Source organism: Cajanus cajan, chromosome 6, assembly GCF_000230855.2.
Source record: "Cajanus cajan strain Asha chromosome 6, NIPB_CcT2T_4, whole genome shotgun sequence".
NCBI lineage: Eukaryota > Viridiplantae > Streptophyta > Magnoliopsida > Fabales > Fabaceae > Cajanus > Cajanus cajan.
The window spans coordinates 51,631,330-51,684,159 of record NC_138522.1 but is presented as its reverse complement, the minus strand read 5'-3'; the positions used below and the strand labels follow the sequence as shown (position 1 = coordinate 51,684,159).

Below are 52,830 nucleotides of genomic sequence, written 5' to 3'. Positions count from 1 at the left end.
TGATACTTAATTGATTATTTGTATATCCTACCCTTGCATGTTTTCTGGTAGTTGGATTGTAATGATTGTGTTTACATGAGAGCATGACCGGAATAAGTTTTAAGGAGTTGATAGTTCTGTGAGTCATGTTGAATGATGGTGTAGTTAAAAATTACTTTTATATAGATGTTGTTTGATTGACAACTTAAAATTTTTATTTTATAATTTATGAACTACTATACATGTGCGTGTGTATGTTTGTAAAGATGTTTTATTTTCCTAATTAATTTACACTTATATATAGTATGATACTTGTATCTAGATGATGTGAAATACTAAAATCCTAAATATTTTAGTTATTTTTGGTTGTTAGTTATTAATTCCATTAAATGTAAAATCATGGTCAATTGTTACATCCACATCCTATTTTAATGTGTATTTTTATTTATTTATTATTATTATTTATGAAAGTGCCCTTGACCCACCCAATGCGACTGATTGATCCACTAGGGCATTGGGGGTGGGTCATGGATTTGAAAACAGCATAACATAATTTCTGTACTCAGAACCTGAAACATTTCCAACTTCCAACCTTTACATTCATTTATGGTTGCATTATTCCAACCAAGTTAATAGTGACACCAAAATCATAAGATTCAAGTAAGGACATGTATTGCCAACACATCATAATTCTCAACTACGCTAACGTCCTCTCTGTGTACGACAGGATGAATTCATACTAATATAGTAATATCAAATTTTGTTGTTTTAATTGCAAAATATGAAATTGATGAACAAGTGCTAGAAAATTCACACTCTGGTTGTTTTAATTAATTGATCAGACAAACTATAATTTAAATATAGTGTGCTTGAATTATTTTTTTTTCATGTAATTAAAAAGTTTAGAATATGTTCCCTTACAAGTTCAAGGAAGATCGCTAATATTAACAAAGAATTAATCATTTATGCATTGTCAATGTAAAGTTTTTTACACTGACAAACAATCATATCTTTTAAATTATTTTATTTTATTTTTAGTTCATTAAATAAGTAAATGACATGACACTATCAAAAGATATGATTAGTTGTCGGTATAAATAAATTTTACACTGACAGTGTATATGTGATTAACTCATTAACAAATATATAATGAAATTTATATATTGTTCGTCAACTAAGAAAATATAGTGGAAGGAAGAATGGGGGAGAACAACACTATTTTAACTCTTTTAAAAATAATAACTTTTCTAAAAAAGGATTTTGATGCTAATTTTGTATTTAATTTTTCTTAAGAAATATGTATTATATTAAAAGACAAATAATATGTTATAGAAAAATTTATTTAAAAAAAATAACATGTATGTAACTCTTTTTTATATGAAAAAAAAGAGAGTATTTAAACCTTAATTTAAAATTGTTGGCGAAAAGGAAAAGAATTATTATGGGTTTGACAATATGAGGGCCCAGCTCCAGCGGGCTGCGGCTACAGCTTATCCAATTAATGCAAAGTCACCCATTGGCGGCTTTTGTAAAGGCCCACCAAATATTTTTTTTAATTATTAAAATTTTTCCTTAAGCATTGTATTTTACTTGTATTTTATTTTTAATAAATATACCACTTAAATGTATATTTATATTTGGTATGATCATGTTTTTCGTTTTTAAAAATTATTATATCTTATTAATTATATGTAACCGCCGTCAAAAACAATAGACGGAAGCATTGATTTTGAATGAATCAATAAATTAACTAAACCTATTTTTATATAAAAATGACTTAATTAATATCGTTATTAAGGAAAATGATTGTTTTAATTGATAGCATTGAATTTATCTTCTTTAAAAATAAAAATAAATAAAAACTCCCAGCTACTTGCTCTACCAATTAATTATTGAATTAAGAATTTACTTTAACGAATAGTTTTTTGTAAAAAAAAAATAATATAAGAAAGATTTTAGATTGATTAATTATTATAAAATATCAAATAATAGTTTTGATTTGGGTTTATAAATCTCTAAAACATACATAAAGTACATTATTTACATGTGAATATATATACTATTTAGTTATATCTTTGGGCATAAAATTATATTAATTTATAACTTAAGTTTTAGACTTAATAAACCTACAAAATCAATTCGTAAAAAAATTATTATTTTTTATTTATATACACTACTTGAATTACATTTTGAATTAATGTGAAATCTCAATCAATAAAATAAATTAGAAAAACAAATGTTAAATATATACTTTTTCATCCATTATTTTTATAATACTTATTATTATTATTATTATTATTTATTTAATAGATTTTATTCATAATTTTATTATATTTAATAAATTTTAATTAATATAAAATACATATTTTTAAATAAGCATGTTAAATAATGTTTTTGCCACCTTTATTTGAAACACGTTTTTCTTTTTCCTTTTTTTTAGCATAAAGAAAGACACTTGTTTTTATTCTCCTTTTGTGGAGTAAAAGCAACCTTAGACGTAGCTTTCAAGTATCAAGCTGAGAAGTCACATCGATGTAAATTTTGATTTTCGAAACAAGCATGCAGTAATATCGAGGTTCTCTCATCTGTGGAGTGGAACTATATTTGGCACAGACAATATTGTTTGATTTCTTCCTCCATTTTTCCTCAAGAAATATATTTTTTAAATAATTCTACATTATTAAACAATTTATTTCCTATTTAAATTTAATTATTTTTAAATTATTTCAAAGGTACTTGTTTTAAAACCCAAAAAATATAAACAACTTGGGATGCTTTTTTTTATATTCTTCTGCAAGTATTTAGAAGATTATTTTTTTTAAAATATAAATATTTTTTTTTTACTAGGAGTTCATGTGTCTTTATTGGTAATAAACTTTTTAGGTGATGACTAAAAGTAAAATTTTGTAAACTTAAGTCTAAAATGAACAATATTATACTAATATGAAAATATATGTATGAGAGAACCCCCAATTTACAAGTGTTGTTAGAGTTTATGATTTTAACCAAATAATCAACTAGGCAAGTATGATGAAATAGGCTATAGATATGGATATTAGAACCTTATGTCAAAAGTCTTCCTAATTGTGAATCCATGTATGAAGAATTTTCCTATTAACATGAAGGTTAAAAAGTGTGTCCTGTTATCGTAAACCAACAATGGAATGACGTGCAAATACTTAGAGAATGATTAAATTTTACGAGCCATTATTGAATTACTAGTGGACTAAAAATATGACTTATGTTGCATAGGAAAGTTAAAACCATGGTCATTTGTTTGGGGAAGAGTTTTTGGAGGAACAATTAGAGTCTCACATCATTAAAATAAAAGGATGAACATGACATGTGTGTTTATGAACACATAATATTTTTATTGGTAAGAGGTCTTTTAAGTGATAACAAAAAATAAAAGCATAAGAGATTAAACTTAAAGTGAATAATATCATACTAATATGAAAACATATTTATGTAGATACCTCATTGCACTACAACTATATCTAGGGATAACAAGTAAAATTGTATCCGTGAGTAATGTTCGAACTTGTTTCGACTTTGACGAAAAATATTTGGTTTGACCAAATACAAGTACGACCAATACATAATTTATTGAATCGAGTATAGAGACGAGGATGAGCATATGCATACACCTCATATTATACTCATATCCGTATCTGCTTTAAAATTTTTAATTTTTTTAATAATTTACTAGACATTTTGTGCAAATCTTGCTTTAATTTAAATTTATTTCAAAATGAAACTTAACTAATATAATTCTGTAATTATTATTTTATGTTAAAAATATTTTTTTTTGTAAAAAATATTTAATTAATTTTGGACAGGTTCAGGTATACTTGATATCCGATAGGAATAAAGATAGGACACAAATTTCATACCCATCGAATATGAAAATGGAGATGGATATAGGATATGAGAATGTGGACAAAAATATTGAAACCCTTACCCGCCTCACCCCGTTGCCATTCATAAATATGTCCCACAAAAAACACTTGCAAACATGATATAACACAGTTGATAAATAATTATATTATTTAATTAAGTATATATGTCAAGGTCTCAATATTTCAATTCCCTACACAAAAGTAATATGTGTCAAATTAGATTTCTAAGTATGTTGAAAAGATAAACAATTTTAGAAAATAAAATCATTTTAAAAAACAATCATATTAGATGCTAGACACATTTGAAAGAAATGACTATATAATCTATTTGTCTCACAGTACCTTTGACTTCCTCTCTTGCTCTTTGATGCCTTTTTTATTTTTCATTCTCCAAACCAGTTGTCTTATTATATTGAGGGGGATGTACCTACAAAAAACATTTTGACGTTCAAGTAACTCACTTGATATAATACATATGAATATGTATTATGAACAATGACTTTATCTTGATGTACAATATCATTTATACTAATTGTGATGAGTCTAAATCCTAATGGACCTTGGTTCAGGATTACCAATTAAGTAACATGTTCTTATTTCGTATTTCATCATGTATTGACTCAGTTATCAATTTCCCTCTTATTAATCAACCTAATCTACCACTCAACATCCCCGATCGCCTAAAGGGTACTAAAGTGCACCGAATAACTTACTTGGAGTGTGTTTGGGTGTCGAGCTTGATCCTTCCTTGTTGGTGGTCATTTAGTGTCCTTAATTGTCTAAGGGGTGCTCAGATGTGTTGAATGACTTACTTTGAGTGCGTTCATCTATTGAGCTTACATGGTCCCTTGACATCATCGATTGCCTAAAGAAGTACTCAAGTGTGCTAAATGGCTTACTTAGAATGCATTTCGATGTTGAGCTTTATCCTTTCTTATTGATGGTCCATTAACATCTTCGATTGTCTAAATGATACTTAAATATGTTGAATGACTTACTTAGAATGTCATTTAAAATGATTTATCCGATTATCGATTGTTCAAGTGTCAGTCAAGTATAATATAATATATTTTTTATTTTTATTATAATATATAATTAGTAGTATTTATTTTTACATTTAAGGTTATATCATGAATTATAATATATAACTTAGAGATGATATTTTGCCGTGTTTTTTTATAGATATTTTGAAAAATATTTATTTATGATAATTTATAATTATGATACCATTTATATTTATAAAAACATTTTAAATTTCAATATTTTATAATATTAAAATATACAATTATCACGTCTAATGTATAAGTTAAAATATTAGTCATTATTAAATTTTAGTATTTTATAAAATAAATATTAATTAAAATATATTTAAACACATTTTTATGTCATTCAAAATTAATTTTATCGAATTTAGTTCATTAAAATTCAAATAAGCCCTCTTTAAATAATTTCTTCAATGTTCGTTTTTTTTTTCCTTTCCATTTGATAAAGAAACCTAACTTATTTTCGTTGGATTCATCTTTATAAAAAAAAAATTCTAATTGTGACTCTATATCTAAGAGAAGAATTTAACTTTGATTTTTAATTAACGAAGTAAAAAAAAAAACTTATATAAACAACTTTTAGTCTTTCCAATAATTTGGTATTTGGTGATAACTTTCCAATCAAACAAAGAAAAATACAATGTCGCCTTTTGTTGTACGGGGACTCCAATGCTTGCAGGCAATGACATCTTTCATTAACTTTTTTTTCTTCTTTTCTTTAATTTTTTAGGATGTTTGATTAATATACGAAAAATGAAAATGAAAATTACATTTCTGCTGGGGCTGGAGAAATCTGCCGGAGTCCCAAAAACTTAAAAAAAAAAAAAACTTAATTTACTTATATATAAATTTAAATTAATTACATAGTAAATTATTAATTATATTTTAATGTAATAATATATAGAATTAATAAGAAGAGAGCAAATTATTTCAAGAATAACTTTAAAATTCATTCATACCCTTCAAAAGCATGCAATTTGTCCACATTTGGCATCTTTCAGAAGAAAATTTAGAGGGAATCAGATCATATACCAAGACAATGGTAGAGGTTGACTAACTTGATATTTTTTATAATAAAAAATAGTGTGTAATAACTTCAATGAGGCCAAACTTAGTCTTCAAATATCTATTTCAATTTCATCATCAGATTTAAAAATTAATTATGTTTTAATTATACTATTATTTTGAGTTTAATAATTATGATGTAGAAAAATTATATAATCAACTATCAATCAATAAAAAGTTATTAAATTTCAATATAATTAAAATTATATTGAATGAATAAATTTTAATTTTATTTTTATATTTTTCCAATCTCTAAAATTTGAAATATTTATTTTTGATCTTTATAAAATGAGTAAAATACTATTTTGTCACATCATCCAAAATTTGCAACAACTGTATTTTTGGTCAATAAATCATATTTATTTTGGAGATCTAGAAAAAGAAAAAAGTTATTATATGCCAATATATTGTACCAGAAACATCAGTAGTTACTGCTTATGATGATCATTGACCTTTCATTAAAATGATTATATATATAATTAGTTGACACGTGTTATATATTAATAAGAATTAAAAATAATAATTTTATATATACTTTCTGTGTACTCTTTTAGTCTTTTATAAGAAAAAAAAAATCACACATATTAAGAAATCAATTAATTACATTAAAGTTTACTAATCTCATAATATGTTTCTTAAACTGCCCATGAAAAAGGTGAAACTAAAGAATCATACATTAAATAAAGTATGTTACAAGAAAAATATCATTAAATACAGTAAAAAAATTGTAGAAGTTTGTATATATTTAAGAAATTTTTTATATTATAAAAGATAACGAAAAGTGTAAAAGATAATGGAGAGTGTAACTTTTTGAGAGATAAAAATAAAAATAAAATCAAAGATTAAAATTATAGGAAGTAGGCATGGTAACGGGGTGGGGGCGAGTTTTACATTCCCCGCCTCGCTTCTGCAAATTTAAACTGCTTCCGATACCTATTGAGGGTAAAATTTGGATACTCATTCCCGTCTCTGGCGGGGTTCGGGTTTCCTCGCTCCGCCCCTGCTTTCACTCTTATTTTTTTCTTTTTTCTTTTAAATAAATATGAACAAATTTAAAAAAAAATAAAAGAAAAATAAAATAATATAAATTTTTACATATAAATATTTCTAATTTTGATTTATATATATAAAAATAATTTTTTTTTAATTATATTATTAAACGGGACGAGGACGTAGGTAAGGGCGGGGTGAGTATTAACATTCCCGTTCCTACCTCCACTCCCGATTTTATCAATCGGGAAAACTCGAACCCGAATATGATAAACACAAATTTTTCTCGTCCAAATCGGGATGGGTTCGGGCAGGTACTCAGGGCTGGTTAGATTGACATGTCTAATAGGAAGTAAAAATGGAGTGTTAAGATTTTGAGGGCAGTGTTTATGTTTTCCCGTGATAGCAATTTCCAGAGAATGCGCAAAGACATGACTCGTGATTGTGGCTCCAAAGCTTTGCAATTTGATGTCTTGTGTGTTGTGTCCCTCATGAAATAACTTGTCACTTGGCAAAATATATAACATAGATGAAGCATATGATCCATAATTCAGAAAGCAAAAACATTTTTTCATTTATTAGAGAATCTGCTAAGTAAAATAAGGTTCATTAGAAAATATGTTTGGTACCAAAAAGGAACAATAATTGATAATTTGAAAGCATGAGAATGACTTCAATATACATTAGCAAGTGCCAACACAAATACAATGATGTATGCAACTGAAGTTCATTTCATGGTTCAGATGACCTCATATGTATCACTGCACGACTAAACAAATTCATCGTACGTAACCTCAATCTTATAATCATGATATATACTTAAAATATATCTTAAAATAACACTTCACATTTTAAAATAATATCATAATCTTGAATTCATTAACGACCCATCTAAATAGATAACCCTGAAGATCATTTGTACTACTAAAGCACATGATGGCTTATGTGATGATTCTGCCTCAAACAAAATACCAAGTAAATGTCCACACCACAAAATATATCAATTTATAATGTCTGGTACCTTAGATTAGGACACCCTTCATCCTAATATTATTAAAAAAGAAAAAACTCATTCTCTTGGATTCCCCAATCTCACTCATCTGTATGATATTTGTCATTTTTTCAAACCAAAGAAATTATCTTTTCCAAATAGTTGTTTTCTTTCCCACATTCTTAATATAATTCACATGTATATTTGGGATCTTATGTAAAATGTTTAATAATTTGTATTCAAACAAACTTTAATAATATCTTATTAATATGTGTGTGATTATTGAAAAAGAGTCTTTATTTCTTACACACACGTGCACACACGCGCGCAAGCATACACACGCACACGCACATGCATGTACACATACATGCACGCACACACACTCTTGTTTAATAAATTTTTTTGTTCACTTGAATTTTTTTAATAGTCCTAATTTGTGAACTATTTATCTGTATATCATCTTTAAACGTGGGATTGAGTCAATTTTAATTTTACAAAACATTTTTAACTGTTATCTTAAGTTTTTTTTAAGCAAGGTAAGAAAAACTAATTAATAAAAAAAGAGAATAATAATTTGACAAAACTAATCTTATTATTAATCATATTTACTAAAAATAATGTAACACAACGAAATATTTTTAAAAGAATATTATTAAAATTGTTTAATAAATTCTTTTGTTCACTTAAATTTTTTTAATAGTCATAATTTGTGAACTATTTATTTGTATATCATCTTTAAACGTGGGATTGAGTCAATTTTAATTTTGCAAAACATTTTTAACTGTTATCTTAGGTTTCTTTTAAGCCAGGTAAGAAAAACTAATTAATAAAAAAAAAGAATAATAATTTGACAAAACTAATCTTATTATTAGTCATATTTACTAAAAATAATGTAACGCAACGACAAATTTTTAAAAGAATAATATTAAAAATATAAATAAAAAATTAGTAATTAATATTAACTTCGATCCTTATTGTAAGTAACATAAAAATAAATAATGAAAATGATTTTATTATAAATTTAAATTTATTTCAAATATATTATTTTCTTTAAATTATTGTTATAGTTAATGTTAGTTATAAGTGAATACATAAAAAATAAAATTAACAATAAATAAAAGATATAAAAAATTAATCTTAAATAATTTTAAAATTAATGATTTTCGTTTATAATTAATTTTTTTCTTTAATTTATTACTTATAATTAACATCATAATATTATATTGAAAATTTAAAATAAAAATTATTTTTAAACTAAAATTTCTTTCTTACCCACGAGATTTATTGTGGGGAGGAGGAAGTATTAATTTTGTAAATTGGTGTGTAAAGAGGGAGTGGGAGAGAAATATGATTTTCCAAAAGATGTTAGTGGCCTGCTATCATTATCTCATTATATCATCGTTCGTGTGTGCAATAAAGATGTTAGTGATGTCACATATAAACCTTGACTTTTTAGTAACACATTTCAATAATGATATTTTTATATTGAATACATATATTATTATTGATTGTGAACTATAGTATAATACCTTTCTTTCTGCATTCATCTCAACTCAGCCTGATGCAACTACAATGCAATAAATAGTTCATATATATCTCTCTACCAATTTATCATATATATACACATAAATTATTAGCCACTTGGTTCTACTTCTACAAGCATTTTTCCTCCAATCTCAGTGCCCATTGATATTTTAAGTTTTTAAAAACAAACCAAATCACTGTTTATATGTGTCGATTGATAATAACAATGTTCATATTATTGATATATTTTAATTCAATTATTTTTCAATGGTGCTAACATTGTTGGATAATTTATTTATCTCATTACATTTAGTAAAAAAGTAAAAAATAATTAATAACCAATAAATATTAGATAAAAGAGAACCTTTTGATTTTATCGTAAATGATAATGGCAAGGAATTCAACAAAATAAAATAAAATGATGAAGGAAGAAAAAAATGTTATTTACTTTGGTTATAATCATTATATAAAAAAGAAAAGAAAAAATATTTTTAAATTTGTTATTATTAATAATATATGGTAAATTATTCTATTAGTTTTGATGCTTCATTTGTTTGTATGTAGGACTTATAAAATAAGTATAAAAAAATGTGAAACCTACTTGAACATTTTTCATTTTCCTTTTACCGACCATTCTTTTTAAAAAAATGGTTTAAATATATATATTTTTTTAAATTGCGTTTAGTTTTTTGTTTATAAAAAAGTAATTATTTTTGTACCTTAATTTAAATAATATATTTTTAGTCTTTAATGATAATATTTTATGATTATTTTAGTTTTCTTAATAAAAAAATTAAATTAACTATTTTAAAATAAAAAATAATAACTTTTAAAGTCAGTATATCGATAAAAAAAATTTTGTCTTTCGTGTCATGATCTTTTGTTCATGAAGAAAATTTTTAGAAAATAAAATTAAATAAAGATTGTTTAAGAATTAAAAAAATTTAACAAAAGCTGAAAACTTAAAATATATTTAATCCATATTTATTGATAAAATGTAAAAATGTGAAAATATAGGTGAAACCTATTTATAGAGATGTTAGGTGAATGAAGTTTAATACTTATAAAGGGATATTTGTTTTGAGATATAATTGTATTCTTGAAAATCTCATTTCCAGGAGTACTATACCCATAAATGCTATTTTCATTAATATGTTTGTTTAGCATTATTAAATTTAGATTTTTTTATTTAATAAAAAGTGAAAATTAGTGAAGAAATGTGAAATGAAAAATATATACGGAATAATGAGTTATTTTTAGAAATCATTACATATATCAATTAATAACGGTGATATATCACAAAAAAAATTTATAGTGGAGAGATGAATATTGATAATTTGATTTCAAAATTCAGAAAAATAAGATAAATCATGATTTAAAAAATAAAAAAATTAAAGAAATTAAAGATGAAGAAGAGAAAGTTAAAAATAATCCTAATTTATGATCTCAAATTAACACTTATAAAAATTTATATTGAGAGAAAAAAAATAATATATTGCACTTTTATCTTTATATTTAATATTATTAATTTATTTTCCTAAAATTATGGGTATATTTTTGTTAGCTAGTAGGAAAATAATTATTCATTAATTTTTCACAATTAATTTATTTTCTCTAATATATTTTTATATAATTTAATTATATATATATATATATATATATATAGGAGGGTTCAAACGACACCGGTGTAACTTTTAATAAGTGTTACACCATTCAATAACTTTATATTAAATGTGAATTTTGAAAATCCAACCGTTAGATTGAAAGTTCATATCTCTTAGATCGTATATATCAAATTTTATATTAATATAAGATGATTTGATACTTCATTCTCATAAACAAAATTGACGTAATATATACATTTCAAAATATACTAAAATATGAATACTTTGATTACTTTCAAGTTGTTGTTCAATTTTAACAAAATTTGACATATATGATCTAAGAGATATGAATTTTCAATCTAACGGTTAGATTTTCAAAATTCGCATTTAATATAAAGTTATTAAGCGGTGTAACACTTAGTAAAAGTTACACCAGTGTCATTTGAACCCTCCTTATATATATATATATATATTTATATTATATAAATTAAATAATTTTTTTGTCTTTCCAACAATAGGGTTTTGGACGGTTGTCCCACTACGCTGTGCTCAAAGCCACCATTGATACCCATCATTTATCATAGGAATAAGAAACATGTAAAATATGAAAGTTTTACATTATTGACAATAAAACACATAAAGAAATATCTTTTTGTATTCTTATAAAATTCTAATAAATATGAGAATAAATATTTCGACAAAACATAATTACAGTTATTTAAATATAATTAATATTATTTTTCAATCAAAATTTAAGTTTAATCATATAAGTATATATCAATGAAGTTTGTATTAAATATAGACTCTCCGATTCTGATTAAAAAAAAACCTAAATATATCTTAAAAAATTGTATCTAAGTGCGTGTTTGGTAATATGTTTGAGATCCACATTTTTCCCTATTTTTAACGCAGCAAAAACAATTAATAGTTGCTTCTCAAAATCACGTCCAAGTTTTCAAACGTAAAAGCAAACAGACTATAAGTCTTATGGGATGAGGGAAGCTCCAAGTTCAAATATGAAAAAGAAGAAGATATTTTTGAGGCTAAAATAGTCTTACGTGGCTTGAATCGAACTAAATTAAAAGTTCCAAGTTGGGAAAAAAAGAAAGGCATATATTTAGATTAGGCGACATAATACTTTTTTTTTCTTTGAAATATTCATCGCTGATAATAATGATTAATTTTCTTGTTATGTTAGAGACACTTTAAAAAATAAAATTTGAACCTTTTATTTTATTTAAGTGTGAATTAACTTCTATCACTAAAATCACACGCTTGAAATTATTAGAAAACATAATATAAAAAATAATGGATGATTAGAAAATAAGAAGTGCAGAGTGCAGTTAGCAATAAAGAAGAGATAGAAATAGAATGTAACGTAAAGAGATCCAAGTAACTCCCCAACCCAACCCAAATTGGACCATGATTAGTTTAGTTTTAGTTAGACTTAGATTAATCATCTCTCTCTCCAAGAAAGGAAGAACAAAATCTGACAAAAGTCACAACAAGTTTATCATCATTACATTAACACCAACAACAACAACATTACATATATACCCACACACACAGGACAGCATAACAGAGACAGACATGTGCCCATAAAAATGAACAATTGCCAACAAACAAAGAACCTTTTGCTTTTTTATTTCTCTCTCTCTCTCTGCGTCGCTCAGATGATGGCTTTGTCATGGCGATGCTGAGAATGGCCATGCCTCACAATGCCAACAACACTTCCAACCATCAATTCGTGCTCCATGACTTTCTCGGCATGAAGTCCGCCGCTGATTCCCCCAAAACCGCCGATGTCAGGCTGCCGGAGCCCTCCGCTTCCGCCTCCTCCGCCGGAGCACGTGGCCCCTTCTCCTCCACCTCTGACATCGCTTCCGGTCAGTTCACTCATGTTCCTGTGCTATGCTACTTTACTTCAACCCCTTTGCTCTTTCACTTTTCAGTTTTTTGTAATCAAAAGAATAAAAAGGCAAAAAATTTATAAAAAAATGATTTTTTTTAAGGGGCATTATTATTATTATTATTATTATTATTATGACCCTTTGCCCTTGAAGCTTTGCTTTGGTTAGCAATTTAGCATTGAATCTCATCCAGTGATGTTCTCTACCATCTCTTTCTCTTTTGGTTTTGTGGGGTACCTTTCTGATGGATTAGTTCAGTGAGTGAGGTAAGTGTTGGGTTAAGTTGCTTCTGTTGTCTTTGTTTCCTTCATAGGTGATATGTTTTCTTTACCCCTTTTTTTTTCTCTTGAGCTTTTGTTTCTTCGTTCTCTAACGGCTTTAACTCTTTATCAGCTAGTGTGTTTTTAGTTTGTGGGTTTTCCTTTTTCTTCTGGTGTCTGAGTATGTTGTAGGGTTTTTCAGCTGTCTCTTTTGTTTTGCTGTTGGGTCTTTGACTTGATTCTTCGTTTCTCTCTTCTACAATACAATTTTATATGCTGAAATTTTCTTTGGTTTTCAGTAGAAAACTGTTATGTTCAGTCAACATTTGTGCATTGGGCAATAATGATGGTATGGGGTTTTAGGATTTAATCACAGTTATGGTTGTTGTGTTGTCTCTATTTTCTTTTCTTACCTTTTTCATCTATAAATTGCCATTCTTAGTGGATTTTTTTTTTAGTTGAAAATGCAAACTATTTATGGAAGTTTCTATTAACTTTTAAGGGTTTTGGTTTCTATGAATGTAATGTTTTTCCCCTCATCAATTTGGTAGAGAAACAGGTAGGAAATCATCTAGAGGGAGTTCCATTCTATGGCCCGAGGAGTGATTTTTCTGGCACTGAGATAAGTAACAGATTAGTGGGAAGCAAGAGAAGTAATTCTGATTCCACTTTTATGGGTTCCTCCAGAGATGCCTTCCAAATGGTCCCTGATTCCTTTCAAAACTCACATTTGATGAAGGTTGCTTTGAATCGTCGCTTAAATATTCTTCTCCAATGTTCTCATTGACAAAAAAGGAAAAACACCTTTGCTTTTGTCTTCTTTCATTTGATATCTCGAGTTCTGATTTTACACAGGTCCTTCGGAATGCAGCTGGAGGAGAGAGGTCTAGGAGACCCAATGACGATGAAGTGTTACTTGGTATGCAGTCAATGAAGCCATCTTCTTCCCAGATATTTCAGCCTCCCACAAGCACTAAGATTGATGCGAATAAGTGGGAGCGATCCATTCTCATGAATGTTGGCCCATCCATGCAGCATCCGCCGCGTGGAGGGCAATTGGCGCCTTTTGTGCACCAAATGGCTTCGAGCAAGATTAGGGATACCAATGCTGGTCCTTCATTCATCTCTCAGTCAGCTGCTGATGAAGGATCTAGAACTGGAATCAAGGGCCCTGGAATTTTAAGTTCTATGAATACAAATGCTACAGCCACTGAGAAAGCTTCATCTGCAGTGCTGCTTGGTGGCTGCAGGCCGAAGCCTGTAACTAATATAATAGAGTCATCCACACCTCCAAGGTAAGTCTTTCTTATAGAGACAGTTTTTCATGTCCCCTTGATTCCTTTATTTTTTTTTTTTTTTTGCTCCCTTTACGTTGGAAAAAGGAGAAGTTGCTTGACTTTATGCATTTGGTGTTGACAGCAGTCAACATGGGCTAACATCTGCCAGTCGCCAGATGACTATTTTTTATGGAGGCCAAGCTCATGTTTTTGATGATGTTCACCCTCATAAGGTTTGACATCTATTGTTAGTATTACATATTTGTTTACTGCGTTTAGTGAAATAACAATAATAACCTTATCCCACCAGGTAAGGTTAGCTATATGGGTTACATGATGTGATTGGGTTCGGTTAAAAACCAAATTTCAAGGGATATTGTTTGTGGAATCACCAAGAGATCTCTTTTAATAATTTCCTCTGATGTCCTATATGGTCTCCCCCTACCCCTTTTCACTAGAATAAAAACCACAAATCTATTTTTCTAATTAGTGCATCCAATAGCCTTCTTTGCATGTGTTCAAATTACCTTAAACAATTTTCTATTAATTTTTTCCTTGATAGGTGTCACAGCAATAGATCTTTGTATCCAATCATTTTGTATTTTATCTTTTCTTGTGTGGTTGCACATCCATGTTTACATATTCATTTGTTACTCTAATTTTTTTTTGTCATTCCTTTTAAAGCCCAACTTCCCTTTGATCTTGATAGTTACCCTGTGGCCTCTTGGGGGGCTTCCTTAGTTGCAGCCTCAAGGATAGTGGTTTAGTCCCACATTGATTAGAGATATGGCTTAAATGGAGTTCATAGAACTTGACAATCTTTACTTTACAAGCTGATTTTGAGGGGTTGAGTTAGGCTCTTAAATCAAAATTCTAACTTTTTTTTCTATTTTAACCTCTGAGGTTATATATTGTGTCATGTGTGTGATGTTTTCATTAATTTCTATATCATTTTTTAATATTGATCTCAGATATATTGGTTTTAGAACCTATGGCATGACTTTTCCTTTTTTTTTTTTTAATTTTTTTTTACCTCTAAATGTTCTTCTTGTTGCTTGCTAAAATTGTATTGCATATACTCTGTCTTACTCATCAAGTGAAAGCCTTTTGATTCTAATGTCTGTTTCCAATGTTCAAGATTAGAGTTAGCCTCTTCTCCTGATTCCTTGATCAAAACCATTGTACAGTGAAATAAGGCCTGCAATTAGTTTGCAGTTGTGAATCATCACATGAAACAATTTGTTACATAAAATAGTTTGTGATTGTTAGAGGTAATACTAATACCTTAAGCTTTTGGGAATGTTTGTTCATGACATGATATTAGGGCCTCTATGACTTATTGGGAGTTTGATCCTTGCTGCCCTCACTCTTCTAATAAAAGGTTGAATTCCAGCACAAGGTTGGTAGGTTTGTGCATTCCATGCTTCAGCTCACAAGGTTCTTGTGTGGGATAAGTTTCAGAGGTGTAATATATATCCATTCAACTGTCTTCACCTAATAGTTTAAGCTTTTGGGACTGTTAGTTTATGACAATGCTTTACTCATTGGGGGTGATTTAAAGTCACTCTTGGTAAGAGTATGGGATCATATTTTCTTAAAGCCATATGTGGTCGGAAAGTTTTAAGTGCTCATTGGAACTTGTACTATCATTCTGATTTAGTTGAGAAACATGTATTGATGATATTAGGAGTTGATTTTCATGCCACACTTATGTTGTAGTTTCTACAACTTATTTTACCAAGTCATTGCACAATCTGCCGTTATTTTTGGACCTATATTTGTGGATAGATAGGACTTCTTAGCAACCAATAACTATGCTGAACCAATAATACGAGCCTTAACAAAATCCATGTTAGTTCAACATGTTATGGTGTCGTGATGAATTTGGAAAAGTCTTAGTTCTTGCTAGTTGCTATGCTTTTGCTTAAGAAAATTCCACTGACAATCATTCCATCAAGTCTCTTCTTCCATGGTTACCAGCTCTTTATGCTAATGATTATCTATTGCTAAGCCGTCTATCTAGGAATTCTCATCTCTTTGATATGTCTAGCATCCCTGAGTTGCCTTTCCACCCATGTTTTATGGAACCCCTATTATATTTTCCATTAAAGGGTTGATTTGTAACAAGATCAAAGCTTTGTGAGCTATAGCACAAGGGAGTGTTTTAGAATATATGAAAAATATTTCCTAATATCAATATTATATCTTATTTAAGATTATCTGCTGCAATATCTTAGGATCGATTTCCATATTCTTACATTTTATTTTTAGTTTCCTTATTTAGTTAGGATTTGAAATCTAGTCCAAGTGTAAATAGGTATTGATGTTTGTCTTTTGTAACATATGTAATGAGTAAACGACCACGTTATCCTTGAAAGTGATGCGTTGTCACATCTGTCCCTGAATTAAAAGAATGTTAAATAAGTTTGTAACCTTAACTAATTGATGTCATTTTGGTCCTTAAATGTATATTAATTAGGGCTGTTCAAAGAGTTGAACTAAACTAAACTAAACTAAACTAAAATTGTAGTTTGATTAAACTGAATTGAACTAAAAAATAGTTCCAAAAAATTGAACTAAACTATTTTATATTAATAATGAGAATTCAGTTTTATTAACAATTTGGTCTAACAAACTACTTTTTAGAAAATAATTTTAGATTTATAAAATTGAGCATAAAAATCATTTTAGTTCAATTTTTATAAAAATAATTTAGTTTTTTCTAGTTTAATCCAATTTAATTATTTATTAGTTTAGTTCTAATTAATTATTTAGAACATTTCCTAATTATAACTTTTTTTTAATTTTTTTTTTTATAATTAAAGTGCACTAAACTACTTTTTATAATAGTTTAGTTTTTAAAAACTAAACTTAAAATATAGTTTAGTTTAGTTTTCACAATAGTTTAGTTTAATATAGTTTTTTGAACACCCCTAATATTAATTAATATTATTACTTTAGTTACAATGTGATTGTCAATTTGCACTTCAAGAAACTTTTTATTTTATTTATTTATTTATTTATTTATTTATTATTATTATTATTATTTTTAATTTCCTTCAATTCAATCCAAAAGACTTATGCATGAGACAGAATGTTAAAGATTTAAGATAGTATGAAACCATTCATGTGCCTTCACATAATAGCTTAAGCTTTTGAGGTACTTGGTTCTTAACAATATGCTCTGTCCTTAAATGATATGTTAGCAGCAATGTGATGCAACTCTGGGATCTCATTGATTGCCTTGAGTTCCAAAATTTGTTTGCATTTACTACTGTTTGCATCAATTTTCTCTTCTGGGATCCCCATATAATATGGATTAATTCAACCGAGCAAACTTGTGTGTTTTATGCTTAGCTTCTATAAATCTATATTCATTTACAGATATATTGTTATTACGCTGATGTGATTGGTAAGTTTTTGTTTAAAACTAGTTAAGCAGATACTTTAATTCATAAGGCTAGATAGATGCATGCACTTTTTATACCCATCTTCACTTCAGAGGATCCGAGTCTGTGAGTATGTGTGTAATCATTGCCTTGTCTTTGAATGGGATTAAGTGGTGGTTTTTACTCATGTTTATGATAGGTATCATAAAACTACAACCAAATAATGTAGGTATGATACAGCTCACCGAGTTTGGAATCAAATAAAACTAGTTTATGATAACTAAATGCTCTGTGAACATTGTGGGGCACAATGCTTCCTATTTCTGAGTGGAAAAAGGGGGGCGGGGGGAACTGTAGTTGCCATCAGTTTATCTGTCAATTAGGCATTTCTATAACATGAAAGAGATATCTGCTGGCAGTCCTTTGAATTGCTGCGTCTTACTTGATACACCTTATTAATTCTGAATTGTTGGTTATTGTTTCTCAATGTGATTGTTTTGCTCTAGTACATTTTGGAGAATCAGAAACTTTCTTGTTTGTTTTAACATTAAAATCAAATTAGTGTTACAGATGGGTTGAATTGGGTCTATCTGATTTGATGAATTTAGATTGGGTTGGATTGGTGTTCATAATTTTTTGAAAAATAACTTGATGTAAGGGTTACATATACTTAAATTTTGTATTTATTAAAAATATTTTATAAAAAAAAATAAAAAATAAAATTAAAGAGAGTAAAAATTTCAGATTATATACATATTTACAAATATCTTTTCAATCGTATCAGTAAAAGGGCCAAGTCTGTTTTCATGGTTTCTCCTAATGCTTTCCTAGGTCTTCCTCCGTCCAGTTAGCATATTAGCTAAGTTTGAATATAAAGTATGTGCAAGCTTTGATATTCATGCAAGTTTTCAAGAGCATGTTGGTTGACTTGTGGCCTTCTAAGCCTCACAAGTTATAGACTGTCTTTTATTTTTGACTCTATTGGGTCATTCCACTGATCTGAAATTTATATGCATGCAAAATAAGCAGGGTGGTTTTATATTTCGTGTTTTATCATGACTTCTGCATGCTCTCTGGTGCATTCAGGCAGATGTTATAATGGCTTTGGCTGGTTCAAATGGTGGATCTTGGTCCACTGCATTCTCACCTAAATCTGCTGCAAAGATGGTTAGTGACGGTAACTTGCACACCGGAGAAAATGAAACAGGTGTAGTGAGTAATGTGGCGTTCCCACACGAGCTTCATGGAAAATTGTCTATTACTGGCAGTTCTAGCCATGCCGTCGGGCCCGGTGATCGAGTGTCTACTCCAGCAGGTAATCCTCAATCATAGTACCTGGTTTGGTTGTTCTACTTTCTATTTTGTCATATCATACCTCCCAACATAAAAATATAAGATCTTTTGCCCCACAACAATAAGAGATTACTGAACCTTCCTGAGTCATTCTTCTGTTGACCTTATAGGCATTGCTTTCTAAATTCAGTAGAATATCTACCTATCACATTCTCTTATAGACCTTGCTTAAACCAACTCAAAATGTTTTCATGATTTTGGTTGTGACAGATCTATAGGAATAAGCTTCTGTTCTTAAGGTCAAAGTTTCATATCTTTTAAGGAAATATATATGGTGGTCCAGAATCCATCAGTGATCCGACATTTATAGCCATTGGATATAATGATGTAAAATTTTAAAAACTTTAAATGATATTAAAATGATTCATTAATCAATAAAAATAAGTGGACCATGGGTGGTCCAAAACTCTAGTGGACCACCCTATAGATATAACAACTCATCTTTGGAACTATTCAATTTGTGATTGATTGACATTGTTGAATAACTGGTCATAGGGGCACACCAAGGAAGCGTTTTTGCGAAAGATACTAGAAATCCAGTCCAACCACCAGATCCGAGTTCTGAAGACAAAAGAGCACAGTGATAGAGTTTGAGGATTAAAGGTTGTGTTTGTGTTCCTATTTATTGAAAGGCTTAAGGGCTTTCTCTTATTCTGAGTTCCATTGGGGTATCATCCATTTGTCAAATTTTCTTCTTATCTTTCAACCCCCAAAAAGAATTTGGTTTCTACCCTCCCTTCTTATCTTTCATTGTTGGAAATATCTATATTGCAGTTTAGTCAAATTATTGGGGAAAGTAGCTCTTTTGTAGGAATAACTTATATGAAAGCTGAGCTTTGCGATTTCAGTCTTATGCGTCCATTTATTAAAAGATACCAGAAGATGATAGAGATGATGAGAGGAGGGGAAATTTTTATTCTAATAAGAATTCTGATTTTTAACTTTATAACTACTGTAACCAAAATTATTTAACTTTATCACTAACTGCAGGGTGAGAAAATGAGCATCCTAACTGTTGTTTTTCTAATTTTTATTGAATGGGGTGTGACCTGAGGAGTGACAAATTTGTAAAGTGAAAAATAAGAGTAACAAATATGTAAAAGTGAAAAATAAAAGTACATTTACTTTTTAATTTAAACTATTAAGTTGCATGATAATTTATTTCAAATCAAAACTGAATGTATTGTTTATCTTTTTTACTCTAGTAACTTTGAATAACTTGATAAGCCAATTTTAATTTATTTATGTACAATAATTGTGTTGAGGTTAGAACAATGGTTGATGATGTGTTATTTATTCATTATGTGAAGCACACAAGTCACCTCAATGGCTGGCTCAAATCTACCAACAATACCGGTTAATGATTAGATTTTGTAATGACCTTATCTAAAGAAAGAAAAAAAAAAGATTGGATTTGTTATCTCCTGAAACTGATTAAATTCACCTTCAATGCCAATGACACGCATTTTCCTTTTCCTTTTTATGTTTTGGAATATGTGAATGTCTGTATGATTCTAATCTAGTTTCCAAACATGCTTAAAAGCGTATTTGTCTGTGCTTTATTTAATGTTTTTAATTTGTATGTTTTCTTATAATTTCAAAAGATTCTTAGAGATTGAAGGTTTTTTTTCTTCCACTATTAGGAGCAAGTCCAACCCTGAATCACATGGCTTTGCTTGCATAACGCGATCTATATGGTTGTCGTAGATGATATCTCGTGTTCAGAATCAGAAATCTAGTGGAGGAAAGAAAATGAATAGAAAAATGTTAATTTAAGCATAAAATTTATGCATATACAATTCTCTTTATAAATTTAAAAGTTTAAATTTGATGAATTGAATAATCTTTTAAACTAATATTCAATGATATGTTGACATGTTAAGAAATTTCTAAATAATAAATTCAATATATTGATGTAGTGATTAGACACCATGATTTCATGGAAATGATTTATTTAACAGATCCCTCTGGTTGATTCTTGTGTGTGAATTTTTTGACTAGTAATAATTTCAATACTGTAAACTAAATTAATTTTTGATTCAATAAGTTAAAAATACTTGTGGCAAAACTAAAAGTTCTTAAATAATATGTGTGATAATTAAATTTAGACTAAATTATACTTTTGGTATCTTTATTTTTATTAATTCATAATTTTGGTTCCTCTATTTTAAAATAAAGACATTTAGTTTATTTAATTTTAAAAATACAGAATTTTGATCTCTCATCACATTAATATCTAGTAATAGTTAAATTTTAACTTTTATTCATACTTAAGTAATATAATATTTGATATTTAAAAATAATTTTTAAAAAAAAAATATAAATAAGATTTTATTAATAAAATAAATATAAATCACTGGTAATAATAGATATATATAAAAATCTTTTATATGTTATTTTTAATTTTATTCTTATACATCGTAACATTAAATGTCACATCATTTAAGTGGTGATAGATCAATCAATAATGTTAAAATTTAACAATATACGAATATCAAATTGATGAGGACCAAAAATTCGTATTTTAAAAAAATAAGAAGACTAAATGTTTCTATTTTAAAATAGAGGGAACAAAACTACAAATTGACGAAAATAAAAAGATTAAAAGTTTAATTTAACCTTAAATTTATTAAATAATTAAATTAATTTTATATGCGTAAAAGATAATGTTAAATGATTTGTTTTTATTAAATTAAGTTTTTTAATTTAATAATTGTAAGGCTTATCTTACAACATGAAGAATCAACATGATACTCTCTGACATGATTTTCATTAATGTAAAAATAGTACTCAGTCAACGAAAATTATGTTAATAAGTACATTTACTTACACCATGTCCATGAGTTATTTATTTTATTTTATCAAACATTTATACATGCTTAAAGATATATCTAATCAAGTATATTTTAACAATTTTGATTTTGTTTGCAATCAAAATTGTTCTATTTTATAAAAAAATGAAAAAAAAGTTATGTATTTTCATCTACATAGTAAAAGAGAAAATTATATCTTAAATAAAAAGAAAAGCATAATATTTAAATCCCTCAAAGTAATGAAATGTCAAATATAATTACTTAAATCGTAACATATCAAAAACTCGTTTCGAACAAGACGAAATCAATGGAATGATTAAGACAGTAGCCAAATTAAAATTATGTGTGGTATGCATGCAGATATCAGATTGCAGATTAGTGTCATGCATGTGCCATGCCAACTTCCTTGCTCATCCTTTTTGGATTTTATTTGCTTCTGCCTTATGCCTTATTTCTTCTTTCCAATGAATGCACATTTCCCTCAGTTTTAACTCGTGTCATGGTTGTGTCCAAATTTAAACATTAGATTCTCTTCATATGTACTTTCCTAAGTTTTATCACAAGTCTGGTGTTAAGTTAGACTCTCTTACTATTGATATAGTATTTTTCAATAAAAATTAAACTTACAAATATAAACATATATGATATTTTTGTTAATAATAACAATTTATTTTTAAGTCAACACATCTTAAAACTTTATGTTGTCGAGTTGAACATCTTGAGTATTTGTTAATCAAGAGAATAGAATTTAGTTATGCCCTAAATACCCAAAAGAGACAGAAGAAAAAAAATGGAAGTATCTCTTTATTTGTCGATCGACATTAAAATTTAAAAGGTCAACTTTTATTGGTGATTCATGATGATAAACAGTTAACACATATAGAACATGAATTGTTTGGCTCTTTCTTTCTCTTCATCATGTAACACATGTACATGACTCATATTTATTTCCCATCATTCAAGAAATTTGGTCTTCTTGTCAACCTGCTACACATAAAATAAGACACAAAACTTGTCTCTATTATACACACTGTGACATGATCCAAGCATTCCCATCTCAACTTTTGAACTTTAGCGTTATGTGAATCACATCATCCCTTTTTATTTGTTTAAGGCATCAATCGCATATCACACACTTCTCCATATGCTGCACCCTTCAATAATATAGCATATAGTAACGACATGGACCACTTACATATATAATATATTATGCAACAACATTTGTCCTCATCAATAACATCTCTGTCATTTCCTGCCACATGTATACGACCTTAATGAGACAAATCTATATAAATTTTTTATTTATTCCTCTTCAATTAAACAATCAAATTTTCACTATATTTTTTATTTTTTATTTTTACTTATTTATTTATCTTTTATCTATTTATCTTCGCTCTATTTTTTTCCCTCTTTACTATACACACAGTAGATGTTAACATTTCTTTTATCAGGTGATTCTGTGACCTCATCTTTTACACGTTGCTCTGGCACCATGTCTTTGGCATATTAGTATTTGCCTTTTGAAGCTGATTCCGTGAATTAAATAATTGAGTTAAATAATTTTTAAAGATTACAAATTTTTAAAATAATTTCTTAAATGTCTATTGGCTCAGTTTATTTAAAATTTAAATTATTTTTCAACAATAAAATTTAGGCAAAATGAATTTTGGCACGTACTTCAAATTTTTAATCACCCGTTTTATTCTTCAATACTAATTATAAATGAAATTTTAATTATTTTTAATGCTTGGCTTGTTTTGTGTGTTGGTCAACTGCTGAAAAAGTGAAAAGATATAATGATTAATTTCTGATCTGGACTGGACCCGAATTCTGATCTTAAGCCCAAAGACCGAAACTGAGCCCGCTAAAATCCATAGTTCAACACGCGGCTATATTTGAATTTGACCAATAACGACACCCAATTCCGGAAATCTGGGAATACCTGTCAGAATTAAATGCCTTCAACCTTTCATTTCACATTAATTCTATTACTTTTTAGTATGTTTATGCATTTTTTCTAATATACATCCACAAAAAATACCTTCAAATCTTAAATAACATTTCTCTAAAGTTATGTTCACAAACCATGATTCATTACACATAATTTGGAAAACCTAATTGTAACCATACCAAGTTGATCTCCAATGCAAGCAATTGCAACACTATTATATTCTTGTAATGATGTTGGTTCAAGAGATGCTCTAATAATAAAAGAAAAAAATATTGAAACTCGACTCGATTTAATGCATATTTAAAAAATTGAATGGAACTACGTACTTCTATCATCGGATATATATGACCCATTTTTATTCAGTTTGGTAGAGTAATCTTTTAATATTTGCTAACCTTATTGTATTTTAACATTTGTAGATATGATAAAGGTTGAATCCAAAAATTACAAAAAGATTCCTCAAGCCTACAGAAACAATTAAGTTACGAGATTTAAATTGTAAGTGTATCTGTGTATGCATCCATTCCTTGTAATTAGAGATGACAACGGGGTGGGTCGGGTACGGGTTTTATGATATTTGTTTCCGTTCCTGCAACATAAACTCATCCCCGTACCCGTATCCGTATTCGTCGGCTATGTGATTTTCATCCTTATTTCCGTTCCTGTCGGGTATCGGATATACTCGTACCCATACTCGTACGCGTAAAAAATTATTATTATTTTTTTTGCAAAAAAAATACATAATATTTTTAAATTATTTTTTTATTATATTATAATTATAATTAGATTATTTCTTTATTTCATATTTTAATCAAGAGATTTCTTAATAACTACGTAATTATAAATGTTTCACATTATAATAAATAATTACATAATTAAATCGGGTACATGTACAGGTACGGGACGGGTATGTATATACCCATACCCGTACCCGTACCCAGTTTAATTTATTGGGTTTTACCTGTACCCGTACCCATATCCAGTCAAATCAGGTATTTTTCGTCAAAGTCGAGACGCATTCAAGTATTACCCACAGATACGGGTTTATTTGCCATCCCTACTTGTAATACCTGTCACTCTGTTTCATTTCTTTACATTCTATCTTCTCTTTCGTTGAACTAAAACAACATTTAAAACAAATAAAATTATTATGAACATGCCAAGATTACAATATATTTGTCATAAAATGAATAAAGCTTACACAAAAAATAAATAAATAAAATTGAGAAGGGAGTATAAGAGTCCATACATTTGTCCTTAATTCCATTTGTATACTTGGAAGATAAAAAAATAAGATACAGAATTAAAGAAGAGAGAAGTGGGTGAAAATTTTGGTAATTTCTTCATTTGTATATTGAAAAAATAGGAGAGAAATAAGGATTGATGGGTCCCATTTATTTTTATTTTTACCCAATATAGGCATGAAATGTGAGGGAGGGACGACTGTTGGTTTCTTTTTTCATTTTTATAATTTTGATTAATAACGCATTTTTTATACCAAAAAATAAATGTATACTTTAAATAATTTTTTTTATTAATATAAAACGTTTTTAATACAGTCATTTATTTTTTACTGTTTCAAAAAAGAGAAAAAAAAACTATTTATTTCATTTTTATTTTCATCTATTTAAATAACATAATCTTTTTTTTTTCCTTTTCTCTCCTTCAAGTTTCAACAAATGAGTCTTACTTAATTGGTTGAGAATGCATACATTGTTATAAACATATGATATCGATAGATAAAAATAAGAGAAAAATGTTTATTTTTTTTTTAAATTATTGAAATTTGATTTTAGTTTCTTTAATTTTTTTCTTCTATTTTAGTCTCTAATTTTAAAATATATCACTTTTAATTAGTCCTTGAAATAGTTTAGATAACACTTAAAAATGATTATAAAACGTTATCTAAATTATTTTGAGAGTAAAAAAAGGCATTTTTAAATTAGGGTATCAAAATTAAACAAGTATTTTTGAGATACCAAAACTGAATTTAAAAAACTTTTGAGAGACAAAAATATACGTTATCTTAAAAATAAAAAAGAGGGTAATTGATGAGTCCATTATTTGTCTACATTACCTTCTCATAGCACAAGAAAAGCAACCTGGATCTTGGCACTCCCAACATTTTCCTTTTTATATTGTTCCAAGACTTTGATATGCTACAACCTCTTCACTATAGTTTAATTTGTTCCTTCCTTTGTCTTTTTTCAACCATATATTCCTCCCATTCCAAAACTCGACACAACTAAGTCCAATTGCCACCCCTCTTCCAACTCTATCATCTTAACCCAATCTCAATTGCACATATATATAAATACACACACACACTTAAGTTCTCATCAATCAACACACATAATCTCTACCTAGCAAAAGGTTGGAATTAAAATGGAGAGTGCTCTTGGTGAAGCCTACAAAGAACACCCTATCCACCTTGGTCACATTGTCCCCCTAGACTTTTCTTCACTCCCCACCTTACCCGATTCTCACGCATGGTCTCCATCCAACGATGACTATAGTTTCCCATGCAATGATGCATCATCATCCATACCCATCATAGACCTCATGGATCCTAATGCCATGCACCTCATAGGCCATGCATGCGAGACGTGGGGTGCGTTCCAAGTGAAGAACCATGGCATACCCTTTGGTGTCATCGAACGTGTAGAACAAGAGGCCAAACGTCTCTTCTCTCTTCCCACCCAACAGAAGCTCAAGGCTCTTAGATCTCCCGGTGGCGCCACCGGCTACGGCAGAGCTAGGATTTCACAGTTCTTCCACAAGTTCATGTGGCACGAAGGATTCACCATCATTGGTTCTCCATCTCATGATGTTAAAAAGATATGGCCTAATGATTATGCACACTTTTGGTAAGTACGATGCAATAATACATATTCTCATGCGCGCACTTCCATGCAACGTCCACACTCATATGCATGTGTTAATTAATTTACAAAGATAAGATTAATTTTCAGTTTGGTTCCAGCTAGTTTTGGAAGACAAATTTGAGTTTTTCACTAAAGTATATGTTGATTGCCTAAAATAATAAATGAAATGAAAAATATATATGTAGAGAGAGAGAGAGAGATTGAGTTACTAATTTTGTCCTTGTATATAAGTTGCATGTGATATTAATTAAACTAATCCAACTACCACATGGTATATAATAAATTTACTTGAGAAAACTAAGGTTAGAGGTCCTTTAAAATGAAGTAGTAGTTAACAAAAGTCTTGAAAACTTCAACCTGCAAATAAAATTATCGGTGGAATATTGTATAAGCTAATAAAGACAAATTACTGATCAACCTAGCCAACAAATACCATGTCTTTTGTTGTCGTTGTTCTCCACTGAAAATAGACATTTCAAATGTGGTGCATGTTATTCAAGAGTATATATATGATATCATTGTTGTACTAATTAATAATCTTATTGTAATGATCTCAAGAATATTATTAACAGATGAGGTGATTAACTAACTATATATGCAGTGATTTGATGGAGAAGTACGAGAAGGAAATGAAGGTTCTAGCGGAGAGACTAACAAAGATGATGTTAGAGTTGTTGGGAATTAGGGAAGAAAAAAGGAAGTGGGTTGGTTCAAAGAACACAAATGGAGCAGTTCAGTTGAATTTCTACCCAAGTTGTCCAGAGCCAAAGAGAGCAATGGGTCTAGCACCACACACCGACACATCGCTATTCACAATCCTACACCAAACCCAAACCACAGGGCTTGAAATCTTCAAGGAAGGAAAAGGGTGGGTTCCAGTGCACCCCCACCCTAACGCACTGGTCGTCAACACAGGCGATTTCTTCCACATCATGTCCAATGCGAGGTTCCGTTGCGCGCTTCACCGTGTTACTGTGAATAGGACTCGGAAACGTTACTCTGTCGCTTATTTCTATTATCCTCCGATGGATTACGAGGTTTCTCCTTTCGATCTCAACTCTGCTGCTCGTTTTCGTCCTGTCACTGTCAAGGAGTATAATGGGATTAAGGCCAAGAATTTTGGACAAGCACTCTCTTTGATTAGTACTTCAAATTAACTAATATATGTACTATGTATTAATTCCTTACTTTATGTAGCTAGATGCCTAGATGGCTTTTTAATTAATGTCAGCACCTTCACTAATAATATGTTCGAAATAAAATATAGGTTTAACGATTTTTTATCTTACAATTTTATAAATTTTACTTCTTAATTTTTTTTAATTAGAATTTCTTATTTTAGGTTTTTTTATTTATATATTTTTTAATTTTTATAGTTGCATAAACTTTTTTTTTAATCTTTATAATTAAATAAACTTTCTATTTAATTAGTCTTACAATTGCATTAATTTTCTCGTTTAATCTCTTGTGAAAATAAACGACAAACATTAAAAAAAACAATATATATATATATATATATATATATATATATATATATATATATAAATTAAAATAACTTTTTTCAAGTATAAAACCTAGAAGTTAAATTTATAAAATTATAAGCTCAAGATAATTAAACATATAATGTATAAGTAGAAAATAATTTTCATCTTATAATTTAAATTTTTAAGATTGAATTAGATTCCCACTCCTATTTTAAAATGGTATCCATCATAACTTATTTTAATTTTTCGTTTAATCTCTTATGCAAATAAACAACAAAGATTAAGAGAGAACAAAATTAATATATATAGAAAAATTAAAACGAAAAATTTTCAAGTATAAAAACTAAAAGGTAAATTTATAGAATTATAGAATCAAGAAGGTAATTAAACATATAATGTATAAGTAGAAAATAGTTTTCATCTTATAATTTAAATTTTTAAGATTGAATTAGATTCTCACTTCTATTTCAAAATTCGATCATAATTTATTTTAATAATTATTATTTTACTTATTAGTGTTACTCGGATTATTTGAAAATGTCTAATTTTACAAATTCACATATATCTCACAAATTTTGTTTGAAATGGTACTCGGCGTTAACTATTAGGAAGTGTAGGCGAAGTTTAGTTTTAGCACATGCAAATTAATGAGCTGCTATAATAAATCCCCAGCCATCAATTTGGGGTAACCACACTATGGGTGGAAAATGGAAATAGACCATGTGCCAAACCAAACAAGTCATTGTCAAAGAGGCAAGTCTTCTTTGAAATATTTAAAGTCTAAGTTTCCGTATCAAATATATATAAGTCAAATTAAAGTGAGAGACCACTCGTGTATATATATATATATATATATATATATATATATATATATATATATATATATATATATATAAGTCGAATTAAAACTTTTTACTCTAGTATTCGAATTTGGAGGGTTGTGTATCATTCGACTATTCGATTGATTGAGCAGTCTAAATTGAATCCTTTTACACTCTGGTACTTAAGTCTAGAGGACTGTGTACCATAAACTCTTCTTCCGATTAATCAGGTCGAGCTGAGAATCTCTGCATTCTAGTACATAAGCCTAAAGAGTTGTGTACCATTCAGATCTCTAATTGACTGAACATGTCGACCATTTAATCACTAATAGGTTTTTGACTAAGTTGGCTGGATAGTCAACACTGGATAATCAATGTCATGATTTTTGCATAAGCTCAATTATGATCATGAATGTGATTCATGGGCTCATTATAAGATATAAAGACAACGTGCATTTTATGGGATCGTCATCAAGAGTAACAAATTTACACCTTCAACACGATACCAACATATATAGAGGGTCAAGGGTTTAAAATATGCTAGATTACACTTATTGAATGTTCTGGACGTAGATGGTAGCTAGTTTCTAATGGTCGTCCTTCATATCAAAACAATTTGGCACCCACCATGGGGCACATGTAAAATTGTATCTCACACTTTGATTGCTTGACATGAACAATTGTTCACGATGACAAGGCCACTAAGAAGCAACATTGGTGTTGGAAGGAATGGTTTGGCAGCAGTAATATCAATGGTGCCAATATACACAACCCTCCTCCCTAAATAAACCTACATTGCAAGAAATTATGGTAACGATGGAAGCTTTATGAAGATTTATTGTTCAGTTATTTAGTCGACCAACTAAGTTGAATTGAGACTCTTCACATTCTGGTGCTCAAGCTTGGAGGGTTGTGTACTATACGACTCTCTTTCCAATCAACCAGATCAATTGAGACTCTTCGTACTCTGGTGTTAGAGCTTGGATGGTTGTGTACCATTTGAATCTCTAGTTGATTGAGCATTCTGAACTGAGACTCTTTCTCTCTGGTGCTCAAACTTGGAGGGTTATGTACCATTTGACTCTCTAGTTGACCTAGTAGTCCAAATTGAGACTCTTCACACTTTGGTACTTAAGCCTGGAGGGTTATGTACCATACGAATCTCCTTCTAGCGGACCAGGTCGAGCCAAGACTCTTCCATTCTGGTGCTCAAGCTTGGAGGGTTGTATACCATTTGGATCTCCAACGACTGAGGAGTCTGACCATTTGATCACTAATAAGTTTTCAATCGAGTTGGCTAGTAGTTATTATTAGAATATGTCGATGCCATAATTTATGCATGAGTTCAATTATGATCATAAATACGATTTGTGGACTCATTATAAGACATAGAGATAAGCACCATACACATTTTATGCAATCTTCATTAAGAGTATCCAATTTACACCTTTAATACAACACCAATATATATAAAGGGTCAAGGGTTTTGAATATGATAAATTACACTTACCAAATATTTTAAATCTAAATGATTGTTAATTTCTAGAGATCATCTTTCATACCCAAAGTATTCTTTTTTAACTATGAAAATTCCTTTTTAATTAGAAAGAAAAGAAACTAAAACCGGTAATTCAATCTTATCTAAAAATCTCTCAAGAAGTTCATGAGAAAAAAAATAGTCTACATACATATACGTAAATAGCTTTTACATTAATCTAATTATAAATTAATGCGTGCAGTAAATATGGTGATTTTTTCTCTCTCTTCTAATTAGCGTAAAAGTCATCCTTACTGTGATTTCTAATTGATTTTCAATACAATTTTTTTATACTAACCTTATTAAAAAATAAGTTCAATACTAATAGCAATTGATATAACAATGCTTAATTTGTTGTGTATAGTATTTTTCATTTCTTTAACTTCGTGATTAAGAAAAATAAATAAATAAATTAATCAGTTGGTTGGAATAACAACACGTTAAAAGAAAATTTGAATTTGATTAGAAATTCGCCTAAAAATAACTAATAAATAATGAAAAATTAAAAGCCACCACTTATAAGTCTAATAGTAGGATCAGTTTCAGTGGTTTATATGAAATTTTAAATTCTAATCTGATTGTTATACAGTTAGAAAAGATAATATAAATTAATTTTTATTTCCACCAATGTGTTACACAAGGGGGCACTTGTATCTATATTTATATTTAAGTGCAATATATACATATTAAAGCAAGTTTTTCAAAGTTATCTAATTAATACTGTATATAGTATGATGACTTGACCCATTTGAAGTCATCTAGCGTGTTATGTCAAGTATTAACGTGACATGTAATGCAAGTCTACATTAACATGGCTTCCTCCAAAATATTCCCAGTTATTTGACACAAATTAATGTATTAATTAACGCCACGGAAAATGTCACGAAATATCAAGTATCCACATGACACTCTTAAAACAAAAATAAAATTTCAGGTGAAAATCAATTTTAAAAATGGTTCTTACCAAAGTTAAATTTTTACTACAAAAATTCATAAGTATATCGCGCATTAGTATAGTGTTATTTTAACTTATACATATAGATGTTTTAGACTTGTAATTAGTTAATTAATTACCGAATTTGGATTTATTATAATATCTGTTACACAAAAAGTATATTTTAAACTTTTTTTATCAGTATATTTTAAGAATGAGAACTTTAATTTATAACATAGTCATAAAGGTGTATATGATTATATTTATTTGATTATAATATGGAAAAGTTTAAACATAATGGGCAGCTTCATATCTGTACAATTTTCGGCGTAGCGTTGAGTCAGCTTCGTGCATGGAATTTGGACTTACGAAGAGCATGTAAAACACTTGTAATTCGTATATATTTAAGATAAAAATTAACAAGGTTCATGCATGTTGTACAAATTAAGACGTGTACCATGAAGAAGAATTGAAGAAGAATGTGTCAAAACAGTTTGTTCAACATCCATTTCTCAACGTGAGACTTTGACTGCAAAAACAATGGAGAAGATGTAAAAAGAAAGAAACAAGAGACGTAAAACATACAATAAGATAAATCAACACACATTCCAAACCCCTTCATTCATGTGAGACTATGGATGATTTAGAATGAACAACAAAAGTATTCATTTAGTAAACTTATTGATTAATAATTTAAATTAGTAATATTAGCATAAGTTACAGAAATTATTTGAATAAATTAAACTAAAAAAATTATAAAAAGATCATAATAAGAAGTTTCATATACGTAAATAATTAGTTACATATAAATTCTTTGAACTCCCAATTTTTGTTCTTGATTTCAGTTTGACCTAGCAAAACGTGTAATGTTGATAACATAGGAATTTGTAATAATGTTGAATTCGATATGATGACATTAAAAATCAAAGAAAGAGGAAGTTGGAAAAGTACGCGCACTTTGTGATGGAACAAGACTTACACAGCCTAAATACAAAAGGTGTAAGAGACTACCCGTAATTCGGGGACTTAAAAGTGATCTAAATCGATTTAATCACTTTTTGGATCAAATATTTTTACTGTTTTGGTCTTATTTAATTCAATTCGATCAAGCTTTGATATTGTATAGGTTAAATAACTAGTTATATATTTTTTTACTTAATTTAATTTAACTCAGTCATATTATTATTATTATTATTATTATTATTATTATTATTATTATTATTATTATTATTATTATTATTATTATTATTTATATCAGTATGATTAGTTGCTCAAATAATACTCTATGGCTTTTGTTTAATAATGATGATAACAAATTTTATATTTTTAGATTGATAACATTATAATAATATAATCTATTTATTTTAAATTATATTTTATATTAATATTAATTATTTAAGTCAATAATAATATAATAAATTAATAAATTAATTTTAAAAATTAATTTATATTACTATTTATTTTAAAAAGCAATAATATTATATTTATAATAAGATATCAAATAATTTATATTTATTATAAAATATTTAAATTTTATAATAAATAAAATTATATTAATTTGATTGACTTAATTTAATCTAACATATTTATCGTCGTTGAATTTTAAAAAATATATATAAACTCAATCCAATCTATTAAATTTTAATCAAATAAATAATACATTCTTGTAAAATTGATCAAACCCATGGCGTCCATCCACTTATATTCCTAATCAACGCGAGCATATTTGTTTATTTATTTATAAACATCTGCAATTACATTGCATAGTGTATCTCTTAATAAACCGACAAATATTTGAATATCGACAAATCAGAATATCAACAAATCAGATGTGACGCCTACACTCCATTGATTGTGCTTACACAGGCCACTATTGGGTTGGATTCAAATAATTCTTGCTGATCCAATTGGAATGAGTGAGGATTTAACGAGTTTTTAGTTCGAGCTAACTCAATCTAAAATTAATATTAATAAAATATTAATCATATAATTAGTTGAGACATATATTATTCACATAGTTTATATTAGTCTTGTTTAACGTGTATTAATTATATAATTTGTTTAATTCTATTTTTTACATTTAAAATACTTTAATAAATCAACACAATTACTCAACCCAACCAGAATTGGATTTCACAGAAAATACAAACCTAACGACCAATCCACTTATGTTTCATTAATCAAGACATTTACACTCTTACTAGTTACTACTATGGTCCGAGTGGGGTAGTGTTTACAGTGAAATTTTATAAGACATTTTCTATAGGACCAAATTAGTAGAAGTTATACCTTTTTATCAAATAATAATAAAAAAACATTCCATGAATGATTATGTAAATAATAAATCTTATTATTGATATCCCTAATTATGCAATTTCAATTCTTCTAACATGTTTGATTTCGCGGCAAGTCAAGAAAAAATCTACATTAATTTTCACGTCTATATTAAAACTACTCTATATAGTGCATGTTTGGATTAGATTTTTAAACGTGATTCTACATTCTCTCTCTACATTGAATATAGATTTTACGTGAAAGCAAAATTTTTTTACTTCAACTAAACGTGAAAATTCACGTTAGAATTGAAACCCAAACATGCACATAACCTTAAGTTTTCACACTGTTGATCCCATTTTTTGGTTCTAACTCTAAAGAAAACAACTTTTTCGTTAAGCATCTAAGCCAGCATTTGATGATAAAATTTTAACTTTCAAATGGCAACAATAAATGTTAATAAATACGTAGACTCAAAATTCTATCCTTATTGTTGCTATTCTAATCTTTCATACAGATACCAAAATTAAAATAAATGTCAAGTAACTCAGTTAAATATTTAACAACACGTTATCTAAAAATACGAAATCTTATGTTAAGCAATTAAGTTATTCATCTAAAACTATCATTTTATCATTTTTTTTTTAAATTGCAGCTATAAAAATAATTTTCAATCCTTTGAAAGGGTTGCATATCAATGGGGAATTCCTATCCTTACTGGGATTTTTAGAAAAACCTGTAAAGAATGCTTTATATTGCTGTAAAATAAATTTGTACATAGCAATCAATAAATGTGAATCATCATAACTGCAACTCATGCATCAGCTTTTAAACTGCAGCTGATTCTGTTCAATCCATCCAACATGATGGTACAGATAAATACAGACATTGGAAGCCACCTTTTGCTTTGACACAATACAATATTTTGTGCAACATAACCTCCAAGTTTTCGGATATTTTCACTCGGAACTTGGACACCCAAACCTCTCATTCTTCGCACACTGGGCCTGGCAAAAAAACTATCTAATAAGTCCCCAATATAGAAACGAGGCAGAGAATAACAGCAAGCAATTTTATATGAACAACGAACGAAGATTCCAACGATGAAGAACGTAAAATCAAACATGGATCAATGTCGTATGTGCATCGGTCGTATATACTCTCTTAGTTATGCTTTATATATATATATAAAGAATTTAAATGACACCGATGTAATTTTTACTAATTATTACACCATTTAATAATTTTTAACTAAATGTGAATTTTGACGACCTAACCATTAAATTATAACTTCATGTATATTAAATTTTGTTAAAATTGATCAATAATTTAAAGGTAATCAAAATGTTTATATTTTAATATATTTTTAAATATATATATTGTGTTAATTTTATTTTATAAGAATAATGTATCAAATCATCTTGAATTAATATAAAATTTTGCATATATAATCTAAAAGTAAGGAACTTTCAATCTAACAGTAAGTTTTGAAAAATTCACATTTAATTGAAAGTTATTAAGTAATGTAATAATTAATAAAAGTTATACCAATATCGTTTGAATCCTTTCACTCTTTCTCTGTCATTCTGTCTATCTCTCTCTCTCTCTCTCTCTCTCTCTCTCTCTCTCTATATATATATATATATATATATATATATATATATATATATATAAGTTTTTGTACTAATAAAGATTAAATACCACAATTTGATGAATGATTTCATTTTATTGTGACTAGTTGACTATAATGACATGCTAAATTGTTAACTTGGAAAAACATTATTTTTTTTCCCCTTTTAATTTAAGATCTTCATCCTTATTTAATTTTATATGATATAAAATGAAGAATTTTATTAAAATATTAAAGTTAATAATAATAAATAAAAATAACCTAAAATTCTATTTTAAGCAACATTGGACAAAAAATAAAAAAAGATTACAAGCTAGTTAAGTTTATTTAAAAAACAATCAATTAACTGATTTCTTGAATACCCTCTATAAGTCAGGAGGGAGGGACTAGAGAGTACCATTCATAAATTAACTGGTGCTTTATCAGCTAGACAGAACAATCAATTATGAAACAAAGGAAGAGGTTAAATAGACGCAGACTTGGCACCCAAAAATAATCATAAAAAAGCTTTAATTCTCCATCACCTACACTGCCATCCGATGAACAGAAGAGCTTACCTGAAAAGCTTTCAACAGAGCATAGCAGCGCTTCTGCTCACCGATTGCTGCAGCATACCTCTGCTTCAGATCATTACGAATTCTCTCTTCTTCTTGAAGCCCTACATGAACCCTTTCTAATTTCTGCACATAAGTGCAGCAGTTAAAACTCTTACAGAAAGCACATTCAATGAAAAAATATAAACATTACGAAGATAGAAAGAAAAATCACATTTATAGTCAACTAAAATTTTAATTTCAACACCAAAATTATCATGAAACTGAAGTACTGAACAGTGAACATTGATTCAATAGATTTATTATCCAAATCATAATTATTTTAAGGATGTAACTATAATCAATGCTAATTAGTCAATGCAGAAAGGAGTGACTACCATGCGTGATGGTTCAGACAAACAATTTGTCCCTAATGAAATTTGTTCAATGTTCTTGGAAATCCTAAGTTAAAATCAACACAACACATGAAGAGCTGCAGTTAACTCTTCCAAATTTATCATTAATGAATGCTAGAAAATAACATTACCTGTTGACTTCCCTTGACAATTCCTTCCATAGAATGAACAAGTTTTGTACGTCCATCAGTGCTACTAAAGGCCTCTTGAAACTGAACGCAATTAAAAAGAAACTGTTTAGATAACATTAAAGAAAATGCAGACTTTCCCCTATAAACAATGAAATGCTAGGTCAAACAGTTCCTATTCTCCACTGGATGGCGACAAGATGGAGTGGTGGCCGGCACCCAGTGGATAAAAAATTGACACCCAACCACGCCCCACCTTTTTTTGTGTAATCCCATATTTTTTGAAAAATAAATTCTATAACAAACAAATTTTAGATCAAAATAATATATATAAAAAAAATGTTCAGTAATTTAAGAACTAAATCAAATTGTTAATTGTTAGCACAAAGTATATTTAACTTCATATTTAATAATAATAATAATAATAATTATTATTATTATTATAGTTTAATTATTATTGGGACAGAGTCAGATTCGTGGCGGGAAACTATCTCCACAAACCTGCCCTTGCCATTTATGTATAGAGGAAAACCTTAACCCACCATCAACCCTGTTAAATTGGGTTTCCTTCTCATCAAATTCAGGACAGGAAAACCTTTCTGACTTTGAGGTCAAGAAAAACCTCAGACCAAAATATTCTGTAGTATCTGATTAACATTGGTAAGAGGTAAAGAAATTGTCCATGTTCCCAATTGCTTAAACTATAATAATTTAGGATAGTTGGTTATCAAATCCTAGATAGCAGTGCAGAGCTTAACCTTAATTACAGTCACCCTTAGCAAGTTGTAATTGCAGCCTCTTTGGGTAAAACTTGGATAATCCTTACCTTACAAACTTATTTTGCAGAGTTGAGTCATAAAACCCAAATTCAAAGATGTAGAATAAAATATTTATCTTGCAACTATATTCTTTCATGTAGTGACCATACTGCTATTTGTTATAGCATTTAGAAGTTTGCCACTACGCACTGCTATTTGGGATAGACAGCAGGTAGAAGGAAAAAGTAGTTTTGGTTGCTGTATAATTGGTGCACTGCCAATGATAAGAAAAATGCCATAGAGATAAAAAGACAATAACATGTTAAAGAAAAAATCACCAAACCAAATGCTAAAAAGAAAGACTTATAGCATGTTTCCAACTCTCCAATGAATACCTGGGAAATGATCGAATTCAATAAAGATGTTTCCTTTAACATCAATTCTTTTATTTCCAAGAAAGCATTGTAGGTAGCATAGTATTTACGAGTTTGTCGATGTTTCCCCTGTACATAGTCAAAACCAAGAACATGCATAACAATTAGAAGTTAGAACTAGCATGACCATGATTTGATAAACAACAAAAAACACTATCCTCTCTCTAACTTAACTTTTCTCTCCTTAATAATAAATAATTTTTCATCAAAACAATGCATGAACCTGGATTTGCGCATACAGTTCTGATAGCCGGCGTTCGTACCTGCACATACACAAATGAAGAATTATCCAGTAAATATATTTAAGACTGACAACTACGTTTCACATTCTTATTGACCTAACCCTGTCATACATGCATGACTCCTTTCCTCTCTTCCAGGCACCAAATGGTCCAAATCTATAGTTATTTTTCATTAACTTTTTCCATATAATATATTCTACTTCATCTCATAAAAGGGTACATTTGTGGTGGGAGATAACTCCCACATGAATTAGTATATTTTACAGACTAGTAGGCTTATGTAAAAGTAAAAGTAATTGATAAGAAAACTTCCTACCAATAAGAATGGAATAGAATATTAAACAGGGATGTGGTATCTTTCTATCAAATTTCCTATCCAATTTAAGCCTTGTCAGCCTCTCACTATCCCGTAATCAAAACCTCCCCAAATGTTCACAATTTTTTTTTCTTTTTGTGAAAATTAAGAAAAAATTAAAATGTAAAAAGCAATTTTATTGAGTTCTTCTTTCCCCTACCTCAAGTTGAAAGTGTGTTCAAATTGCAAAAAATTGAAATAAAGTAATGCATGTGTTTCAAAGAGTTTTGAAGACTAAAAGGGCATTGGAAAACATGTGCAAATGAAATTTGAAAGAAAATATCCTGGAATAGTTTAGTTGCACATAATTAGATTTACAAAAGAACATATTCAACTTCATTTGGCGAAGAGTTATAAGGAGTGTAATGGAAATTATGTACAAGTGAAAGGTGAAAGAAATAAACATACTGGATGACTTCTGATTGACATGGTAGGTCATCAATCTGTCGTCTTACTGCTACAATATCCCTCAGTCTAGCAGCAAGTTGCTAACACACAAGGAAAAGGCATGAGGTTTATAGTAATTGAAACAGAGGAATAAACAACGATCAAGAACTAGTTAAAAGTGTAAGGTTTTAAATAGCAAATTTCAAATGCAATTGCAGCTGCAATTTTACTGTTTGGGAGTTTTTTGCAACTATATCATGACCCCGATTGCAACAAATCACATTAGCCCACATGTTCGGCAATTTCAGTAAATGCAGTGTAACCACAACAAAAAATTTAAAACCATCGAGTGCCACAAAATGAGAATAAAAGGAATAGGAAACAAGTCCACTTATTAAGACTGGTTTACCTTTTTCATCAAATTGACTTTTTCAATTAATTCAGTAAAAGAACAATGTAGTCCGTCAGAGAGGTTCTCATTATCACTGTCATTTGTTATTTTCCTCTCTAATTCACTAATTTCAGCTTGAAGTTCTGATTGTTTAGAATCACGATTGGAATGAAAGTAATTTTCCTGCTTCTGAAGATCCTGAACCAAGATGAATAACATAAGCAACACTTATTACTATGTTTTAGTGTAGGTTTGTACTTTTAATATTAAATAGATTAAAAGATACAATTCACCTTCAAAGATGTCATTAAAGAAACCAACTTCTGTACAGCAGAATCAGCATCCTCCTTATTGATTCTCTTTTGTATAATATTTAATTGCTTCACAACATTCATCTTCCGGTGATTCTTTGGACAAAAAACAATAAGAAGAAAATAAAATAACAAAGCCAAATAAACCCATAAGAACATACATGTAAATGTTGCTAAGGATAGCACTTAAAATAAAACAAAAGAAACAGTTATCCAATTTCTGTTAACATTGACAGAATAGGCAGGAGAGGCACAAAACTAACAATCAACTTAGATTATAAAAGGGGAGGATGGGGCATGAAGGCATGTTATCATCAAGAAAGAGCCAGCTTCATATCTAACATCTTATCCATCTCACCAACCAGTTCATCCAAGTTTCCACTCAATGTCTCACTCGAAGCTCTACATTCTTCCACCTCAATGGTATTTTCAGCACGAAAAACCTATACAAAAAATCAGCACTACATTAAACACGCAATAAACACAAGGTAAATGCAGAGAAAGGTTCTTTTTTAGTGCAATGGTGACTATGAGAATCAAATCTAAGTCCTCATGCATCTATTCCAACTTCCATCACTAAATGCGGAGAAAGATTAACAAACATTTTTGTTTTTGAGTTTAATTTCTATATATTGTTGATATAAAACAATTACTCAAACAGTTAACCAAAAATCATTATTGATATAATTTTTAAGTTACTGTAAAACAAATTATTATACATGGCGAATTTGTGACTAGAAGAGAGTGTAAATTATTTAGTACATATTCTTATTACTAAAAAAGTATATTAATTTTAATTTTCATACCCTAAATAATCATAATAACTCAACATAGGACTTGTTTTTTTTTTTTTTTTTGATAAGCAAAAAACATAATATTAAAAGAAGGGAGTACAAAGGGTACTCCAACCTATATACAAAGTTAAGGCAACTGCTGAATACATATCAATGACTCATTTAACCAATTTATGTATACTAGTTGTCCCTCATTCAAACTTGCTGTCAACCATTTCCATGACCTATATTTGATAGCATCTATAATCTCCCCAACATTTACTAAATCATTGTTAAAGACAATGTTATTTCTATGTAACTAAATACTCCATACCACAGCTACCCAAATAGTTACTACATACCTCCACTTCTTTTTCCCACCCACAAAACCACACATATCCAATAAAAGATCCTCTAAACTCTTTGGCATACATGAAGAGAAGCCCAACCAATACCAAATTGAATACCATATACTTGTCGAAATAGAACAATGCAAGAATAAGTGCTTCACCTCTTCGTCTTCATAATTACATAGGGCACAAGATTCATTTAAGAACAACATACCACGCTTCACAAGCCCCTTACGTACCGACAAAGCTTGTAATAACAATTACCAAGAGAAAAGTAGGACTTGTAATACCACACTTCAACATAGGACTTGTTTAGTTAAACTTTTCCAGAAATACTTTTCGCATAGAAAAGTAGGAATGAAAAATGAAATAAGTTTCGCTGTAAACTAAAATTGACTTATACATAAGTTAATTTGTAGAAGATCTCACCAGTCAGCTTATCCAAATTCTTAGTTTTAAGTTATGCATAATCTAGTTCTAGCTTATGGATAAGCTAATTTTGATTTTTACTTCCTATTTTTTATCCTAGAAGTGCTTAAAGAGAATTTTATCCAAACTGACTAAGCTTCCATTCCATTCTCATCAAACATGTTACATGTACATCACCAATCCTTTCATTTGAATCAGAATCAAAAGTTTCGATCACTATTATTAGCAACAGTTTAATACCTCGTTGACACGGTGTTCTCTATTTTGCGGAAGGTGCGAAGTAAGCCACTGAATTACAGGAAGAAGAGGCTGAGTATGAAGATCTTGAACGTGGGAGGGTCGAAGAGGGTGCGGGCATCCAACTAATCTTAAAGATTCCTCAATGCCACGCGTGTCGTCGTGGTCTCTGCAAGGCGAGTTAGAGCGCAGAAGAAAACCCTAACCGAATTGATTGAAAGGAAAGAATAAGAAGATACTTGCATTAAGGCAGCGATACACCAGGAGAGGCCGCCGGCGATCTTCTGAGACGGCGGTGCATCGGAATTTGTGGCGTCAACGTAGCCGGCTGCGTGGAGAAGATCCAGAATCTGCTCCACACTGCTCGAGTTTGATTCTTCGTCCTCCATCCTATGCCTACTCTTTCTTCCTCACTCGAGTTTCCTTTTGATATTCATTTTTACGGTTTTCAATCTCAACGGCTTTGTTTATTACATTTTGGGTTTTTTATTTATTAATAACTAAAAATATATTTTCAGCATAAAAATGAATTAATCGAAATATAAACATATATATAATGTTAAATTATAATATTAATTATAAATAATTAGTGGAGCCGAGGCACTTCGTACCTCTGTATGTGTACTATCTTAAAATTTAAAATAACTTATATATGGAATGAATTCATTTGTTGACATATAATTATATAAATAATTTTATTGAATATGATGTTTTATTATCATAGAATTTTCTTAATAGGATCAAATAAAAATTCATTTCAGGATGATTTTTAGGTTCTTTGCAATTTATGATAGAAATTAAATGTCATTCTACTATTATTTTTAGTTAACATTAACATAAATAAAACATATATCAGAATTAATAAATAATTAAATTAAATAATGTCATACCTTTCAATAATAAATTTCAATTCTTTATATAATACATTATCCATAATTTCTTTGATTTTAAAAAACTACAAAAATAAATAATACAATGTCATGTATCAATATGAAATATTTAAAATTTCATGTAATTTATTTTATTTTATGAAAGAAATAACCATAACCTAAAAAATAGAGATATTTTATTTTGCATGAAAGTTGTCAATATAACAGGTATTACTCAATCTTGCATTTTCAAGTGTCTTAATATTAAGAAAAATATGAGTTAGAATTGATTTAAATGAAGAAATGTTAAAATTATATTTTTATATCTATTAAATTGACACATAAAATATTTTCACAACCATATTATTATATTACCTTTCTAATTTTTTAGAAAACAATTATTTTTTCACCATTTTCCAAATTTTAGTTAATACAAAAGAGTTGAACACTACAAAATAAATATGTGATATTAAAAACATAACTTTTAAAACTAACATAATTTCATGAAAAAAATTATTAAAGTTGATAAACATATTTAATTTAGTAAACCCAATTTTATTGAAAAAAAAATAGAATAAATTTAAGATACACATTTAAGTTCAATCAAACATAGTTGTTATATTATTTGGGTAACATAAATCAAATTTTATGTTTCATGGTTGAATTGTAACATTTTTTAATTTATAATATCTACTGAAATTATATTAGATATTTATAAATATATTTAAAATTTTAAATATATTAAAATAATAAGTTTTCAAATAAAATTTTAAAATATTAAATCTATAACTTAGAAAATAAAAATCAAAATAAGAAACAAACATATTTTAAATATGGACATTTAAAAAATTGATTAAACATAAAATGAAAGAAAAATACATTTAAATTTACTATTGACTAAACTTGAAATGAATTAAATCCAAAGGATGTCCTCCAAATATAGTTAAATTTATTTATGTCTTTGTAAATTTTAAAACTTTTAAAAGTAATTTTTACTATTACTTTTAGATCGAATAACTTGTAGACATGTTACATGTCATTTTTGTGTAACTAATAGCATTGATGCGATGTCATCATTGAGAAAAGAAAAACAAAATTACACTCTTTTTATTCTAATTTTTAACATATCTAATTGTAGATGATGTAAAAAAAAAAAAAAGAACATATTTTTTGTTTGATGGACTTGTGAGTCTTAAGTCATTTCTTCATCCTCATGTAAGTCATGATCATTAAGGGTGTACTAATCGTCATAACCACAGTCATGCTTCTTAATGGTGTCCTTATCAAGGTCAGAGTATTATTCTTCTATACCATGTGTCACTATATCCAACATTAAAGAAGATGACTTAAAATATAATACAACTTGCTTGCAAATGTGATTCATACCAGGATAGAGTGGGGATGAGAAAAATGTAGAGAGGGAGAATGGAAAAAAATTGTACAAAGGAGGTAGAGAAAATTTCTAAGAGCGAGAAGATAAAAATGGATAAAATTATAGATATATTGTGTAGTTATTATTTTAAAAGAAATTAATCATCAATAAGGGTAAAATCTTAAGTTATAGAAGTTATAGATAGAAGTTATAAGAGAATACTAACTTGAAAACTATGAATGGGAAAACATAAGATCAAAGGTACTAATGACCTTTATCGATCAAAACACAATATGGAAGACATTGATGTATATCATTGACAATGAGTCATGGAACCAGGATTCGGGTTTCAACAACGCGTTTTGACTTTTTTTAGGACAAAAAATATGTTGTTTCTTGCTTGAAAGTATAAGGAGTGATGTTGTCAGAAGAATCATGTGCAACCCAATTAGATACAATAATTGTGCGATTTGGTGATAGCGTTGAATGAAAATTTTGGTGAGAGAAAAGAAATACTATCTTACAAAACGTTGGATTGGGACTCATAATAGAGTGATAATGAATTTGGTTTATAATTTTTTTGAAAATAACATACTTAACGACGACTATTTGTTTGATTATTATTTTGAAAGAAAGTAACCACCGTATGGTTATTATTTTGAAAGAAAGTAACCACCTTACGGTTATTATTTTGAAAGAAAGTAACCATCAATATTAATAATAATAAGGGGTAAAATTGGATAAAAGAAAGTGGAGACCAAATATTTATAAGTTTTAAAATATATTTTTTTTGTAATTTTAAAACTATTAAAAATTAAATAAAATTCAAAATTCAAAATTAGGCATATTTTAAATTTGAATTTTTAATAAAATATGATTATATATGTAAAATTTTAAATCTATTAAGATAATAAGTTTAAAAATGAATTTTTATAATTTTAAAGGAAAAAATGAATTTGGAAAATAGAGATATCTTAAATTTGAATTTTTAAAAAGTTGAATAAATTTAAATTCACTGTAAAAATAATGCAAAAAAATCATTGTAAAATATGACTAAATTTACATAATTTAATGAATATTTTTTAATAAGCATGAGAAAATAGAATTGAGAAAAGAGAATCAACCTGAAAAAACGTGGTCGAGGAATCTGAGCGGAAGTGAGAAACTGCCAATCCTTAGACGCAATTGCGAAACTGTCAATCCTTGAAATCCTTCCCATGCTCTTGGCCCATCTATTCGTTCTCATTCTACGTCAAAACCAACGAACAATGATGGTCGTAATGTATACAATTGGTGAAATGTTTATTGTGGGCAATTTAAGTGGATTGAAAAATGAAAAAAAAGTAGAAAGGTTTGAAGGAAATGGGCCTAAGGAGAGATTGAAGGGAAAACAAAGAGACAAAGACGATAACAGGATATGATAGACAGAATAAGAAGAAGAAGAAAGGTGTGAGGGATTTGTTGCGAGAAGGAAATAATGAAATAAAGTGGCTGGTGGGGGAGGAAAAATTCTCTTTCTCTCAATCTTGACTGCCATGAGAAAGGATGTACCATGAAATGGAGGATATATTATGCAGGGATATGAAGTCACTTTAACAAAAAAAAGAGGAAGCAAGAAAGAGAAGAATGTGAAAGTGCGAATAATGAGTTCAATTACTTAGATAATATACAGTTAAAAGAAATAAAAGTGAATAATTACTTAACTAAAATGACATAATTAATTGTATTAATTATTTGATACGTAATATTATTAAGAATAAAAAGATCATAGTAAAAATTGAGACCAAATAGTAGTTATAAACGTTTGTATCCCGTTTATATAATGTTATAAATCGGTAAAAGTCGGTCTGATTATTCTGTATTACATAAAAGTAGTTCTATAGCAACGTCTTGCATATTTTGCCTTTCTCCTGTAACAGTTCACGTCATAAATCCCTTTCAAAGCCCTGCAAACACTTCAAGAGCATTTGGTATGGGCTTTTCAAAAAAGTAATTAAAGTACTCTCCATAATTGAATGGACGATAACGAAGGGGATGGTTTTCATTATCCACTAACTCAGAGGGCACCTCAATGACCATGTCTTCCTTTGGCGTTGTAAAAAGCACAAATGAGTATCTGTCTTTGTCTCCACTCATCACCACCTTATGTGTGACTGCATGAAGCCTCCCATTGCTCCATGCCTGTTAATTAATACATGCAACATAATTATAATTATTTAATAATTAAATATTTTACAAGAATTTCAATTCATCTACAATACTAATAAAAGAGATATCTTGATTTGGTGTCATTTTTTTTTTTTATACTTTTTTATTAGTTATGCTCAAACTTTGTAATTATATATTTTCAGTTAACACTTCCTTTTAATTAATTATACGAATTGTTTGGATTCCATTAGATATAATTAAGTGTATACATACCTGTAGTATGTCACCAACAAGGACCACAAAGCCATGTTGGGGTATCTCCAATGCTATCCATTTGCCATCTTTGGATAACACCTGGAGCCCGTGAACATCATTTTGGCATAAAATGGTTAATCTGGCATTTTTGTCTGTGTGAGGAGGTGCTACCTCAGTCTTTCTTTCAGGAGCTTTGTATTTGGCCAATCGTGAATAGTTGGAGCTCTTCATATTTTCTACATCCGAAATGTAATGTTTAGGAAGGTCATAACCCTCCACAATCATTTTCTGGATGAGGAAATTTAGTTCTAGCATCTTTATGCTCATGGTCTTCAGTGTCTCACTGCATGTTTGTGATTTAGATTTTAAAATTTGAACACCTCTACAAGCTGCAGCATAGGCTGATATATAAAGTAGTAATATAAAGAATTAATTACCAGAAGAATTGGTTTCCTTGAGGCCACATGAGGCTAGTGAAGGCTTGAGCAGAATCTGAGAGAGGAACTTCATCGATGCCAAAGGTTTCCATGAGGGGAATGATGTTGTTCTTGCCATTGTCATTGTAGCCCCTATAAGGCTTTGGACTCATGTGCTTCTGCTTTGTTTCTTCAGGCACATCAAACAATGTTTTCATACCATTAAACAACTCTTCACTCACACCCTTGGGGATGAGCTCATCACATGTCAAGAGGAAGCAACCGTGACTCTCTAATGCTTCTATCACTTTCTTGCTCATTTCTTTCCACTCCTCACTCCCTTCTTCTATAGTACCCTTGCTGAAATCAAAACAAGGGATCGTCATAATCTCACTCTTACTTTCCATTCTTTCTATCTCTCATGCTGTGATTATTCTTCAACAATTTTCGCTATTTATAATGATCATTCAATATACAACTCTTGTTGTTCTAAGGAAAAATAAGGAATACAAAAGTAAATTAATATATATATATATATATATATATATATATATATATATATATATATATATATATATATATATATATATATATATATTAAAAAAGAAGGGAATCTCAACAATGGCATAACACAAAGATTATAAATAACAAGAAGAGCTAGTCACTAATTAATATTAATATTATGGATAATTATTTCAAGCTTGTGTATTAACAATATCTGATATTTTACATTAATACTATTTAATTTTTTAATTATATTTTGGGTAATTATTTTAAGGCCAACAAAATTTGATCTTGAAACATGTATGATAATGTAATTTTTTAAATTATATATACAATAATTTTAAAACATATGTAAAAATTAGATTTAATATATCATTTTTCCGTAAACATAAGTTTGGAGATCTAACTAAAAATTCTATATAAAAAAAATTCAAAGACTAAATGATACATTAAACCCAAAAAATAACATGACATGTACAATAACATGTGTATCCTATTATTTGCAAATAATAATATGACTGCACATACTAAAAATATATGATTTTTTTCCTAGGAATATTTTTTCTCCAAAAATTTCCTGTAAATTTTATTATAATTACAAATTATTCAGAATTTGTTTACGATATATGATAACGAGTTATTGTGGGATTTTAATACAACATAATCTATAAATTCCATAATAATTCCTAAAATTGAAAAATATCAGATAAATCTTTGGGGATGTGCAATATGGTCTAATTGATTTGTTTATGTTTAATTACCTTTCTCTACCTACCGATCTCCTTTTCCATTCGAATGAAGTAAATGTTTAATTTCTTCGGCTTGAGTTGTCCCTAGACATGCGTTTCTTGTAGTGTTCCAAATAAAACATCAATATGCTCTTTGTAGTTTGTAGTGAGAATATTGTCAGTTTCTCTTTCCCTGTTTGAGAAATGCAAAAGAGGTTCTACCAAATCCAAATATGAATGGGGACTAGAGGTTTATACATACATCACATCCTTTAGCTGTCATCATCATCACTTTCCGTTTATAAGGAGATAATTGTTTCACGGATGATAATTTATGAGAATATGATTTCCAGAAATGATATAATCAGGAAAATTATTATGGGAAATAGTTAAACATAAGTTTGGTTAGGTTTAAATATTTTTAAGAATATTTTAAAATTTAAAATAATTAAATTAATAAAATAAAATTAGAATATGCATAGGGGGTTGATCAGCTTGTGTCCCACCATGGAGTCAGTTTGGTGCAACCACGGTGCAGGCTTTGCAAAGATGAGTATTCGCTTGAATTTTGAATATGCATAGGTGGTTGATGTTTATTTATGATACCACTCCTTTGACTCTCTACTATCTTCACTCTAAATCCTTGAAGGAATTAATGATTTGTTTGTTTAAAAGTTGGTTTATTAAATAATGATTGATGTTTGTCATTGTCATCACCAAGCTTTAAGGTTATGGGTGATAATGGAAATCGTACCAATTCTTCATCATCTTTATTTTCACTCACTAATACATTTCAATATATAACATGCAAGTGATCTTTGAAACTACACTATTCAGAAAGAAGATTTTCTTGTTCTTTCTCACTATTCGATAGATAATCAATTTTTTTGCATGACATTCTTGCAAATTATAATAATAATTTTTATAATCAAAATCACACAAAAAATATGTAAACTATAAATATAAAGAAGCATTTGTACAAAAAAGCATACAAATTGTAAATCTACATAAACTTAAAATAAATTTCACTTGAAAAAAATTATATCAGTAAAATTTAAAGGAAAAGAAGAAATTTGAGACACAAAAGGGAGAGATGGAAAAGATGAGAATAACTTTTGTAGATGAGCTAAGAAGAAAAATATGATCATAGGCAAATTAAGAGATGCAATATGTACACAAATCTCATGAGGAAAGTTGAGGAACATATCTAATTAAAAAACATTCCTACAAGGAAAGCAAGAGAAGCAATTAAAGGCAACAAGGGAAGTGAGAAGTAGGAAAAACGTCCCAACCCATAGGCATTTTTTGTGGACCGAAAAAATGCACAAAAAAGAGCTAATATACAAAAAATATTTGATGGAGTAAACTTTTTTTTTTTTGCATTTTTGAAATGCACAAAAAACACTTACTCCTTTATATTTTGTATGCATTTCAAAAATGTAAAAAAAACATATCTGGATATATGTGTTTTTTGTACATTTGGGTACCTAGACGTTTTTTTGTGAAATTTTGTACTACTCACAAAATGTTGAAAGTCAATAATATTTATTTTATAACATTGTCCACGTGTTTAAAATAATTTATTTCAATAAATTATTTTTTGAATTATTTATTTTTAGAACTTTTTTCTTAATTTATTGCGGCCAAAAAGCCAGGTTGATCGGGATCTGACCCTAGTGTGTTGTGAAGGGATAGCAAAAGAAAATAAATAAAAGACAAGAGTTGGATAGATATATATTCAAAAAAATATTACCAATATGGAGAGATAGAATATATTGGAATAGTTTAGCATATTCGGGGATACAAAATAGATGTGTGCTAACATTGTGTACCACTTGTTTAAAGAAACAACGGCATGCATATTATTAATGTTGAAATTTGGTCACTTAGTAAATAATGGGTTGAAAATGTTGGTACTGGCAAGTGGCAAGTTGCTGATACATCCTTATATTAGCAGTTCAAGTTTTTTGGGACACCTTGTCAACCCTCTAATTCCATTATAATTAGCCTCAAAGATGTGAAATCAAGTGTCTAAATTATACATGCTTTTTTAGAAGCTGTTCTATCTAGACAATTGATTTGATGATTAGTATACAAGAAAATTTAATAGTATAGTGGATAATAAAAATATAAATTAGTTTCTTTATAATATGTAATTCATAATTTAATCTTTAATTTTGTAATTTTAGTCACTCAATTTTATAAAATTTATAATTTTTATTCTTTCATTAAAATTATATCATTGGTTATGATTTAATATTAGTTTAAAATAATAATAATCATAATCATCGTCTATAACATATATAAAAATAATAATCTGATTTGATATATATAATTTTTTTTAAACAATTTTACTTTTATAACAACTTTCAAATTACTCTCCTCTACTAACTTTATTTTACTAATTTTTTATTTTTACAAATCTTTAACTAATCAATAATTATTTTATTTATTTATTAAATAATAAAAACACATAGTGACTCTCCACTAATAATAATAATAATATAGAAATCGGTCTAATTATTTGCATAAAAGGAGTAGATATATGTTGCAATCTTGGATAGCTTGGCTTGCTTCTACAAAGAGCTTGTATCATAAATCTCTCTCAAAGACCAGCAAACACTTGAAGAGCATTTTCTTGGAGAGTTGTAACAAAGTAGTATAAATACTCTCCATAATTGAACGGACGATAACGAAGGGGATGAAGTTTTTCTTCCACTAACTCAGAGGGCACCTGAATGATCATCTCTTCCTTTGGCTTTGCAAAAACTCCAAATGAGTATCTCTCTTTGTCTCCATTCATCACCACTCTATGTGTGACTGCATGAAGCCTCCCATTGCTCCATGCCTGTTAATTAATACATGCAACATAATTATAAAATAATTATTCTACAAGAATTTCAATTCATTATAATTAAGTGTATGCATACATATACCTTTAGTATGTCACCAACAATGACCACAAAGCCATGTCGGGGTATCTCCAATTCAATCCATTTGCCATTTTTGGATAACACTTGAAGCCCTTGCACTTCGTTTTGGCATAAAAGAGTTAAGCTATTTTTGTCGGTGTGAGATAACAAGGCAGTCTCATAGTCATCATTGCTTTCAGGAACCTTGTACTTGATCAATCGTGAATTGCAAGAGCTCTTCATGTTTTCAACATCACAAATGTAATGTTGTGGAAGGCCATAACCCTCCACAATCATTTTCAGAATGATAAAGCTTAGTGCAAGCATCTTTGAGCTCATTATCTTCAGTATCTCACTGTATGTCACAAAGAATATAATTCAAAAGAAAAGTATATGTATATAATATATTTAGCAAGTATGTGTTTATAATAGTTAACCGTGGTTCTTAATTATTGAAATTCATTCAAATTCAACCAATTGATTTTAAAAGGACCCAATAAAAGAGATTCAAAATAAATGTAACTCATGGACTCAATGATTCAAATCAATAAATCATGAGAAGGTTTGAAATCAAACTTCAATCTCTTTTAATTATTTGATATTAGTAAAATTGAGATATTTCATATTTTAAAATATATTGTTTAGAAATAATATAAAATAAAAAAATAGAAGTTATAGTGTATATCAAGTAAGATAATATATAATTAATAAAATAAAATAATATTAAATAAAAATGATTATAAAATAATATATGATAGTTATTTGTTGATAAAGTGAATGACAACTAATTTTTTGTATACATATTATTTTTCTTTTTATTTTATCCTTAAAATATATGATGGTTGGAAAAAATTAAGATATAATAAAAGAATATAAATATAAAAAAATTTGTAAAAACTAAAGAAAGATATTCTCCTTATATGGGTACTATATTTCTTCTAAAATTGTTAATATAACAATTCATGCACCCCTTGTAACGTCTCTTCTCAACTTTATTCTAACATCTTCCGGAAAATAAATCTTTTATGATTATGAGCAAAATGAAACGAATTCTTAATTCTTAAATTTACTGAATTTCTGGCGAGAATGCCACGTTGAACTTTAACCCTTTAAAAATCACTCTATTTTTTCAGTATGTCCTTACTTTGACAAATTACAAAAATATTGACTGTTTATTAATTTATATATATAATATACACTTTAACCTGCTTCTCTTTTATATATATATTTTTTAGTATGCCGCTAATGATTGGATTTTGTTAAAATACCTTTATCCTATAATATTTAGCATATTAAACCTTTGTTTAAGAAAATACCATATATTTTATTATGAACACCGACAACTGATTAATATTTAATAACAAATTAATAAAAAAATATTTTAATGAATCCATTATTCTTGAACAAGAGGAAATTTACTCTTTTTTTTTTTTTTTTTTTTTTCTTTTTAGAGTTAATTTCTTGCACCATAATATTTATGTAATAATTAACTATTAGAGTTAGTTTAATGAGCAATAGAGTTAGTTCAATTCTTATTGTTACTATGAACGGTGGCATGACCAATCTATTAAATAGTATGTTTAGTATCTAGAGAGTAATAACTACAGAAGCTAGTAGACGTAGCCATCTATAATATGCAAAGTATTAATTATATAATTAATTAATTAGTAACATAGAAAGAATGAATTACCAGAAAGATGGGTTTCCTTGAGGCCACATGAGGTTAGTGAATGTCTCAGCAGCATCTGAGAGAGGAACTTCATCGATCCCAAAGCTTTCACAGAGAGGAATGACAGGACTCTTGCCATTGTAGCTGCTATAAGGCTTTGAACTCGTGTGCTTCTTCTTTGTTTCTTCAGGCAAATCAAACAGTGCTTCCATTTGGTTGAAGAACTCTTCACTCACATTCTTAGGGATCATCTCATCACATGTCAAGAGGAAACAACCGTGACTCTCTAATGCTTCTATCACTTTCTTGCTCATTTCCCTCCACTCCTCACCCCCTTCTTCTAATGCCACTCCACCCTTGCAAAAATCAAAACATGGAATCATCACAATCTCACTCTTACTTTCCATTCTCTCTGAATTGTTCTTAATTACACACATTAAAGTTCGGATATATATATAGCCAGTTGGTCGGTTACAAACAAGCCTATAGCTAGCAAAGGATAAGAAAGGAAGACAAGAAAAGTAAATGAATATATATATATATATATATATATTAAGGGTGAAGGAAATTAAAGCCATATATTATGGAAAGTAACGTTGA

The 52,830-nt window shown here is 28.6% G+C and overlaps 5 protein-coding genes across 7 annotated transcripts; 2 read left to right on the top strand and 3 right to left on the bottom strand.

The window, feature by feature from the left end:
- Positions 1–12,573: 12,573 nt before the first annotated feature.
- Positions 12,574–20,233, top strand: TIFY8 (TIFY domain protein 8). 3 transcript variants are annotated; one of them, XM_083077567.1, is made up of 6 exons: positions 12,574–12,981; positions 13,825–14,004; positions 14,121–14,560; positions 14,685–14,775; positions 19,018–19,246; positions 19,780–20,233. In XM_083077567.1, the coding sequence occupies exons 1-6, from the start codon at positions 12,898–12,900 to the stop codon at positions 19,866–19,868; spliced, it is 1,113 nt and encodes a 370-aa protein (XP_082933693.1). In that variant the 5' UTR covers positions 12,574–12,897; the 3' UTR covers positions 19,869–20,233. The 3 variants fall into 3 exon arrangements, with proteins under 3 accessions (XP_082933693.1, XP_020202972.2, XP_020202973.2); XM_020347383.3 differs by having other exon boundaries at positions 12,576–12,981; positions 13,817–14,004; XM_020347384.3 differs by having other exon boundaries at positions 12,578–12,981; positions 13,817–14,004; positions 14,688–14,775.
- A 5,999-nt stretch (positions 20,234–26,232) lies between these two features.
- Positions 26,233–28,209, top strand: LOC109788607 (gibberellin 3-beta-dioxygenase 1). The gene is made up of 2 exons (XM_020347377.3): positions 26,233–26,915; positions 27,535–28,209. The coding sequence occupies exons 1-2, from the start codon at positions 26,434–26,436 to the stop codon at positions 28,088–28,090; spliced, it is 1,038 nt and encodes a 345-aa protein (XP_020202966.1). The 5' UTR covers positions 26,233–26,433; the 3' UTR covers positions 28,091–28,209.
- A 6,497-nt stretch (positions 28,210–34,706) lies between these two features.
- LOC109788618 (paramyosin-like protein) lies at positions 34,707–41,812 on the bottom strand. The gene is made up of 11 exons (XM_020347391.2): positions 41,601–41,812; positions 41,361–41,526; positions 39,931–40,011; positions 39,551–39,664; positions 39,276–39,455; positions 38,888–38,967; positions 38,106–38,145; positions 37,844–37,951; positions 36,694–36,774; positions 36,171–36,293; positions 34,707–34,990 (listed from the first exon to the last, which is right to left on the bottom strand). Exons 1-11 carry the CDS (start codon positions 41,744–41,746, stop codon positions 34,943–34,945), a joined length of 1,167 nt encoding a protein of 388 aa, XP_020202980.1. The 5' UTR covers positions 41,747–41,812; the 3' UTR covers positions 34,707–34,942.
- Positions 41,813–45,389: 3,577 nt separating this feature from the next.
- Positions 45,390–46,875, bottom strand: LOC109788611 (putative 2-oxoglutarate-dependent dioxygenase AOP1). Its single transcript, XM_020347385.3, has 3 exons — positions 46,439–46,875; positions 46,020–46,344; positions 45,390–45,779 (listed from the first exon to the last, which is right to left on the bottom strand). The coding sequence occupies exons 1-3, from the start codon at positions 46,822–46,824 to the stop codon at positions 45,537–45,539; spliced, it is 954 nt and encodes a 317-aa protein (XP_020202974.1). The 5' UTR covers positions 46,825–46,875; the 3' UTR covers positions 45,390–45,536.
- A 3,255-nt stretch (positions 46,876–50,130) lies between these two features.
- On the bottom strand, positions 50,131–52,731 carry LOC109788616 (putative 2-oxoglutarate-dependent dioxygenase AOP1). The gene is made up of 3 exons (XM_020347388.3): positions 52,252–52,731; positions 50,586–50,916; positions 50,131–50,497 (listed from the first exon to the last, which is right to left on the bottom strand). The coding sequence occupies exons 1-3, from the start codon at positions 52,665–52,667 to the stop codon at positions 50,255–50,257; spliced, it is 990 nt and encodes a 329-aa protein (XP_020202977.2). The 5' UTR covers positions 52,668–52,731; the 3' UTR covers positions 50,131–50,254.
- Between the last annotated feature and the right edge of the window lie 99 nt (positions 52,732–52,830).

Coding starts and splice junctions, on each gene's coding strand:
- LOC109788607 (XM_020347377.3), top strand. CDS start 26,434: ATGGAGAGTGCTCTTGGTGAAGCCTACAAAGAACACCCTATCCACCTT. Junction 26,916..27,534: donor AATGATTATGCACACTTTTG/GTAAGTACGATG, acceptor CTATATATGCAG/TGATTTGATGGAGAAGTACG.
- LOC109788611 (XM_020347385.3), bottom strand. CDS start 46,824: ATGGAAAGTAAGAGTGAGATTATGACGATCCCTTGTTTTGATTTCAGC. Junction 46,345..46,438: donor CAAGGAAACCAATTCTTCTG/GTAATTAATTCT, acceptor ACAAACATGCAG/TGAGACACTGAAGACCATGA. Junction 45,780..46,019: donor TTGTTGGTGACATACTACAG/GTATGTATACAC, acceptor ATTAATTAACAG/GCATGGAGCAATGGGAGGCT.
- LOC109788618 (XM_020347391.2), bottom strand. CDS start 41,746: ATGGAGGACGAAGAATCAAACTCGAGCAGTGTGGAGCAGATTCTGGAT. Junction 41,527..41,600: donor TGGTGTATCGCTGCCTTAAT/GCAAGTATCTTC, acceptor CTCGCCTTGCAG/AGACCACGACGACACGCGTG. Junction 34,991..36,170: donor CTCTGTTGAAAGCTTTTCAG/GTAAGCTCTTCT, acceptor TTTTTTTGCCAG/GCCCAGTGTGCGAAGAATGA.
- TIFY8 (XM_020347383.3), top strand. CDS start 12,783: ATGGCGATGCTGAGAATGGCCATGCCTCACAATGCCAACAACACTTCC. Junction 14,776..19,017: donor ATGATGTTCACCCTCATAAG/GTTTGACATCTA, acceptor TGGTGCATTCAG/GCAGATGTTATAATGGCTTT. Junction 19,247..19,779: donor TCGAGTGTCTACTCCAGCAG/GTAATCCTCAAT, acceptor AACTGGTCATAG/GGGCACACCAAGGAAGCGTT.
- LOC109788616 (XM_020347388.3), bottom strand. CDS start 52,667: ATGTGTGTAATTAAGAACAATTCAGAGAGAATGGAAAGTAAGAGTGAG. Junction 50,917..52,251: donor CAAGGAAACCCATCTTTCTG/GTAATTCATTCT, acceptor TGTGACATACAG/TGAGATACTGAAGATAATGA. Junction 50,498..50,585: donor TTGTTGGTGACATACTAAAG/GTATATGTATGC, acceptor ATTAATTAACAG/GCATGGAGCAATGGGAGGCT.